Source organism: Phaseolus vulgaris, chromosome 4 (genome assembly GCF_000499845.2).
Source record: "Phaseolus vulgaris cultivar G19833 chromosome 4, P. vulgaris v2.0, whole genome shotgun sequence".
In the NCBI taxonomy this organism is placed as follows: Eukaryota; Viridiplantae; Streptophyta; class Magnoliopsida; order Fabales; family Fabaceae; genus Phaseolus; species Phaseolus vulgaris.
In genome coordinates, this window is record NC_023756.2 from 47,190,358 (window position 1) to 47,261,505 (window position 71,148).

The 71,148-nt window shown below is 31.1% G+C and overlaps 8 protein-coding genes across 13 annotated transcripts in view; 6 read left to right on the forward strand and 2 right to left on the reverse strand.

The window, feature by feature from the left end:
• The first annotated feature begins 10,461 nt into the window (after positions 1-10,461).
• On the forward strand, positions 10,462-19,413 carry LOC137838110 (protein SPEAR3-like). The gene is made up of 5 exons (XM_068647341.1): positions 10,462-10,888; positions 11,052-11,162; positions 18,609-18,676; positions 18,906-18,957; positions 19,078-19,413. Exons 1-5 carry the CDS (start codon positions 10,661-10,663, stop codon positions 19,183-19,185), a joined length of 567 nt encoding a protein of 188 aa, XP_068503442.1. The 5' UTR covers positions 10,462-10,660; the 3' UTR covers positions 19,186-19,413.
• A 12,639-nt stretch (positions 19,414-32,052) lies between these two features.
• Positions 32,053-34,822, forward strand: LOC137836547 (aldehyde oxidase GLOX1-like). Its single transcript, XM_068645215.1, has 3 exons — positions 32,053-32,669; positions 32,944-33,113; positions 33,321-34,822. The coding sequence occupies exons 1-3, from the start codon at positions 32,163-32,165 to the stop codon at positions 34,498-34,500; spliced, it is 1,857 nt and encodes a 618-aa protein (XP_068501316.1). The 5' UTR covers positions 32,053-32,162; the 3' UTR covers positions 34,501-34,822.
• A 1,453-nt stretch (positions 34,823-36,275) lies between these two features.
• Positions 36,276-38,135, forward strand: LOC137838111 (probable xyloglucan endotransglucosylase/hydrolase protein 26). Its single transcript, XM_068647342.1, has 4 exons — positions 36,276-36,504; positions 36,744-36,844; positions 36,976-37,169; positions 37,566-38,135. The coding sequence occupies exons 1-4, from the start codon at positions 36,327-36,329 to the stop codon at positions 37,972-37,974; spliced, it is 882 nt and encodes a 293-aa protein (XP_068503443.1). The 5' UTR covers positions 36,276-36,326; the 3' UTR covers positions 37,975-38,135.
• A 1,859-nt stretch (positions 38,136-39,994) lies between these two features.
• On the forward strand, positions 39,995-45,370 carry LOC137838112 (casein kinase 1-like protein 3). Of its 6 annotated transcripts, none has more exons than XR_011085549.1 (17): positions 39,995-40,503; positions 40,640-40,680; positions 40,817-40,886; positions 41,024-41,172; positions 41,421-41,516; positions 41,623-41,693; positions 41,941-42,002; positions 42,088-42,151; positions 42,257-42,341; positions 42,415-42,541; positions 42,877-42,959; positions 43,033-43,090; positions 43,168-43,301; positions 43,469-43,662; positions 43,753-43,948; positions 44,849-44,931; positions 45,023-45,370. XR_011085549.1 is itself a non-coding variant. In XM_068647343.1 (15 exons), the coding sequence occupies exons 1-14, from the start codon at positions 40,428-40,430 to the stop codon at positions 43,649-43,651; spliced, it is 1,299 nt and encodes a 432-aa protein (XP_068503444.1). In that variant the 5' UTR covers positions 39,995-40,427; the 3' UTR covers positions 43,652-43,662; positions 43,753-44,104. The 6 variants fall into 6 exon arrangements, 2 of the variants coding, with proteins under 2 accessions (XP_068503444.1, XP_068503445.1); XR_011085551.1 differs by having other exon boundaries at positions 43,186-43,301; XR_011085550.1 differs by lacking the exon at positions 44,849-44,931.
• A 5,254-nt stretch (positions 45,371-50,624) lies between these two features.
• On the reverse strand, positions 50,625-54,464 carry LOC137838113 (probable lactoylglutathione lyase, chloroplastic). The gene is made up of 9 exons (XM_068647345.1): positions 54,262-54,464; positions 53,783-53,978; positions 53,557-53,681; positions 53,373-53,437; positions 52,956-53,168; positions 52,826-52,873; positions 51,665-51,772; positions 51,354-51,494; positions 50,625-51,092 (listed from the first exon to the last, which is right to left on the reverse strand). The coding sequence occupies exons 1-9, from the start codon at positions 54,359-54,361 to the stop codon at positions 51,042-51,044; spliced, it is 1,047 nt and encodes a 348-aa protein (XP_068503446.1). The 5' UTR covers positions 54,362-54,464; the 3' UTR covers positions 50,625-51,041.
• Positions 54,465-56,836: 2,372 nt separating this feature from the next.
• Positions 56,837-60,217, forward strand: LOC137838114 (ninja-family protein mc410). Its single transcript, XM_068647346.1, has 4 exons — positions 56,837-57,032; positions 57,166-57,389; positions 58,018-59,126; positions 59,429-60,217. Exons 3-4 carry the CDS (start codon positions 58,136-58,138, stop codon positions 59,923-59,925), a joined length of 1,488 nt encoding a protein of 495 aa, XP_068503447.1. The 5' UTR covers positions 56,837-57,032; positions 57,166-57,389; positions 58,018-58,135; the 3' UTR covers positions 59,926-60,217.
• Positions 60,218-62,953: 2,736 nt separating this feature from the next.
• LOC137838115 (E3 ubiquitin-protein ligase ATL42) lies at positions 62,954-64,534 on the forward strand. The gene has a single exon (XM_068647347.1). It carries the CDS (start codon positions 63,137-63,139, stop codon positions 64,415-64,417), a length of 1,281 nt encoding a protein of 426 aa, XP_068503448.1. The 5' UTR covers positions 62,954-63,136; the 3' UTR covers positions 64,418-64,534.
• Positions 64,535-67,221: 2,687 nt separating this feature from the next.
• The window catches only part of LOC137838116 (protein phosphatase 2C and cyclic nucleotide-binding/kinase domain-containing protein), a 9,140-nt gene continuing 5,213 nt past the window's right edge, over positions 67,222-71,148 (reverse strand). Inside the window, exons 8-16 of the mRNA XM_068647348.1 lie at positions 71,115-71,148; positions 70,726-71,039; positions 70,532-70,610; positions 70,390-70,456; positions 69,659-69,936; positions 69,495-69,560; positions 68,354-68,475; positions 67,921-68,077; positions 67,222-67,782 (exon numbers count right to left, since the gene is read on the reverse strand). The exon at positions 71,115-71,148 is cut by the window's right edge and continues 198 nt beyond it. Coding sequence (XP_068503449.1) covers positions 67,534-67,782; positions 67,921-68,077; positions 68,354-68,475; positions 69,495-69,560; positions 69,659-69,936; positions 70,390-70,456; positions 70,532-70,610; positions 70,726-71,039; positions 71,115-71,148 — 1,366 coding nt within the window. The 3' untranslated portion in view covers positions 67,222-67,533. The remainder of the gene's footprint in view (positions 67,783-67,920; positions 68,078-68,353; positions 68,476-69,494; positions 69,561-69,658; positions 69,937-70,389; positions 70,457-70,531; positions 70,611-70,725; positions 71,040-71,114) is intronic.

Here is a 71,148-nt window from a genome sequence, read left to right on the forward strand (position 1 = left end):
TTGATATCTCCCTGAAATACCTCCATTTTATTAATTCGTTTTTTCTCGATAAAAAAAAATAAGAAAAATGAAGTGTATCAGGAAAATGATATCCAAGATAGATTATAAGAAGCCTAGGGGATGTTGGTTTTGTGAGACAAGAAGGACCTATGATATTAATAGTGCTTCATTTCCAAGTAATAAGTGGGACTTATGAACATTTTTATAATGAAGAATTTGTATCTAAAGGCAAAGGCAAGTGTTGAATTTTGCAGTTTTGTGTGCACATGTAGGTCAGGACCATTCCTTGAAGTTTCCCAGGTCCCAGTACAGTTGTGCTGAATATATTATTTTTATGGATGCTGTTCATACACACTTCTTCTACTTTTATTTTATTCTCACAAAATCTTCTGCCAAACCAAAATATGGATTACATTTCCACAAAATATTTTCTAAGCATCTTAACAAAAGATATCTACAAACTATAAGGTATCCACAAATTAATCAATTATGCATTTTAATTATGGGGCACACACACTCTTAGTTGTATTTTATCTTTCTCTATGCACTTATTTTAAAATTAAAAAGAGGAAAATACTCTATTGTCCTATAATTTATAACATTTTTCTTCTTATTATTATTAAATATTAAATATATTTTTCCTTTCTATATTTTCATTTTCATGTAAAATTGATTTTTAGACCGAATATTTATACTATTAAAATAAATACTTACTAATCTTTTTATAATTAAAAATTTATAATTTAAATTAGAAACAAAATTAATTTCACATTATAATAAAAAATATATATTTAATCTTATTATTAATTTCACATCCAAGTTTGTGACAGAAAATGTATGGTTAACAGCACCTTGTTGTGACAGAAATAAAAATGTGAGGTTTCTATTTTATAGAATCCACCAATTAAAAGCATACATTTTTTACTCATGCAAGATTTTGTGGATAATATATTCTTATTGAAAACAAAATGAGAAATCTTAAAAGTTGAGAGATTCCTAGTTTCTAGCTACTTTTATCGAGAAATCATTGGCTTCGTGATTAAACCATCCCCATCGAAACGAAGAATGATAGTGAAATCCATTAATCACATGATTAATATAATATTGTTAATTCGGATTTCCAACAAAAATGACTCATTTCCTCTTACTTATTATCAATATATCATTCTGTTTTCCCTCAAAAATAAATTAAATTTTTATCTATAGTTTCTAAATACTTATAATAAAGAAATTATTAAAATAAGTTTTTACTAAAAAAAATTATATAATAAATAAATTTTTAGCGTAAAATATATTATAATTATAATATTATAACATTCACATCCACGATGATTCAGTATGAAATATTTTAACATCTTAATCCATATTAGAATTTGACACGTAAAAAAAACTAATAATGATCCATTTTAATAGTTTTTACTACAAGTATTCAAGAGATTTAAAGTTAAACGAAAATCAATCTTGCATGAAAGTATATGAAAAAAATATATTTGACTTAAAAATGAATTTGAAAACCACAAGTATACTAAAAATAATTCCATACTATTTTTTTCAATAACAAAAAAAATTAATAAATTAGAAATATAGAGATATTCCAACTCCTTTAAAAAACATATAATGTTGAATAGACAAATTACCCTTATGTGTGCTAGTGTATAATAAAGGTTTATTTTGAAATATATAATATTTTTTTATTCCATGGCATTGTTTCTAAAAATATAGCATATACATAGGTAAGAATGAAAGGGGTGCAAAATTGAATCCTAAAGGGTAAGTGTTAAGTGAATAGTTAAAGTCATTGGCTTGAGCATGATGAGAGGTAGGCACAAGTCCCCGTGTGTGTAATCTGAAAAAAGAAATGAGAATCTGATATAATAAGAGATTGTGGATTTGAAACTTGTGGTGGTGGCACCTTTAGCTTGGGTTGTCATATTAATATAGAGCAATTTGGAAGGAATCCTATAGCTGTAAGGGTTTTGCATGTGCCCTCAAATCTACAGTAGATACCATATATTCCCTACATATCTCTTCCCACTTCCTTTTCTCCTTCTTTTCCTTTTTCTTATTTCTACAACAAACCCTATTCCTAACATAGAGAATCATAATCCTGTGTTTTCTTCTCAATTTTGTTCATATGATCATTATCTCAATGAGGTTCTTATCATCCAAAAATTTCTTTCCTTATTGTTTTCTTTTCCTTATTGTTTTCTTTTCTTTTGAATGATTCAAAATTAAGTAACACAATGAGTTAATTTAGTTTCAGTTTTATTATCAACAAAAAATAAATAAGTAAAATGGGACATTTAAGAAGTATATCAACCCTTATACAAAAGTTCAAAAACAACTAACATGCTTCTATAACACACCCACCTTAAATGAGTTAACTTAGTATGTTTGTCCAAGTTTATTCAAAGCAATTAGGATAAATTGATTGTTTGATAATGATTATGTTCTAGATAAGTAGAAATTACCAACAAATAGGTATTAGTATATATTAAAATAAATATTATTTTAATAATTTGATGTAATAATAATGAAGATAATAATAGTAATAATAAATATAAATATATATTAATATAAAATAAAATAAAAATATTAATTAAATAATCTAATTAATATTATTAATAGCATCTTTATGGTGTATTGGTGGGTTATAGTGCACTCATAAGACTTGGTTTTAATTCCATGATACACCAAAGATTAATAATAATAATAAAAAAATGTATTAATAAATAATAATAATAATGGTAAAACATTAATAAATAAATAATAAATAATAGTTATTTTAATGAAACTTGCCAATGGAATTTTGACCTTTTCTTTTTCATCAGAAATTACACTATCCACTATTTTATGTATAGGTAAAATCAATTTTTTTTATAATATACTAAATCCATGTATTATTGTATTAACACCAAAAAATTTAGTAACTTTTCTATCAGTATATTTCAGAGAATGGCATTTTTTTTCCATCTCTCGTGAAGTTTATTTTCACAACTTTCATACAAAAATTAGTACATTGTATATTGATGCCATTGCCAAAACTATTAGCCTGCAGCTTAAACAGTATAAAAAAAAGAAGTAAAACATGTTTTTAATTAATATAGAAAAATAAAATGTTATTAACTTTAAAGTTCCAATTTATAGAATAAAAAGTAAAAAATATGTTTAGGTATTTTTGTACTAATGGTAAAATAGGTCAATTTATCCATTTCATCGAATTTATTGGCAATTAGTAAGCTAAAAATCTTAGTCCTCTTATAAGAAAATGGTACTTTAAATTTACTTTTGCAAATAGGTATATATTAATTATATAAATATTTTTTTAAATTTTAAATAATTAATTAATTAGTGTTTGAATAAATTAAAATTATTATTATATTTACATATTTTAAGTTATTTTATTATAATGAATAATTGAAAATGAAAACCTAATTTGTAAATATTTAAAATAATTTAAGTTACAATACTATTATATTTATATCTTCAAATAGTATAATAAATAAATAAATATTATTTTTATTTAAAAAAGCGGAATGATGACGTTGTTTCACAGGGTAGATAGAGAGGGGGAATTTGTCATGTGTACTTTTCCATTTCTCTCCCCTCCCACGTTTTACACGTGTGGTTCCTCGTTAATTGTAATGGTGAAAGCATGTGTTTATTAACATGTGTAAAAGTGAAATGAAATCTTAGTAGGATACATTGGATTAGGGAGAAAATTTAGGAGAATTTAAGTGATGTAATAATTGTTAAATATTTTTTATTTTTTTAAAAATTTAAAATATAAGTTCACAAATTAATTATAATTTTTAAAAATATTTGAATAATAAAATATTTTTATATAGATTTTATTTAATTAAAGTTTTGAAAATTATTTTTGATTGAATAATTATTTAAAAAAGTACGAGTTACTTATGTAATCATGCATTATAATCTTTAATTATAAGTAAGTTCCAAAGGTAAACACGGTAGGTTTGTCAAATGTTTATTGATGGTAATTATTTCTGAATTATTTTATATGAGTTGGAAGTCTTTGAAATGTTTATTTATTTAATTCTTTTCAATAAAAAAATAAACTAATTTTATAGATAAGTCTACTGAGATGTTAAAGTTGCAGAATAATACTTAACATAGTTCCAAAGATAAACACGGTAGATTTGTCTAAATAGCAATTATCTATTGATGATAATTATTTCTGAATTATTATATATGGGTTGGAACCACTACAAGAAAATCATTAAATAGAAACCAATTTTTAGAGACCAAAATAATTAGTTGCAATAGTAACTAAATTAAAGATCATTTTAGAAACTAAAAATTAGTTTTTATTATTGTTAAATAGTTTCTAAATTGGTATCTAATTAGCTATCAGATTTTAACTACCAATTATTTAGATTCTAAATTTGGTAGCAAAAACTTTGGTTGCTAATTAGATACTAATTTAGAAACCATTTAACAATAATATAAACTAATTTAGAAACTTATTTTTTTAAGTTTCTAAAATGGTTTCTAATTTAGTCACTGTAACAACTAATTATTTTTTGTCTCTAAAATTAGTTTTTATTTCATGATTTTCTTGTAGTAAATGTGTGTTTTAAGTATTTTTTTTTCTTTTAAGTTTTTTGCTGGTAAAAAAAACAAATTCCATGAATGAGTCTCTTATTATGATTTGAAGAATAAATAAATGTGTATTAATTCTTTGTTATCCTTTTGGAGCTATAAATCAAAACCTTGAAATGTAAGCAATGAAAGGGACACAAGATTATGTGTTTACCCAACCAATTTATTAGTTGCTTATTAAATTAATTGGATCAGAAAAAAATATTATTTAATGACATCTGAAGATGATGAGAAACAATGTACGTGGCATGAATGTATTAGTAGTTTGACAAATGACATTATTATTTTCATATGCTAAAAGGCAAAGTGGGAACTTAGAGGGCACGAATTTGGTTTACGATAAATAATTATATAATTCATACCTCCATGTCTCATTATTTTATTGCTTAGTATACCTATCCATGTATCGACATCATAATTAAAATATTTTGTTTTTTTTTTATAGTTGTGATGTTGATATTTTCTTTAATTATTATTATGTCGATTTTGGTTGGAATTGATAGGTATACTAGTATCACAGCTAGTTAATTTAATTGTATTGATAATTTCTATTGGTTAATGAAGTATTTTTTAAATGGATTTTAATTAATCTAATAATTCTTTTAATACATTTATATTTATAAAAAGTTAATATTTTAATTTTAATTTTGTTGGAATAACATTGTCTATCATCATCATATTGAATTGAAAGTGTTGTTTGTTTTGAAATTTCATCATAATTTTGTTTTTGAAAATTGAGGAAGAAAAAAATTATTTTCAATTTTTAAAGTAATGTTAGACTATTAAATACATAGAATATTAATACACGAGGACCGAATAGTGGGACTCTTTTATAAAAATTAATTGAATTTTATAGTTTAATTCAATTTATTTGTATTCTCAAACATTTTGAGTCATTTAAAAAAATCAAATTGATTTTAAGTTGGAAATGTTTTTTTTTTTTTTGTCTTGATATGAATATTTTAAAAATCAATTTCAGGAATTTAACATTCCCAATAATAGATTTTTCACTAAAACTCCCCTAGAAAGAATGAGAATCCAAGATTCTCAAGAAGAGGAAAGTTTTTAATATAATAATGTTTTTCATTCTTGAAAATATCTTCGATGTACTTAACATATTTATGGCTTTTTCAAAAACATAATTTCCAGAAAATAATTTCGAAGAAACGTGATTTTCAAAGAAGAAAAAAATTAATAGTTTAATGATTTTAATTAAGACTTGAAAAATAATTTATTAAAAGAGAACTATTAAACTCGATTACTTTACAAAAATCTGGTAAAAAAAATTCAACCACAAATATAAGAACTAAATATTTATTATTATTATTATTAAATATTCAGGTTGTTTTAGTTTTTTTATCAATAAAGAACAAATTAATTAAAAATGTATATATATCGAGTGTCTGAACTCATATATATATATAATTGTAATTTCTTCATGTATCTATTTATCTATTATCCAAAACATAGATTATAATGATATTGTTTTCAAAACAACTTTATAGATTGTTTTCAAAACAACTTTATAGATTGTTGGCTTCTACAAAATGCATAGTTTAAACTAATTGGATCTATACATGTCATTTGGCCAACACCACTTCTCAAGCATAGGAACAAGAGGATTTTTAAAGGTGTGTGGATAGCACTTGTAGGAGAGTTGTGGTTTCATAGGAACAAGAGGATTTTCAAAGGTGGCAGGATAAATCACATTGAAATGTATACTTTAGCACAAATGAAGGCTTGGTCATGGGTACTGTAAAGTGTGTGGCGTGGCGTAAGTTTTTCGTATTCAGATTGGTGTCTTGAGTCTTTGATTTGTATGATGTGGTTCCATAAGAACAAGAGAATTTTCAGAGGTGGCAGGATAGATTTTATTTAAATCTTCACTCTGGCATGATGAAGGCATGATCATGGGTATTCTAAAGTGCGTGACGTAAGTTTTTCGTATTCAGATTGATGTCCTGAGTCTTTGATTTTGCATGATATCGGCCAATATTTCTAAGAGATAGTTAGCTCAAGGATAAGGTATCTGCATTTAGTTTTTTCAAAGCCTCATGCAGATCTTTTATAAGGATTGAAATATCTATAAAATACTTCTTATTTATTTATTTATTTTTTCTGATAAAAAAAAAACTCGAGCATAATCCAATTCCAACAACGTTAATAAACATTGTTTTTTTTATTAAAAAATACAAAACCAAGGTTGAGGTTAGACGCTTGGATCATGCTTGATATGTCCTTTGTTGTGAAACATTAGCATAGTTGAGTCATGCCAAAAGTGGTTTATGAATAGGTGATATTAACCCAGCATCTTCCATCTTCCACCTTGTTAAACTACTTTAAGTCTAAGAGTTAATTAGTGTTGCAATCTTGTTAGATGATTGATGTGATATTATGAACAAACACATATAAATTTTATGATATTACCTTCAACTCAAAATTTTCAACTTCCTTATCCTAACAAAAAAATTATATTAGTTTTTAACATATTAAAATTATCACTAAGAAAATTAACACACACATTTAAGTAATTGACTTTCAAGTAATGTTTAATTTTAAAAATTTCTAAGTAATTACGTGGTTAAGATGTAATCATCTCAAAATTAGACCTTTCTTTAATATTATATTTATTCAAACTTAACTAATGTCATTCTATAACGGAATCTATTTTTATTTTTAAAACGTGACAAAACATTTATATAACTGACGTAAATAAAGAAACCTAAACTGTAGCTGATAAACTTTGACTGAACAGCAAATAAAAACTTGCGTTTGTTGACTTTGGCTGGCTTTTAAATTTTGTATTGAATACCAAACATAGTTTTTCTTTCCTCATCAAATTGTTTACGCAATTCAATACACATGTCAATTAGTGAATTTTGTTTCATAAATTGATTTTTTAGCCATAAAATTATAAGGTGAAAGGATCTTTCACATTCCTCCTTTTAAATGCCATATTAAATAATCATCAAAAAAGCATTTAAAGTCAATAAAATTGGGTTAATAGAAATTAATTTGAGTAATTTTTTTACTACGGATGATAAGTTCTGATATGTGGTTTACCACTATTTAGTAAAACGAAAACTATGATATAAAAAATATTTTGAAAATATAAGATTGACTTCAAAAGAGCTACATATGTTTTCTCTATAGATGTGAATACGAAATTAATTTTTGTTCTTAATCCAAACTTTAACCTTGTTGAGTATTTATAATAAGAAAACTATTGGAATGAATTTTTTTATATGTAAAGAATAAATAAAATAAAATGAGACACTTCAGGGGTGTCTCAACCTTTATATAATCCTTGACAATTTTTCTACATGACAAACGAATTCCGTAATTATGAGATTAAAATATTTCATCTGGATTCATTCTGACTCATCGTTTTTTGACGTAAATATTATAATATTAGAATTTCATTGGTTACCTAAATAAAACTCGAATGTCTCCTTATTCCAATAATTTCCTTAATATAAGTATTCATGAGATCTAAAGTTTGGACGGAAGATAAAAATAAAATTCTTACTATTGGACGAAAAATATATTTAAACTAAAACTAAAAAAAAAATGTTCTGAGTATCACACTACAAGAAAATCATGAAATAGAAACCAATTTGTAGAAACCAAAATAATTAGTTGCAATAGTAACTAAATTAGAGACCATTTTAGAAACTAATTTAGAAACCAATTTTTCTTTTAGTTTCTAAAATGGTCTTTATTTTAGTTCCTATTGTAACTAATTATTTTGGTCTCTAAAAATTGGTTTCTATTTCATGATTTTCTTGTAGTGTCAATGCATTAACATTCGTTGATAAAATAAATAGTAAAATATCTTTGATCATAATTGTAAAGAGAAAACTCAAATTGACCATGAAATGAGTAGTGGTCCCCAGATAGGTATATAGTTCAATCCGATTGTGAAGAGTTTTTGAAGTTGCAACCAATTAGTTCTAAGTGGATGCAGCAAATGGAGGATAAAAATAATCAGTGTGGCTTTTTAGGTCAGCAATTCCATCAGCCCCAAGAAGATTAGAAGACCAGAAGAAGAAGATGAAGAACCAAAAGGTAAAGAAAGTAAAGAGAAAAAGAAAGGGAAGGAAGCAGATCCCCAAATAACGTAAAGCAACAAAATCCTATTTTCTCTTTAACCACAACACTTTGTAAAATGTTCATAAATCTGTCATCTGCTTAAGCAACAAATAACATACTTTTTGTGGGGTTTCTTGTAATTTGCAAGGGTTCACATGTCTGGCTAACAAATTGGAGGATATTCTAACTTTCCACCACACAAACAACTCATAAAATATGACCCACAAACCATGCGTGAAACAGTTCAGTTAGATCATTTCCTATCTCTAAACAATTCATTATATAATAACCCCATCATTATTATAATCATGTATTTGGTATCTGATGAACCTCTCTACATTGTTTCACCTATCTCTCAATCTTTATATCTCTCCCCTCATTAATTAACCAATACTTTTAGATTTAGATCAAGATAATATACCTTTCTGGATTCTGAGTATTAACTGCATCACAACTTCACTCTTTTAAAACTGCAAAAATGGAAAAATTCATACATATTTATGTCTCAGTTGATCTTATGTCAGATTGTATTAAAATTGCTGAATTTGATTTAATTACTTTCCCTTCTCAATCATTTTTTATCACCAAGAAAAGATATAATAAATGTGCCTACATTAAGAGTGGTCCAACCCTCCTATACAGCAAAAGAGATATACATCTTAAGAAAACTCTGACTATCTACCCTGTCACAAGTTAAAAAATAACTTAAAATTCAAAGACCAATTCTGTCATCCTATCAGCAACTATTAATTGAGTATATACATACACACATACCAGGAGTTCTAAACATCAATCAGAGAAGAAAAAACTCATTGAAGGTACTTTTGACGAAATCCAAGACCAACTTTTAACCTGTACCAAGAAGAAGACTTCAAAATAGTCTACAACTCCTCCGTTGAATAAACAATTATTCCTATACCTCCCAAATCTCACTTACTAACGCAATCCAAACAACTTTACTGTGTCAAAACTGAAAAATTACTAACGCAATCCAAACAACTTTACTGTGTCAAAACTGAAAAAAAAAAGGAAAAAATTCATACATCAGTTGATCTGATATCAGATTGTTTTAAAAGTGCTGAATTTGATTTTGTTACTTTCCCTTCTCCATAAGTTACTAATTATAAGGAATTTTACAGCTGGTGCTTTTCAGGTGAGGCCCTTTAGGGTACTATCAGCTGAGACAAATTGACCGAGAACTAGGAAACCACATGCAGAGTGGAACCTACTTAAGGCTTTGTTATCTTTTATATATTATTTTTCTTGGTGCACAAAGCTTTGTAATCTACTTTGATCAGTGTAATCAAAATAATCTTATATAAAAGGACCCTAAAAATACCCATCAAGTAGAGAAGAATCAAGACAATTAATTAATCACCTACATGCCACTTTAGAAGGAAGCTATATATGCTGATTTCTGAGAGAGACTCAGAAGTGCCAACCTCATCATCATCCTCGGCATATATAGCGTAGCACACACTAATCTCTTTTTTAATGGAAAGAAAGTTTCATCAAACATCTATAAAAAAATGTATATTTTATGCACCATAAACAGTAAAAAATCTGCATACATAAGTTGCAGCCAACCTTGTGGCGCGTGGCTACTGATTAGAGTCTTCCAATACAGCTTATTTGCATTTTAAATGAGAGACAATCGCTTTCAGAGATAGTCTCCAAAATTATTAAAAAATGTAATCATTATTGAGTTAGAAAAATGAAGTTGAAGGGTAGAGAAAGGAAGCATAGAATCTAGGCGTATATATATAACTTAACATTGAAATCTATACACAATCTGATCCAGCGATGCAATTATTCCTCAGTTCTGCTAGACGCTTAAAAGATAGCACACGAGATCTCTGATTTTCCAGCCACAAATTAAGTGGAAGCAGTTCTTCCGGGATTTGCCAAAAAGCCACAAAGCACAAGAAAAGAGAGGAGAAGAAGCATGGATGGCAGTTATTTTGGAGAGCCAAACATGGGAAATGAAAGAGTGAGTGGCTCTTCTTCTTCTTCTTCTTCAAGAAAAGGGAAGAAGAACAATCAAGAAAAGCCAAAGCAACCACAAAGAGGATTAGGAGTTGCTCAATTGGAGAAAATCAGATTACATGGTCAAATGGCCTGTGGTGCCTATCATCCTCCTCTGCAAGCTCCTTACCCTTCTAACTTTAACAATGTAAGACCCTTTTCTTCTTTCTCAAAAACTAGCAATTTTTACCCTTGTACAAAGTTCATCTTCAAAGATACCATCCAACTCAAAAACTATAGCAATATTTTTGGCTTGGATTCAGAATTCCAATATTGGGAGGTTTTGTTAATTCCTTGTCAACAACATGCAGGAAGATCCAAGGGTGCAAACACCCTATTCATCAGTACCATCATCATCTTTTTCTTACTCCTCCTCATCTACATCATACTCAGCTTCATATGGCTTCCAACCCAACATTGTGGTATGTGTAGTTTTGCCTTTTCTTTTTTTTTTTTTTTTTTTTATCAGCAAATAACAATGAAATTAAATAAGACCACTTCAGGGGTGGTCCAACCCTTATACAACAAAACAGATTTTCTCAAAGAGCCTTTCCATCTACATATCAACCAAAAGACCTCCTACTCTCTTTCCCATCTCAATCAATAATAAAAGAAACCCAAGAAACAACCTTTTACATAAAAACTAAACAGAATACATACATACCAAGGGTTCAAGACACCAATCAGAGAATGAGAAATTAGCTGACGGTATCTTTGATGAGATCCATGACCAAACCTTAATCTGTGTTAGAGAGAAAATTTCAGTGTGATCAACCACTCCACCTTTAAATAAACAATTATTCCTGTGCCTCCATATCTCACTAACCAACGCAATCCACAGGTTTCCCATAATAAGATTAACTGAAATAGGTGCATCCAGAATCTTAAAATGTTCAAAATGAGACCCAGGATCCATACAATCCACTGATCTTATTCCTAACCAGTTATAACAGAGATTCCAAATTAGCCAAGCAACTCTGCATTCGCAAAACAAATGATTTGTTGTCTCCTCTGACCTCCTACACAAGCAACACAAATTACTCTCGATCTCAATTCCTCTTCTCTCTATATTAACCCTACAAGCAACCTTGTTTTCAATCACTCTCCAAGCTGTGACTTGAGCTGAGGGAAGCGCCTTAATTTTCCAGAAAAATTTATACCTTCTTAAGTCTTCCTCACTACCTTCTCCCCTTAAAAACCCATAAGCGGACTTAACTGAAAACTCAGTTGAATCGCTATCCTTCCAAACCCAACTATCCACTGTTTCTGTCTCTAGTGTCTTATTAGAGATCAACTCTAAAAGTTGACTTTCTTGCTCCTCTTCCCAAGCGAACAGACCCCTTCTCCACCTTAAGTTCCACTTCCACGTCCCGTTTTCCCACAATACACAATCACATAAAACTGCCTCCTTATTAACAGATAAAGAATATAGCCTTGGAAAAGTGCTCTTCAATTCTTCTGAGACAATCCAATTGTCTGACCAAAACATAATCTCTCTCCCGTTTCCGACCTCCAAATTCAAACGATCTTCAAACTTCCCTCCCCAATCCTCAGACCTCCAGACCTTCCTTAAATCTCTCCACCACAAAGAGACCTTACTTTTATTATCTCGCTGCTCCTTCAAACCTCTCCATCCTCCATACTTAGATTCCAATACCTCCTTCCACAACCCTCCTGCTTCTGTTTTCAGGCGCCATATCCATTTTCCCATCAGAGCCAAATTAAACTGTCTGACATTTATAATACCAAGCCCTCCTGCTTCCTTAGGTTTACAAACCTTATCCCATGCCGCCCAGGCAATTTTCCTTCCATCTGACCCCCATCCCCACAAAAAATTCCTCTGCAGACTCACAATCTTCTTTAAAACAATAGACGGAATCTTAAAAAGAGAAAGATAAAACAGTGGTATTGACGACAAGACTGACTTAATTAAACAAATCCTCCCCGCCATCGAGATAAATCTTCCTTTCCACCTGCCTAACCTTTTCTTTACCCTGTTAACCACCTCATCCCAGAACTCACCCCTCTTATGACATCCCCCTACAGGCATCCCCAAATATTTAAAAGGAATGCTCATTACCTCACAATTTAGAATTTTCGCAAAGTGAAGAATCTCCGTCTGCTCCACCCCAATCCCACCAAGTCTACTCTTGGAAAAATTCACCTTAAGACCAGATGCCAATTCAAAACAGTTCAACATAACCTTTAAATTAAAAACACTTTTGCTCTTTGCCTTACAAAAGAACAAAGTGTCATCAGCATACTGAAGCATATTTACTTTTACCGACTTATTTCCAATCTCCAAGCTCTCAATCAAGTCCTTCTCTACTGCAGTTCTAGATACCCCAGCTAACCCTTCGGCCGCAATAAGAAACAAGAATGGAGCTAATGGATCACCTTGTCTCAGCCCTTTCTTCGGAATAAACTCCTTAGTAGGACTCCCGTTTACGAGAATTGACATCGACGCTGATTCCAAGCAAGCTTTAATCCAGGAAATCCACTTTTCACAAAAACCAAGCTTTCCTAGCATATAGTATATAAAATCCCACCTCACAGAGTCATATGCTTTCTCATAATCCACCTTGAAAAACACACAACTTTTCTTCTTCCTTTTCAACTCTTCTAAGGTTTCATTGGCTACCAGAATACTATCCAATAACCCCCTTCCTTGAAGAAAGGCAGATTGCCTAACATCGATAACTTTACTGATCACTTTTTTCAACCTGATAGCCAAAATCTTCGAAACTGTTTTATACACACACCCTACCAATGAAATCGGTCTATAATCATTAAGCTGTTGCGGATTATCATTCTTAGGAATCAAACAGATGAAAGAAGCATTTGAACCCCTAGGCCACTTACCATTGACCATAAAATCATTTACTGCTGAGATAAAATCTTCCTTAAGACAATCCCAACAAAACTTAATGAAACTGAAATTAAAACCGTCAGGACCAGGGCTCTTCGAACCATCACAACTCCAAACAGCATTTTTAACTTCTTCTTCAGAGACAACTCCGACTAGAGACTCATTATCTCCTTTTGATAACGAGGAGAACTGAACATTATCCAACCTAACCACTGGCTCGGGCTCCCCAACGAATCTAGCCTCGAAAAACTCCCTGACCTTATTCATTACCACCTCCTTCTCCTCACACCATTGACCGTTCATTTCTACCCCGTTAATCCCGTTTCTCATTCTCCTCCATTTCACCGATGAATGGAAAAACTTTGTATTTAAGTCACCTTGTTTCAACCAATTTTTCCTTGCTTTCTGTTGCACAATCGCTTCTTGTTTAAATAAGTTCTGACTTTGTTCAGCCAACAAAAGTCTCCTCTCCTCCCGCCCAAACTCATCTAAAAAACCTTCGTCATCTCTTGAGTCCAACTCTTGAATTTTCTTTTGTAATAAGATACCTTCTTGATTGACATTCCCAAAAACCTCTATATTCCACTTCTTCAAATCAAGCTTTAACTTCTTCAATTTCTCCTTTAGTACAAACATCCCTCCTCCCAACACTTCATAATTCTGCCATTTGCTCCGAACAAAATCTAAAAATCTTCCATCTCTTTGCCACACATCTAGACTTCTGAAAGGTTTCGGCCCCCAATCTACCGATGTTGTTTGGAGCACTATGGCACAATGATCAGAAACTGATCTACTGAGGACTAAATGTTTACTGTTCGGCCATACATCCAACCATTCCCTTGAAACAAGAATCCTGTCAATTCTGCTCTTAATCGTACCATTCGGCTTGTACCAAGTAAACTTTCTTCCAACCATCGGGATATCCAACAATTCTGTACTTTCAATAAAACCATTGAACCCCTTGATTTCTCTACTATAATCTGATACTGAAACTGTGCTTTTTCTCTCCTCCTTCCTTCTAATTGAATTGAAATCCCCAACAACACACCACACCCTGTTTTGTTGTCTCTTCCTGATCTCACTAATCTCCTCCCATACCTCATTCCGTGCTTTCAACGAACCGGAGCTATACACATTCACTATCGTAAGTTGTACCCCATCTCCTGCTTTCCAAACTCCTTCAATAACCGAATAAGCTTTTCCATTAAAAAATCCCGTCATATCAAAACTGCTTCTTCTCCACATAGTAATAATTCCTCCTGCATTATTAACTGCCCCATTCTCTAACCATTCAATTTCGTTTGAACCCCACAAATAATAACATAGCTCCTTGCTAATCTCTGAGCACTTTGTCTCCTGTAGGCATACCATTCCAACCTCCTCTTTTCTAATCAAGTCTCTTAAGTATGTTCTTTTCGTGCTTCCACCAATCCCCCTTATATTCATACTAATTAGACTCATCATCTAAAACATTATTCTCCATCTGACAACATCTGTAGTCCCGACTCTCCAAGGTACTCAGTCTATTTAAAACTACCTCTTCTTCTTTTAACAACGTGAAACCCATCTCCTTACCAGATTTCCACGCCCTCTTGATTTCACCCTGTTCATCTTTTAATCTCAACATTTTTCTATATTTTCTAACATCTCTAACTGAGATAGAAATTTCTGACCTTAAACCCTTTAACGAATTTGACTTAGATAATCTTTCAACCAACGGTGACTTTCCATCTCTTAGAATCGATATATCGCCTACCCCTCCTCCGATATTGTCCAACAACCTCCCTACCGGACAACTAGCAGAAATTAACTCCATCCCACACATCTTATTCTTTGGTGTAATTTCCACCACAGCTCTATCATCAACATCCGTGACCATTGCGCCCCGTACTAGCCCCATCGTACTCATCTTTTCCGTAACTTTTGTTGTCTCGTCGTCTACCTCGCACACAACGATCCCTTCAACGTCCGCAATCATTGCACCCTGTATTGACCCCTCCATGCTCAACTCTTTCGTAACTTTTGTTGTCTCGTCGTCGGTCTCGCACTCGACGGTCTCTTTGCTTCCTTGATCAAACCTTCTCAACTCACCTTCTTCCTCATCAAGCTGTCCAGCCTCTTCGAACTCGCGACCACCGTTCACCTCCACGTCGCTGATTCCATTCGTATCACCGCCCCGCTTTGAGCTCTCGCTGGCGCCACCCCCCGCGACGCACCATGGCGTTCCAGGCTCGCAAAAGCCAGTACCAGTGTACGCCGTCGCCTGCGTTTCTGGAGCGACCCGTGCTCCTTCACCACCGCCCATCACCGTTCCCACGTCGGTCGGCGCTCCAGACGCCGTGAATTTCTTCCCCGCGTCGCCCACCTTCGACTGTGATTGAGAAGGGATGCCGACGACTTTCTCCACTGCAGCTAGCTTCTCCGTCGACGTCTCCACCCTTTCTTCTCTCCCTACCTCTCCGTCGCACCCTCGAAAGTCATCGAGGATTCCGCCGCCGCCGCCTCCGCCTTCCACCATGTTCTCCACTCTTTCCATTCCAAACCCTAGTTGCATTGCCACGTCAGCAATTGGGTCTGAAATTGGGTCTGAAATTAGGGTTTCCCCTACCCAACTTTCTGCACTCAATTGGGCTTGAACCGGCCCACTGCAGATTAGGTCATCTGCCCATCCCCCAACAATATTCCCAACTGTAGCCGTTCCACTATTATTCTCTACTAATATATTATTTTGTGCCTCCCTTTTTTCCAAGTTGATAATCCCCTCTTTCCTTGGTTCCAACATACTATCATTGTGACTCTTTCCAACAGAAATAATTCCTCCATTAATGCATGTTCCGCCTTTTGAATTTTCTCCCTCTTCTGCCGGATACTGAACAGTCGTCTCCTCCCTTCTCCTCTCTCCTTGTCTACCATCATGATCTGAGTACTCAAACTCTGATAAAACTTCACCTATGCTGGAGTCGAATTGTGCTTCCGATTCATCCTCTGAAGCCACCCCCCACTTGTGAAATGGAAATCCAAGTGAAGAAACAGGGAAAATTTCTTCCTCGAAAAAAACCTGACATAACCTATCATTTATCTTCATTGATTTCGCCTGACTTACCTCCATGCCCAAAGGGATTCTAATACACAACCTTGCATATTCTAACACCTCCTTAGAAATTGTTCTTTCATCAACCTCTACGAGCTTGCCTAAAAGAGCCCCAATGCGTTCAAAACATTGGTTGCTCCAAAGAGCCAACGGTATACCCCTGCATCGGAACCAAACTATCTTCTCAGAGACCGCAAAAGAGTCATCCCATGGAACAATTGACTCAAAAAATCCTTCAAACCATTCTTTGTTGTCTGCAATCAACCTCTTAATTTGTCCCTCTTCTTCACTTGATAGTAACACAAACATTCCTCCTAAGATTCTCACCCTTACTGAATTAAAACCTCCCAAAATAAAATTCTCTTTGATTTTTTGCACATCCGCTGCCCTTAACATTTTCCCAATGAAGCATCTCTCCAACCAAAATGACGTCTCCGCATTAACTCTAACATGTGGCAAAACAACATCTTCTTCCTTCTGAACGCGACCTGCTTTTCCACCCATAACTACTTGTGCATAAGAGCACTGTTGATTCTTCTGTTTCCAGACTTTTCGATGTAAAGTCGGACTCCGCGGAATGTGCAATAACTTCTCTCGCCTTCTGTATTTCGGTTTGTTTGCCTGAAGCTTCCATGTACCAATCCAAATGGAATCAAGCTGTTTTTCCAAAGCATACTCATCCTTAACTTCATGAAATTTGACAAAACCGAAACGTTTTTTCCTGGCATTTAACTTTCTAGAAATGAAGACGTCTACAACCCTTCCCCAATGTTGAAAAACTCTCCATAAATCTTTTTCTTGAAAATCATTTGGAAAATTAGTGAAAAAGAAAGAAGCTTCTGCCATCACCCTCAAACTTCTCCCACTCTCTCTTCGCTCTCTCTCCTTAAGCCTCCAAGTTCTAATAAAAAATCGTTGAGTTTGTGGATGTTCATTGTGCTATGCTATCCAAAGAAGAGGTCATGTAATTTTGCTTTTGACCAAATTACCTGCGATAAGGATTGGAATTGATTGCTGGTGAATGACAATAAAACTGTAGCAGACTTTTGCCTTTTCTTCAACCGATCCCAATTCATTTTACACTTCTGCAGCCATAATTATAGCTTTATTTGTACATATATGTTTTACTTTTTTTTATCAGTAAAAAATAAATCAATTATATATCAGCAAGTTCACCAAAATCCAACCTAACATATATTCGTTTTCGTTTTTTCTTTATGAGTGAACATCTTCCACACATATTTTCATAATTGTCAGTGACTAGCTTCGACTGAAATTGTCCCCAAAGCAATTTGATCAAGGTGGTTTATTTGTCTAATCATTGTTTTATTTTCCGGGAAATGACTCATTATAAGAAATATTAATGTTAGCCTCCCAAAAAACTCATACAAAGATTAAAAGAGAGACACTAAAGGATAATTAGAGTGAGTTTAGTGTTTTTTTTTAGTTTTTATGTGAATTTTTTGGAGAGTCTAACATCAATATATCAATATTTCTTGTAGTGATTGACATGGTATATATATACGTATGTTCTTATTATTGAAAAGTATATGTATGTACAGCATAACCCTAGCAATCTTCTCTTTGAATCTGAATTAATTTTCTTCTGTATATATGTTAGGTTGGATTTGAAAGTGCTAATTAGGGTTGGAGGGGGGTGTTCTGCTAATTGAAAAGTATCTGGGTTATAAAAAGTTATCGAAAGAACCAAAAAAATGTCATTCAAATAATCTTTTTCGTTACAGTTTTGCTGATTACTTTGACATCTAATGTTGCAAAAACGTACAAGTAATAATTCTTCTGCTTCCAACATGTCCATGTGAGTGTAGTAACACACATACATATATATTGAAAGAGTGAGTTTGGATCGTGGATCTTGAAATTGGACAACACTGTTTGCCTGTGCAGATGTCCCTACCCGAATATGAAAGAACAAGCATTAGATATGGAGATTCTCAGCCAACTAATACTGCAAGGTACTTCAACCTTTCAGCCCTATTAGACCCTTTTCGTAGTAAAGAGCAAATGTGTTCATTATACTTGTTGTAAAGTCGTGTCAGTGGTTGAATCACTTCTGAAGTGGTTCTTATCCTGAAATGATTTTTGATAAAAATAAATTTGTTGGGTTTTTGTTCATCTTTTTTATTATTTATCATGAAGAATTTATAGGCTGATGTATATGTTAAATTCTTTGCTGCAAACCAGATGGGAACATGCCAATTCCACTGCTCAAACGAGACCTTTACTTAACCTATATGTAAGGAATCCTTTTCAAGTTTTCTATCTCATTTGATATACCAATTATGAAACATATATTTGGCTTAGCACCCAAAAACAATAGAATTCTGAATTGTGTTGGTTTGTGTTAATTATATAGGACTCACAACACATAGATACCAAGAAGCATAGAAGTGGCTCAAGCAGTCAGAACTCTGAATCAAGTGACACTCAAGAACCAGATTTGGAGCTAAGACTATCTCTTTGATCTGCCACTGGAACAGTGGCAATTCTAGTAATTGTAATGCTTTTATTTACAATTATGAATTGCAAAAGCACATGAACAAGCCAATGTGTTTGTTTTAAAGTTTCATTGGGGATCATACTCTTGTGTCATGGAAGATATAGATTCACTACTCTTTGCATAAAAGCAATGCAAACTTCTCTTTTAACGTAAATCATCAAAGAAACAAAAGAGAAGTTATTTTTTATGATAGCTATCTTATTTATTAGATTATTGCTATCAGCTAGTTATTATTAGTCTGCAGAATCTTTCATGAATTCCAAAATCTGTCTTCGTTAATAGCTAAAATGCAAGGTTGCATGTGACAATTGGTACTGAAATGAGAAGGGATTGATCATGAAGAGATCATACAGAACTGAGAAATATTTTCTGCATTTTCTTTTCTTCAACCAGTATTCACCAAAATTATTTTTGTTTCAATTTTATGTTTAAGAACATGATACTGTAGCATCAATCAAAACTAACTAGATGTTAAATTCTTTTACAAATATTTTGTCACACTAACATGCACACTTTTTCTATGGCTGTTGGATACTTTTTCCAAATATTTGTAAAAGAAAAAAAATAAGATAAAAGAAATGTCATATAATTTCTCTGTAAACTAATTTTGTCTATAAGTAAGTTGAAGTTAAACTTTTTGAAAAAGTTAATACGACTAAGTTTTTATAAATTAATTTATATAAAAAATTAATATCCCTAAAATGATCAAAATTTATTTATTCTTTCTTTGTTTGATAAAAAAATATAAAAAATATTTTTCTTTTAAAAAAAATTACTTTAATTTGTTTTCTTATTTCAATATTTTAAAGGTGTTTACAAGGAATTGTATCTAACCATATCCTCAAGTTAAATTTCACTTAGGTTGTATCTCCCACAAATTTAACTTTTATTTGAGAAGTCTTAGGAGTAAAGTGGATTTCATGGGAACTTTATTTAGGTACAATTGAGATATGCATTTTTAGTAGTCATGTTGATTAAGAAGCTTATGCAAGCACAACATAAAAATGGATAGAAATTTAATCCAATCAAAATATTTTCACTTAAACTTAAGTGACACAAAAGTTAAACTAAATATGCAAAAAATATTTTATCAACAAAAATAAATAAATAAATATAGTCTATTTTAGAGGTGATATAACCTTAATATAAGACCGACTGAACAACATCTCCATCCAAAACCGTCCAACAATCAATCAACAAGAACTAAACTATAAGCAACTTAAACTCCTACCACACAAATCACCACAAAAACAAACTCCTCTCAAAGACACAAAGAAACCATGTCAACCCACCTAAAACTGATAAAAATATTAAATCGAGTACATACAAACTAGAAACTAAAAATGAGGTACCAATCACAGAAGAAAAAACACACTGAAGGAACTTTATAAGAAACTGAATACTAAACCTTCCCTTGTGTCAAGGAAAAAAGTTACAAGCTAATCTAATCCTTCAGCAGCATGATTTTCTTGATTCATCTGCGGTTAGTTAGGTGCATATAATCTGGAGCTGTGTTGTATTGACTTAGAAATATTAATCACTGTTTAGAAAAGTATATGTGTCTATCTTCGGATTGGCAAATATGTGTATATAATAATTGAGTCTTGAAATTTTGTTCTCCAGAGGCACTTTCGTTGACAACAACAAGAAAATTGAAACACTGTTCATGAGATGGAGTTTCTGCTTCTAATCAATGCATGTCCCCACCCAACAGAAAATTGAAAAATGTAATGTGTAATCTACAAAACAGTATGGAAAAATGATGTGTTTGTGAAGGGAGGTTCAAAGTGTTCGTCAACTTGTTGAATAATGAACTTCTTCTTTCATGAACTGATGATGATGACTAATGATATAACCAAGTGCAGATAACAATAACTGTTTGCCATCAAATTTCTGCAGAGATTCACATCAAAAGTCTGATTCAGACAATTGTAGAGAAATCCGTTTCTCACGTGTGTGAAAATGGCAAAGATTAGGCCACGAACATAGAAAATATTATCTTCAAAAATTGCTGAGATTGTGTAGAAATGTTTGAACACTTGTGTATGTTGTTTATGGGTGTAGATAGATATGAAGATCTTAAAGTAGGGTGCTTTTAGAAGATTTTGGTAACAGGTAACATATGTCCAGAGTGTTAAAGGTATGAATGAATGAAATTGTAGAGGCAAATGATGGAAAAACAGCTGTATTAATGTCAATCAGTGAAAAGAATAATGCAGACAAAATAGTTAAAAGAGATCACTCCAAGTGGATCCTATTAGATCAAACATGAATCATCATAAAGCCTATATCTTCCAATTCATTATTAGTGCTAACTCCATTTTTATTCTATATATATATATATATATGCATATCTTATATATGCATATCTTCCACATTATTTTCAAACAATCTCAACTTCAAATTTTGCTTTCACATCAAATATATACTTTCCAAAAGATATATAAATAAAAAATTGTAGAATTCAGTTTCCATTACAAGAAAATCATGAAATAGAAAATAACTTTCAGAGATAAAAAATAATTAGTTGTTATGTTGGAGATCCCACATCGACTAGAGATTAGAGTCTTTCATTGTATATAAGTGGGTGCAAACATCAACCCTATGAGCTGGTTTTATGGGGTTGAGTTAAGCTTAAAGTCCACTCTTTCGTTTTGAATGTAAATTTTACTTTAAAACCTGGTTTAAAAATATTGAATTAGACTTAAAAAGATATTTTTTAATAAAATTTGATTTGTAATATAAAATTTTGAAGTCGGATTCCTAAAAGCTTACCAGGTAGAGTGTTAAAAGTGGAATGACAAATTTATTTTATTTTTTAAAAATTTAATACACTCCACAATTAAGCATTTAATGCATTGACACGTTTTTTTTTATTTAAATAAAAAGATAAATAGTTTAGATTAAAGAAAAAAGAGTATATATAATTTAAAAAATAATAATTTAGAGTATATATAGTAAATATTTGAAACAGGAAATAATATTAAAAAATCAAAATTAAATTACTTAATATTTAAGGATTTGAAATCATAAAATAAAAAAGGAAATATATAAATATGAATGAAAAAATTTAAAACAATTAACCATTTAAAGAAGTAGGAAAATAGGAAAGTATTAAATAATAATTAGGTCGTGCATCACAAGAAGGGAGAATTAATAAAAATATTTCATCATATTTTAAAATAAAAATGTGTATTTATAATATAAACGTTGCAAAGATTATATTTTTCATCTCTAATAAAAAAAAAACACCACTATATAAGATAAGGTGTCATTGGAATCTATAATAAGTTAATTCAGTTCATCATATATATTTAAGTCACGTGAAGTTAAAGAAATTGTATTTTTGTCGATTATGAATCAAATAAAGTTACTCACTATGAGTAAAATATTTTAAATATTCAATTTATTTTAAAAAATTTACTGACTGTGTATTTGATATTTGAATTGGGCTGATATTAGTTACAAAAGTATGAAAATTATCATTTTCAATTTAAAATTATTTAGAAATGTATATTAAAATTAATAAGTAAATCTACCTAACTCACATTAATTTATTCTAAGTCATGTCGGATTATAAAAATTTAAATTCATCTCCACTCTTAATTAAATTATTGGTGAGTCAATTTTTCCGAGTTAGGTACACCCCAAATTTTAAAAAAACGTGAATTTTAAAGCTAGTCACAATATTAATTATATAAGTATTGACTAAGTTAATATGTAAATATAATTAAATCATATTACTTTATTATAAAAAAAAATTGATCAAATACACTAAATTTTGAATTTATAATATCCATCTTAACATTAACCTTAATGACATCACAAACATAAAAGGTAGTGTCAATTTTAGCATCAACGCGATTAATGCCACATTTGAATCAAATACAATAAAAAAAAATTTAATTACCTTTTTTGTCCTTATATTTATAGTCAATTTGGTACGGTGGTTTTTAAAAAATTCAATTTGGTCCCTAAGTTTTTTAAAATGTATTCAAAATGGTCATTTCTGTTAAATATCACCGGCGTTAAATGGTGCTTATGTGGCAGACACGTGTAAGTTACGTGGATTGTGCTTACATTACTTTGGTGAATACTGAATTAGGGTTTAGGTTATTCAAATTGGGGATTTTGAATTTCTGATTTAGGGTTTCTGATACGAGGATTGCTCCCCGGGTTGGATTCTATGGCTATGGTGCGCTTCCCTGCTTCGATTCCATTCGGAGGTGTGCTCTCCTCATTCGATTCTGTGATCCCTACATCATAAACAACTCTGTATATGTTCTCTAAAAGTAATAAAAAACAGAACCACTCTGAAACTAAGTCAAAAATTACTAACCTTATAAAGGAGCAACCACAAAATGACACCACGGTCTGGATCGCAATCGCTGCCCCTTCACCACCTTTGGACCGCACCACATAATCGCTCCTCCAAATCGACCATGGGAACCCAACTCACCATCGTAACTCACAATCACACCATAGAATCGAATGACGGGAGCACACCTCCGAATGGAATCGAAGCAGGGAAGCGCACCACAAAATCCAACCAGGGGAGCAATCCTCGTATTAGAAATCCTAAATCAGAAATTCAAAATCCCCAATTTGAATAACTCAAACCCTAATTCAGTATTCACTAAAGTAATGTAAGCACCATTTACGTAACTTACACGTGTCTGCCACATAAGCACCACTTAACGCCGTTTGGTGATATTTAACAGAAATGACCATTTTGAATACAATTTAAAAAACTTAGAGACCAAATTGAATTTTTTAAAAACCACGGTACCAAATTGACTATTGACTATAAATATAAGGACGAAAAAGATAATTAAACCTAAAAAAAATTTCACAAAAGTGAGACTTTTAAAATGAGAAGCATCAAGCATTAGATAGAGTATTTAATATTATGTTAAAAATTGTACAATTAGTAAATAATTTTTTTTACTTAACAACCCAATAACTCAATAGATATTATGTAATATGATAATCTTGTAACAATAAATTCTTTCTTTCTTAAGTAGGAGATAACAAAAATTAGTGCTCATATATCTATTTGGGTTTACCTACAATTTATAAAAAGTAAAATTTTGTTAATAAATTTATTTATTAAATTATAATAACAATTGAGTATTTTTTAAAGGATAATATATATATATATATATATATTAAAGGTGAAAAAATATTACATATATATAATCGTTATTTTTAAAAAGAGAAGTTATTTTATTATTTTAAAATAAAAATGATTATTTCATTATTTATTTTATTAAAATAAATTTTGATTTTTTAAAGATGAACAATGACATTCTTTTCTTTTGAAAAACAATTACTAGTATTATAATAACTATTGAAACAAAAATACATTATTAAATTATAAAAGGATTTTTCTTAAAAATTATTTAATAATTTTTGTATTGTGTAGGTGAATTTTGATTGGGAAGAATATTTGCATTTAAAAAAATATTAATTTAAAGAATAAAATTGTAAGAAATTGGATTTTTTTGTTTTTATTCAAATTTATTTAAATTTTTTAAAATTCAAATTGTCAATTTTAAATAAATAATTGTTATATTTGTTATATTTTAATATTATAAAGGATAAAATTAGAAAATGAGATGTGTACACCAAAGGAATCTCCTTTCTATATTGTTATATAAATAAATATTAATATATTATTAAATTATAAAAATATTTCTATTAAAAAATATTATAAAAATAAATATTTTTTTTAATTTTGTTGTATGTAATTGTTTTTATTATGTAGGTGGTTTTATTTGAAGAATTATTTGTATTTTAAAAAAGTAGTTATTCAAAGGATAAAATATTAAAAAATAAATTTTTTTTTTTTTTCAAATTCAAAATTTTCTAAATTTTTAAAAATTGAATTTTTATTTTAAAATTAATAAAATTTAAATTTATTATATTTTAATACTATAAAGTATAAAATTAGAAAATAAAGTGTAAAAAAAAGGAAATCCCTTTCTGTATTGTTATATATCATTATTAATATTATTAAAAATGTTATTAATATTATTAATAATTTTATTAATATTACTATTAAAAATATTAATATTAATAATATTATTAGCATTATTAATATTACTATTAAAAATATTAATATTAATAATATTATTAACATTATTAATATTATTAATATTCTTATCATATTAATATTATTAATATTACTATTAAAAATATTAATAATAATAATAATAATATTCATTCACTAATCATAATATGATTAAGAAAAAAATTTAGTGTAGTAGTCAAATGTTTTATATGTATTTTGAGACCTATATGTATTTTGAGAACTATGTTCTAGTAACGATGTACTAATTAGCTATCAAGATTTTAGCTTTAAAACATAGATAGTTAATTAGATACCAATTTAGAAACTAGTTTATAAATTTTATTAATAATATAAGTTGCTTTAGACATCAATAATTTATTTAATCTCTAAAATAATATCAATATAGTGACTAATTATTTTTTGTCTCTAAAATTGATTTTTATTTAATGATTTTTCTTGTAGTATATGTAAAAAATTGATCAGCAACAAAAAAGATATTGAATAAATGGATCATTTGGGGTGTTCCAACGTTTTACATACGTAGCAACTATCTAGATAGTTCAAACTATAGTCACCCTCATACATCTCCAAGTGTTTTTTTGCTGAATTATGATGTACTGAGTCGATGCCAACCCCTTTATCACATAGTTTCCATATGTTAGAGGTTGTTGGCATTCAAAGACTAAAGGGCATAGATTTAATGTTCCAAAGTTAACTAAATGTGTCATCTTCTTCCCCTACAATCATATTCCTAATTTTATGAAATATTGACTTCATTATGTATGTGTTATTGTCGTTATCTTTCTAGATTTATGTATCGTCTTTACTTATATCTAGTGTGCACTCTCCCAACTCATTAATAAATTTTTTACCTGAAGTTTTTTCCATTCAAACTACTCTCTACGCCATTTAACTTCCACACTCAAATTCCATCACAATAATAGGCCATATCCCCTAATTTAGTTTCCTTGGCACATGAATTAGCAAACACCCTAGGAGTTTTCGATGAGGGGAGTCTTACTAAGTCAATTGTCTTCCCATAAAAGAATCTTATTTCCTTTTCCTCTACACCAATATATGTTATTTTCAAACGAGTTTTGTTTTTGCCTCTTCTGACATACCTTTCTTAGATCTCTCCACCACCAAGATTCAAGATTTTTTTTTATTATCATCTAAACTTCCTTTGAAGCCATATTTTGAATCTAGTACTTTTTTCCATAAACCATTTGTTTTAGTTCCTAATTTGTGTATCCATTTTCCTAATAAGACTAAGTTCAACATTTCTAAACCTCTAACACCCCTCCTTTTTTAGGTTTGTATATATCACTCTAATTCACTTGTGCAATTTTCCTTGTGCTATGTGCTTATCCCCAAATAAAGTATTTCTGAATTCTTTTGATTTCATTCCTCACTTTTGATGATACCTTAAAAATTGATAAATAAAGAAGGGTAATGGTTGTGATGACAAACTTTATCAGTGTAACTTTACTGACAAAAGATAAATACTTTTCTTTCCATTTTGCTAGCTTCTTTTTTAACTTTTGTATCGTATCATTCTTGAACTGACTTTTCCAGTGGTTTCCCCCTACTAGTACTCTTAGATATGTAAAAGGGATGTACATCTTGCTACAGTTCAACAAGACCAAAAATTTCTCTATAGTTTTTTTTATCTATTCCAACCCCTCCCAACTTAGTTTTATAGAACTTGACATTCAATCCAAATGCTAATTCAAAGACACGATGTATACTCTTTATGATCAATATATTTTAAGTTTTTACCTTACACAAAAATAGTGTATCATCTGCAAAATGTAACATATTAACATCAACCCCTATTTTTCATATATTTACTCCATTTAGTTTACTATTGGCTAATGTCTTACTATATCTACTAGTCTCTCTCATTCACTATCAGAAATAAGAAGAGAGTTAAAAGATTTTCTTGTCTAAACCCATTGGTTGGTATAAATCTCATTACCTATGTGTAATTAAAACTTTGATTTTTATTAATAATTATATTTTTATAAATAAATAATTAAAAATACTAAAATAATAAATAAAATTAATTTAAATTTTAATATCAAATAAAATAATTTATTTTATATATTATTATTATTTTAATATCTTAAAAATTTATAATAATTTGTATTTAATTTTAATATATATTTTAAAAAATTATTGTTTTACATTAAATTATTTTTAAAATTTTATTTTCTAAATATATTAATATAAATCAATTTTTCAGTTACATCAATCATATCTACCACAAAATTTTCATTAAAATTCACTTACTTTTTCTAGATCCCAACAAATTCTTTTTTTTTTTTACTTTCTTTCTCCTTTTTTCCCCTTTTTATCCTCATCTCAATTGAAAAGAAAACCTAAAAGTTTATACAATTAACATTAATCAGGCCCATACAATTCCCTACCACCAAATTATAGCATCAACTTGTTTTTTAAACAGTGTTAGCTAGTCATGTCACACTAAAATATTGTGATTCTTCTATTACTAGTCATGGATTACATGTTAATGTAGTTATCACAAAATTAATTTGACTAACATTAAAGTTATACTTTTTTTTGTTAGACTTTTTTTTTTCAGCAAAGAATAAAGTTAGACGTAATGTTTTTTTTATAATGATGTTCATAGTTTATATAAGTAATATATATATATATATATATATATATATATAAAGGGAAATCAAATTAATGTTGTTAAGAAATTAAAAAGGAGATTTTTCATTCAAACACGTAAAAGTGTATTCTTATATAATTCTTTAATATATTTTCATGTGATGTTCAATAAAAAAATTAATAATTGTCTAAAAATCCATATATAAAAAAGGAAAAATAATAATAATATTTTAGTAAGCTTTAAATTGGTCATTATTTATTTTAAAAGATGTTTTAAAACTAAAAGATAAAATGTTTGTTAGAGATCCCACATCGACTAGAGATTAGAGTCTTTCATTGTATATAAGTGGGTGCAAACCTAAATCCTATGAGCCGGTTTTATGAAGTTCAATGAATTTTAGATTGATTTGATATTTTTTTAGTGCTTTTCCCTTCTGTCCATTTTCTATAAACTAAATCTCCCATTTGATTTGACCTTCCCATTTCAACCTTTTCACTTTCCCTTTAGACTTTAAAGCACAATGGAGTCAACCAAAAATAAACTGTATACTTTTTCTTTTATAAATCTCATGTACTTTTACTTCAAAAAATATATTTAAATCAAATAAAAATCTTCTTTTTATTAGGATTATTAAATACAATTCAAACAACTAAAACATTTTGGTGTCTAAAAAAAGTATTAAAAAAATTAAACAAGATGAAATGATTATTCAAACTTTGTTATTAATCTCAATTTCTTTTAGGATTTTTTTAAAAATAATTTTTTACTTCATTTTTCAAGTTTATTTATTTTTTTATATAAGTTTTGATCTAGTTCTTTATACTTATTTTTTATTTATTTTAATATTATTTTGTATATAATAACAAATAATTGTTGAATTTTGGAGTATAAGTTGAGATGTGAGCTATGTAGCATAGATACTGACACGAACACGGATATGGAGGTACGTAAAATCTCTAAAATGTAGGACACGAGGACACGAATCTATATATTCACTACAAGAAAATCATGAAATAGAAACCAATATTTAGAGACCAAAATAATTAGTTACAATAGGAACTAAAATAGAGACTATTTTAGAAACTAAAAAAAAAATTGGTTTCTAAATTAGTTTCTATTATTGTTAAATAGTTTCTAAATTGGTATCTAATTAGCAACTAAGGTTTTAACTACCAATTATTTAGTTTCTAAATTTAGTAGCAAAAACCTTGGTTGCTAATTAGATACCAATTTAGAAACTATTTAACAATAATAGAAAATAATAGAAACTAATTTAGAAACAAATTTTTTTTTTGGTTTCTAAAATGGTCTCTAATTTAGTTACTATTGCAACTAATTATTTTGGTTTCTACAAATTGGTTTCTATTTCATGATTTTCTTGTAGTGATTATATAATTATGAATTATATAAATTGACATTAAAGATTTTTGTGTACAAGTATGTTCCAGATTTGTTTTTTAGCGGAAAGATGTTTTTCACGACTGGTTCACAATGATTTTTTTCTTAGTTTTATAATTATAATAAAAATTTATACAATAAAGTTTGAATTTTGAGAAAATTAATGTATTTTTCTTTTTTAAAATTGTGTTAGAACCATACTAGAATTGTCAGAAATCTAACAAATACTTTTTAAATTAGACACTTCACGGATACGTGTCATACTAGTGTCGGTGTCCGACACGAGTATCGGACACCGACACGTCATTTAAGAGGAGTCTCCATTATTATGTCTAACCTCAAATATTATAGAAAAATTCACCTTAAACTCAAAACTATTTAATCATATATTTTGTGATAAAATAAACAATTGAATATTCATTAAAAAAATTCAAATTTCACACAAATATCGATAGAAATAATAAGTAATCAATGCTCAGTGAAATTATGAATTGAACACTGTTTTTAAAGATAAGAAAGGGATTCTGCATGATGCTCTTGTTTCTTCTTTTAGCCTTTTACCTGCTAAAAAAGGATGGGAACAATATTAATTAAAGCTACACTTTCACACTCTATCTTCATCTTTTTCCCTTTTATTTACATTTTTTTATTTATTTCCTGTCTCCATCTTGTCATATATTGCATGTCAACCACTGTCACATTCATTGAAAAGAAGAGAATCCATTTTTTCTGTCTATAACATTAGGAGCTAAAATATTATTTTTATTTCTCACTTTATTGTATACTTTATCTTTAAATTATTATACTCTATGAATTTATTATTTAGATTGATTTTATATTTTATTATATCGTATTGATCTAATAAGTGTATAAGATTACAGACTGATTTGTCAACTACCCTGTTTTGCCTAATTTGTGAGTGAAGTGTTTCATTTCTTCATCATTTACAATGGAAAACAAGGTTGCTTTAGACTATAGAGTCTAAGAATGGTTACATGTAAGGCACCACTCTTTAATATAATTTTATGATGTTTTGGAAGTTTTTATTAACCTAAGTTTTCTAATTTAAATCTGGCCATAAAATTGTTACCTATAGTTTTGGTCCTTCTCATCCTAAGTAGCTAAGCACACATTTGAAACATTTCTAGTCATCCATCACTATTACAATCATTTGTCTTTATATATATTTTGTATTATTTTCTTATTAAATTATTGAAATATCACTCCAAACTCCAAATATGAGAAGTTCATTTTTTAAATTTTGCATTTCATTTGTATCCACACTTTCATCTAAGTCATACAAAAGACTCTTCAACATTAACCTTAGAACATAATGTTATTTTTTTGGTTCCATAGACTAAAAATTATTCACACTCACTCGAACCATAATTCAGGGTATGATTACTTAAGTGACATATATTTAGTTCATCTATCCTCCCAAAACTTTATACTAATTTCTAATCCTACTTTCCAAGTCAATTCAAAGATACCATCAGTGAGTTTCTCGTTTTCTGAATGGTATCTAGAACTCCTGATATGTATGTACTCGATTTAATAATGATGTAGTATTTTGTCTTTTGTTCAGTTTTAGTGTTGGAAAAGGAAGTAATTAATCTATGAATTTTAGATAAGAAGGGAGAAATGATTTTTTATCTTTTACTCTCTATATGAAGTTGAACCACCCCTTAAGTGAACTAAATTATCTTAATTATTTATTGCTGATAAAAAAAATACTATCCTCAAACTAATTTCTCCCTTCTTCAGATCCACATACCTCTTGTAGGTTTTTTCACCACTAAGACTTTCCCTTACTACTTTTTATGTTATTCAGGCTTCTCCATGAGCCATATCTTTTCACTCTAGAATGTCCTTCCATAATGTTAGTCCTTCAATACCTAGAATAAAAATCTACCTTAAAAGTTTATGATATATGATTTTTTTAAGGTCGTGCATTGAATGATAAAAGTTATATTTATATTTATAATGTGCAACAAATTCTTAATAAGTATTTCAAGGACATTAGTTAAAATAATAATAAATGATTTATTAAAATTACAATGAAATTATTTATTATAATAATATTTTGATAAAAAAAAATATCTTTTAATTTTATAATCAGTGTCTTGCAAACACTTATTACATTATAATATTTTATTTTTTAATTATATTATTGTTGTTATATATAAGTAGCTATTTATCATCTGAAATTAAAAATAGTGGCAGAAATTTATTTCACAGCAATCTGTATTTTGAAAGTTAGATATATTTAAATAACTTTAAAGAAAGAAGAATAGTTGGTCTTCTCTTAGGTAGATTTCTGAATCTGTTCCTACTTGGTAAGTAGTATTTTTTTCCTAAATGATTTTATATTTTTTTTATCAGTAAATATTAAATAAATTAAAGGGTTATACAGATAAAAAATCATTCATCAGGTTCTCTAAATGATTTTATATGAGTCTTCAAGTTTGAATGATTGGAATGTTAATAGTTCATGAGATATTCACCACAAATATCTAAAAGTGGATATGTTTTGATAGAAAGAAACTAGTGTTCTTCCTTGTGTGCCTGAAGAGAAAAGTGCTAATTACCATATATTATAAAGCTATCTCCAATGGCTAAAATTGATTTGCTATTTTTTGCTAATGCTTGAACAACCAGTGATGATTGGAAAGCCCACATGCATGAAGGTTTATTAGATACAAACCTAAATCATAGAACAGAAATTAGACACACTCAAGATCTCTCAAAATACATGTCGGGTCTGGTTCATCAGCCCTAGCTAGCTCTTTGAGGTTTCTCATAAAACCAAACAAACAAACACCTTAACCAACAACAATGAAACGTTTTTGCAAAGTCCTTTTGTTTCTCACTGTCTTGTTCCTTGTGGTGGATGCCAAGGTAGAAAAGGAACAAAAGAAAAAAAGCAAAGACAAAGAAAAACACAAACACAAAGACAAAGACAAAGACAAATCCAACAACAATGATATCAATAAGCTTCCTGGAGTTCCAAAGTTTGTGCAGCCTTTCCCTGAACAAGCCCTTCAACAGGGTAATGTTGTTGCAGATGGTGGTGGTGACGTGACTGATTTTAAAACAAATTCTATAGGGAGCTGGGAAGTGCTTAATAATGAATCGGGAGTTTCTGCCATGCAGATTCAGTTGATGCCTGATAACACCATGAATGTTTATGATGCCACTGTTTATCGTGTCTCTAGACTCAAATATCCAGAAGGAATGAAATGTGTTCAATACTATGATGAAAACCTTAAACAAAACAAAGATGATTGTTTTGCTCATGCAATGACATACGATATTAAGACAAACAAAGTTAGAGCACTCACGGTTCGTACCATTCATATATTTCTTCTTTCCTCACATTACATAAAAATATAATGCATCATACTAGAAGTAAAATGCAATGATAAATTTTCATTTAATATACCATGTTTGTGGAACTACTATTATTATGAAGTGCTGAGACTTTCAATTGATGACATAAAATTTATAGGAGTGAAAGGAAACATATATAATGTTTACCATGATGAATCCTTTTTCTTTTTTTATGACACTTTCAATTGAAAGGGTGCAAAAATGTGAAGAGTTGGTGATGGTGCAGGTGATCACAGATCCATGGTGTTCATGTGGTGGGCTTATGGCTGATGGTACCTTAGTGGTTGCTGGTGGTTGGTCAGAGGGAGCAAAAACTACCAGATACTATGGTGGTCAGGTCAACTGTGAAACTTGTGACTGGAGGGAATACCCCAAAAAATTGAAAGAGGACAGATGGTATATGCTTATATAAATATGTAATAATGCTTAATTATCAAATTCAGATGATTTTTTATCTAAATATGTAGCCTTTCACCATGTTACAAAGCTATTACAACTTATATAGCAGAACATTAAAACTAACCTGTTATACAATCCATAACTATGAAGCATTATAAAAGAAACCATGTATTATTGACATGTTTTTGCACTGTTGTATGTTAGGTACGCAACTCAGACTCTTCTTCCCGATGGAAACTACATAGTTATAGGAGGTCGAAGATCTTTCAGCTATGAGTTCTTTCCAAGGGAGGGCCAACCAAGTTCCAAAACCTACTTTTTCCCATTCCTCTATGAAACCTCAGACATTGACGAGAACAACCTTTACCCTTTTGTCCACCTCTCCACTGATGGCAATCTCTTTGTCTTCGCCAACAACCGTTCCATCCTCATCAACCCTAACAGCAACAAAGTGGTTCGACTATTTCCAGTCCTCCCCGGAGGTTCCCGGAACTACCCGGCTTCCGGCATGTCTGTCATTCTCCCCTTGAAACTTGATGCTTCTCAGAAAGAAAGTGCCAACATCAAGGTTGAGGTCATGGTGTGTGGTGGCAACAGTTATGACAGTTTCAACTTGGCTGAGACTCTGAAACAGTTCGTTCCAGCTCTCAAAGACTGTGGCAGAATGGTCATCACAGACCCTAGCCCTAAATGGGACATTGAACAGATGCCTTCTGCAAGAACCATGGGAGATCTTCTTATTCTCCCAAATGGACAATTCTTATTCATCAATGGTGCACAGAAAGGAACAGCTGCATGGTGGGATGCCGATGATCCTAACCTAACACCAGTTTTGTACATGCCAGAGAAGCCTAAGGGTGGAAGGTTCAAGGAGATGACCCCTACCACAATATCTAGAATGTACCACTCAACCTCTGCAGTGCTTCCAAATACCAAAATCTGGGTTGGAGGAAGCAACACTCACAACACTTACAAGGATGTTGACAAGTTCCCAACTGAGACTAGGATTGAGGCATTTTCTCCTCCTTATTTGGACCCTAAGCTGGACCCATATCGACCAGAAATTGTTCAGGTTCCTTCTGAGAAAATGTTGACGTACGGAAACAACTTTCAGATGCAGTTCAAGATGCAAGACATGAATCAGGCGTTGAACAATCGAAACATTAAGGTCACCATGTACTTTCCACCTTTCACCACTCATGGCTTCTCCATGAATCAGAGGCTGCTGCTTCTTCAAATCATCAATATTCAAAACGCTGACGGGGTTTACAAGGTTATGTCGAAGGCGCCACCGTTCCGTGAGGTGGCTCCTCCGGGATATTACATCATCTTCGTTGTCTACCGTGGGGTGCCTAGCCAGGGAATGTGGGTGCATCTTCAGTAAGGTTATCACTGGCTCTGTTTCAGGGCCCACATCGAGTGGTTTTTCATTGTAGTTTTTATTGTCTAGGGTTTTTTTAACTACAAAAAGTGAAGGAGAAGAAGAAAGTGGTGCTACTATCTCACCCTTCATTAGTTTTGTAAAAGAGTTAAAGTATTTTAGTTCAAGCACAATTTATAATTAGTTTTTCAACTTCTTCACCACAGCTATCACATGTAAGCAGGTCTTATTGAAGTAAAGTAAGAATTTAAGATTCTTATCATGCTCTAGGTAAATTTTGTTCTACTAAGTATATTTGTGATATCAAATTGAAAGTTTAGAATTAGTTTTGTTTTTATTTTCTTTTGAACTATAATTAACAAAAAAATAATTTAAATAAGATTTTTTTTTTCAAATTCCTACTTATTTATTTCAAGCATTTTTTTAACTTACCTCGCTTAGGATGTGTTTGAATTGGAAAGTGGACGTGAGAGTGAGAGGGAATTTGAGGGAGTGAATTTCGAGTGATTTGAAAGAATAATTTGAAGAATATGATGTTGTTTGAATTAGAGATGCGTGGATTTTGACAAAAATTTATTGAAGTATGTGATGTGATGATTATGAAATAATTTAATTTTTTTTAAAAGATATAAAATATAAGTTTACAAATTTATCTTTATAAATATTTGAATAATGAAATATGAGGTATTATTATGGAGAATAACTTAAATTATCTAAAATTTCCAACTATCATAAAATAAACATAAAGTATTTAAAAAAAAATTAGACCTAACTACTAAATATGGTAAAGAATATAAGTCGTTCTGTTGTTATGTGCAATATATCATGAATAGAAAATAGAGTCAAACCCTAAAATAATTGAAACATATTAAGTGAATGCTCGGTTATTATAAAAATAAATCTAAAGTTTATTTTAATGTGTACTCATTTTAATGATAATCCTCATTCAAAGGAAGCTTTCTTACTTTTATTACACTATAATCATAAGCAAATCACAAAATTATTCAAAGTTTATAAATAAAGTATTTATTGTATGCATGGAAAAGATTATTAAGATTAAGAAAAAAAAATGTATGTAGATACCAATTTAATAATTATTTTATAAATTTTAATTAATAATAAAAATTACTTTAAATATTAATAAATTTTTAGTTTAAAAAATAGTATTAATTTAACTAATATAATAACTAATTAAACTAGTTGATATTTAATTATTTTCTTTTAATGTAAACCAAAATGAAAAATCCTGTTAAATAAAAAAAAAATTAACCTTATTAAAGAAAGAACAAGCTAGCTTTTCCAATAACATCCACCTAACTATTGTATTATGAATAGCAACTTCACCAGATACTACAGAAAGGAAAAAAAAATGTTCTTAATCTTTAAAAAATAGTTAAAAAAAGGAATATTTTGTTGGATCAGGTGTGCACGACCTTGGTGGTCACTGATCATCAATGGTAGCTGGATATAACCTGCTCTCACATTACACTGCACTACTCTTTGGCACGACATTCCACTCTTTCTCCGCGTTCCAGCTAAGTCTGCTTTTCTTTCTTTTGGTTTCAAAGTTCTGAATTCATCAAAAAACACAATTTCAACTTCTCATTATCAAAATCAATGCAGTGTTTGCTTTAGTGATTAAACTCTTTTTGAGTTTTGACTCTTAAAAAAAATAATTTCAAAAGCAAAATCCTAAGGAAAGGTCAACCAACTTAATAATAATTTCAAATATTTCACAGAGAATGTCACATTGATATTGATATATAAAGACATCAAGAACCAGGAGACAATGCATTCGACATTTCACTTTCAAAACATCAAACTTGTTCATGTGTGTTAACATGGCACAATTTGAAAATCTGTTGGTAGTTCTGTTCCTCTCTGCAGTGGCATCTAGCATAGTTCTCGTAGATGCCAACTTTTCCAAAAGCATGTACATCACTTGGGGTTACCAACATGCATCATTGCAGGGTGAAGATCTCCAACTTGTGTTGGATCAAACCTCAGGTCAAAACTTCATGCTCTTAGGCAAATACAAAACATTTGTATTCATGATTTATGAAAATAGTATAAAATTGCAATTGAATATTCTTAGCAATGGAAGGTATTTGATCTAGAGTAGTTCAATTGCACAAGATTAGTAACCAGTACAAAAACAATGTGTTTTTTCACTAGAGTTAAAAGAAGTTAATTACTCTATATTATCATCTTAATCTGATATATTTGGTGTTGCATTTGAGTTTCAGGATCTGCAGCTCAAACAAAGAAAGCATTCTTATTTGGAAGTATTGAATCACAAATCAAGTTGGTTCCTGGTAATTCTGCAGGAACAGTTACTGCCTACTATGTAAGTTCAATGGTGCAAATAATCAAACACCTGATTTTTCTCCTATTGAAAAGAACATGTTGCTGAATTTCATTAACTTCATCAAATTGCAGTGTTAAGCTAATACTTCTTCATACATAAAATTTGTGCAGCTATCTTCTACAGGAAGCCAACATAATGAGATAGATTTTGAGTTCTTAGGCAACATTTCAGGACAACCTTACATTGTCCATACAAACATATACACACAAGGAAATGGAAGCAGAGAGCAACAATTCTACCTCTGGTTTGACCCAACTGCTGATTTTCACAATTACACCATTCACTGGAACCCAATTGAAATTGTGTAAGTTAAAAAACTATTAGAACTCTCCTACACTGAGTTGTTACATCATTCACTTCTTTTTTTTGTTAAAGACTTGTGTAGGAAACACAGGGAAAAAAAGGTTGTTTTCACTGTTTTATACACAGATTTTTGAAATTAAAAGTGAAAACAGAGATAAACAAATCCATTGCTATTTACTTTTATCAGTTCCACAAGAAAGAATTGGTTAACCCTCTTTCAAGGAAAATGTTACTTTGAAAAATGCAAATTGAAAGGTACTAGTTCTGATTTGGTCAATACAATTTCAAAACTGTTTCATTTCAACAAAAAGTTATTTCTTTTTTCAGTTGTTGTCAATATATCAGCACTCTTCTTTTTTTCTGTGTGATGATTTATGTCATGTATTTGCTACTTCAGGTGGTACATTGATAGTATACCAATTAGGGTGTACCGAAATTATGAAAATGAGGGCATTGGTTTCCCAAACAAGCAAGGAATGAAGGTTTATACCAGTCTATGGAATGCAGATGATTGGGCCACAAGAGGTGGAGTTATTAAGACCAATTGGAGTGGTGCACCATTCATAGCTAGATTAAACCATTTTAGAGCAAGGGCTTGCAAGTGGAATGGAGCAATCAGCATCAACCAATGCTCCTTAAACATCCCTGCAAATTGGTGGACTTCTCCCACATACAAGCAACTGAGTTATGCTCAATTGGGTCAGCTGAATTGGGTCAGAAACAATTACATGATCTATGACTATTGCAGAGATACCAAAAGATTCAATGCACAGATGCCTCCTGAATGCTTCAAGTCACAATTCTAAACACCAGAAATACATGCAAGATGAAAAATGCTTCTTCTTTTTCATTCCATTTTTGCTTTTGTTTTGTTCCATTTGTATGTTTTCAATCTCTGTGATTCCATTCTTGTAAGCCAAATTCCATTCTGGATTTTGTTCTGCAAATCAGCATCATATTCATTCCATGACATTGGTACTCAGTCACACACCAATATTATCTCTAATAAAGAGTAAATTAAGAATTGACCATGGTCTAGATCAAACTTCTAATGATTTTACTGATACATTTGTCTAAAAGCTTGTCAGATTAATTTTTCTCTCTTTGAGTTTCCTTTTTAGTTTTCATAATTTATGAAAATTAAAGATTAAAATTTTTTTAATATATAAATTGGTTCAAATATCACATCATAAATTAATTTTATAAAATTTAATTAGATTTAAAATTCATTTCTTAATATATATAACTTTCAATCTCATGGCCCTAAAGAACAACTTAATTTTTACCATTAATTGCCAATAGAATCTCCAAGGGATTGATGCCCTTCTTAGGTCAACATCTATGATTATCAAAATAAAATACTCATTTCATTATTTTCTCACTATAGTTAATCACATTTTAAAAATATGTTAACCCATTTTTTTCCAATTAAGTACAATGTTGTAATCAATAGAATTTTCATTGTCATTCTTAGTTTACTCACCATGATTTTCAAATTAAATACTCATTTAACTAAATTAGCCAATAAAGTTAACCATATTTCATTATTATGTTAACCAAAATAATGTAAAGTCAAGTGTAATGTTCAAGTGTAATGTTGTAATCAATAAAATTCCTCCACGCAATGCCAATGACTAAAATTGCACTATTAACTACAAAGGGCATCTTCAAAGGATTAACATCTATGATTTTCAAAGTAAATACTCATTTAACTAATTCTCCAACAAAATTAACCACATTTCATAATTATGTTAATCCAATTTTTTTTCTAGTCAAGTGCAATGATGTAAGCAATAAAATTCTCTCATCCAAATTCCTAAGCAACAATATCAATTGAACCAAAATGAGTTCACAACACATTCACCCAATTATTATTGTCATTTTTATATCACTCAACATAATTTTTAAATTAAAATACTCATTTAATGAAATTCTCAACACAATTAACTATATTTCAAACTAAACTATGTTAACTCGAGTTTTTTTTTTCAACTAAGTGTAATGCAATATTTAATAAAGTTTTATCATCGAAATTTATAAGGATCATTCGTTTTTGTTTCAAGTTATCTTTCTATAATTTGTTCTATGTTCACAACTAAAATTAATAAGAATTTATGTATTTTTATGTATCTTTCTTGGTTGTAGAAAAAAAAATGTAACAAAATTCAAAATGCTACATCTCTTAATAAAATTGTTAGACTACATTTAGTCATGTACCTAAATAACATATCAAACTTAATATGTACATGTAACGTATTTTTAGAAATATTTTTGTTGGAGATCCCACATCGACTAGAAATTATGATATTTCATTGTATATAAGTGGGTGCAAACCTCAATCCTATGAATTAGTTTTATGGGGTTGAGTTAAGCTTAAAGTTCACTTTCTTAATATGTTATCGGACCACCCGCCACCCATAATATGTTGTGTTACAAAACTTTTCTACTTTAAAATAATATAAAAAGGAATGTTACAACAATTACTCTTCTCACAAACTACAAAATTCATTATAAAATGATCTTCAACACTAAAAAATTCAATCAAAGACAAAACAAAAAACACATAAACGTAAATCAAATACAAATAGTAAAATACTGAATAAGGCAAAAACTCAAGGATTGTTATTATTACTTTTTTTTTCTTCGACGAAAACAATGATGATGATCAAACTATCATTCGTTTGATCATCTTATAACACCTCTACTTGTTGATGCTCATACCATATATCATTGACACTTCTTTCTACAATATTGGTATTGTCAGTTTCTCTTTCCATCTAGACAACAACAACAACTTTAACAAAATTTGTGACTTCTCCCACACTCAGAATTTCACCCTTTCATTGTTTTCCCTTTATATTTTCTCTTAAACCCTTCCAAACCTTTAAATCTCAATCCTATTACTTTTTACTTTTTTTACCTTTTACTAGATATCAAGATTAATTGTGAAGATAATTTTTTTTTTTTGTCAAAGCAACAATGTGAGCTCATATAATAATGCCACCTAATGGAGGTGTTGGGTTGATGCCAAACTTTTCTCTAAATTTTAATTAAGTGTCTTGGATTTAACAAGATGGATAGGAGGAAGCAAGAAGGAAATAGGATAAAAAGGTGAAAAGACAAAAATACCCTGCAGTGCGTATTTGTTTGTTCTGTTCTCCACCAGTGGTTTCGTTTGGTTTTGGGTGTTGTTGCTTTGAGACCGAAGCGTGCGTTTGTTCGTATTGTTGTAGAAGCAGCGGTTGATAGGGTTAGGGCCATGGAGCGCATCATCGGCGCCAAGTTCAAGCTAGGTCGCAAGATCGGAAGCGGATCCTTCGGCGAAATCTACCTCGGTTTCTCTCTTTCTCTCTCTCTCTCTTTCACTCAATTTTTCACCACGAATCTTGTTTCCTAATTACTGTTGTTACAATTGTTGTTGTTGATGTTAATGTTATTGCGTTCTGATTGCGATTCAATTCAATTACGCAGCGACGCATATTGATACCTTCGAAATCGTCGCGGTCAAGATCGTACGCTGCTTTCTACTGCTGCTCTTTCTTTAATTTAATTCCTGCAGTTTCAGTTCAGTTCGCTTGTTATTGGATGCGTTATTTCGTGCTTTAGGTTTACCTTCGATTTTAAAAAAGAATTGGTTTGGTGTTGCAGGAGAACAGTAAAGCGAAGCATCCGCAATTGCTTTACGAGGCCAAGCTCTACAATATTCTTCAAGGAGGAAGTATGTTTTTTCTTAATTGCTTTAAGCAATTTGACTTAATTTTTATTGTTAGTCTTGTGCATGTGTGTGGTGCGGTGGAGGGTTTTACTGTGAGGAAGATGCTGAGGTTTGGAGGTTTTGAATTTTTTCTCATCCAGGTGGCATCCCGAGCATAAAATGGTGTGGTGTAGACGGAGAGGATAATGTGCTTGTTATGGATTTGCTGGGACCTAGTCTTGAGGATCTTTTTGTTTACTGTGGAAGAAAGTTCTCCCTCAAAACCGTGTTGATGTTAGCTGATCAAATGGTAACCGGCCATCTCTTTTAAATTATTATTGTTGGACATATGGGTTACCATGTTGTTTGCAAATTGTCCATGGGTTCAGTTCAGAGGACAGCAAAACCTGCTTTAACAGCCTTGTTCTGTTATTTAGTCTCTTAGAAAAAAATTTGCCGTCGGTGGCACTGTGTTGTAAATTTTTGTATGTCATGATACTAGGTCAGTGTAGTGTGCATTTGATGTTGAATTTGCTTTTCTTTTTTAATTTCGTGCAGTTGACTAGAATTGAATATGTGCATTCTAAAGGATACCTACACAGGGATATAAAACCTGACAACTTTCTCATGGGACTTGGTCGGAAGGCGAACCAGGTGACTATTATGTTGTGGTTTTCCTTCATTTGCGGTTGACTTGCACTGTTATTGCTTCGGTTATCTGTTGGCATCAGCTTAAGAGTACTCACGTTGTTCTTGTCAGGTTTACATAATTGATTTTGGGCTTGCAAAACGATATAGGGACCCCGCAACTAATCGCCATATTCCTTACAGGTTGCTAACTTTATATTACAGTATTCTCTTGAATTAGTTTCCTCTCATTTTTCTTTAAGTTATGATGTTTGCATCATGTAATTTTGAATTTTTCGTCTTGTCATCTAGTTGCATATCCATCCAACTGATTTCTTAATCATCTTTCATGAATAAACTTAATATTTTAAGAGCATTTCTTTCTTTGTTTATTCTCTTCTCATCCCTGATAAATATGCCAGAATTAACACTAACAAATTGTACTGAACAGGGAAAACAAAAACTTAACAGGGACTGCACGCTATGCAAGTTGCAATACTCATCTTGGGGTTGGTAAGTCGGAAAAAAGTTATTTAAGCCCTTCACTGCAACTAAAATGCATGTTTTCTTTATGTTCAATTTGTACTTCATTTTGTAGAGCAAAGTCGACGGGATGATTTGGAATCACTTGGATATGTGCTTCTGTATTTTCTCAGAGGAAGGTATGACGTTCTTCTCTAGATGCTTTTCTTCCACAAACATTTATCATCTATTGAGAACAATACAATGAAATTTGTTAACTTTAAATAACTGACTTTTGTGTCTAGCCTTCCTTGGCAAAACCTAAAGGCTGCAACAAAGAAGCAAAAGTATGATAAGATATGTGAGAAGAAACTAGGAACTCCTATTGAGGTTAGTGTTTGGACATTTATTTGATGTGAAGTGTTTGATAACGATTATCTAATTTGTCTGTTAATGCCCACAGGTTTTATGCAAAACTCATCCTGTTGAGTTTGCTTCATACTTTCATTATATTCACTCTCTGACATTTGATCAGCGACCTGATTATGGATTCTTGAAGCGTCTAATTCGGGATCGATTTGCTCGAGAAGGTGATTGTTTTGATGATTTCTTGAATAATATTGAATCAATGAACTTGCAGGATTGTGTTTATATTCCTTTGGAATAGCATCTCTAGGTATGGAAGTTATTGATACTAGGACTAATAATTGAGATTCAACATGTTTTTTTAAATATATCAAAAGAAAGGAAATGAGTTTTTTAAAAAGGAAAAAAAGGCAATATAGATGCCGTCTATAACTCTGCAATATTTATGTTCTACATACTCACTTAGTGTGATGCACTAAGCAACACCATCCGTGTCCAAATAATTTGTCTTTGTTTTCCTATCTACATTTATGTAATTTAGCGTTATTGGTATGTGCAGGTTATGAATTTGATTATGTATTTGATTGGACTATTTTAAAGTACCAGCAGGCACAAAAGAATAGAGTCCAGCCTCGCATGTCTGTAAGTATATTTGCTTTACGTGTATAGATGTTAGTGTTCCCATTCTTATAATACTATTTTTGTCATATTACAGACGGTCCCTGGAGCAAGCATCAGTCCTGCAATGCCAATGGATGTGGACAACAATCGAGGTTGGTGCATCTGAAATTAGTTGCATAACTTTGTGATTCTGCATAAACATGTCTTGTTCATTATTACTTATTGACAGGTATTAATGCTTATTCAGGGGATGTCTCAGCTGAACGCATTAAATCAGGCAATGTAACTGGTTCCGGTGTTAAAATTCAATTTAAATCATCTGGGATAAAAAATTTGGGTTCTGAAAAGCCTCTTGACAAGAATGTAAGTCATCTTTGAGTAAATATTTATGAATATTGCTATGATTGTCTTAGAACACTTAAGAGACAATCAATTAGTTGCAGTTGCAGGCTTTTATGTTTCAATAAGAAATAGATCAGTGTTTAACATTTAACAGGCATGATTTAATTAATTTATTCGTTTACTTGTAGATTTTTGGTGAAGCACATATACCCTCTACCTCATACTCTCTTGCTGGCACCTCAAAAAGGAACTCTTTGAAGCCTGCCTTGTCCACTGAAGCTGCCAACCCGGTAAATGGGCAAGGAAGTAATAAAATCGGCCCTTCAAGTAGCTGGATTTCATCTGTGCAACGCATATCTTCTGCCAAATGAATACCAATATGGTAATTTTATGGTTCATAATAAATGTGCTGCAGCGAGGTTATTGTCTCTGTGCCCCACTCTATTGACTTCCTATTATGCTGTTTTTCCAGGTCTGGGTCCGATCTAGAAGATTCCTGTATACATTTATGAAGCTGCAAATTAATGATATTTGCTTGCTTCAACCTTACATTTTTGGTCAAGAATTTTCAAGTGATCTATCTCTGGAGACTGCAAATGTGCTGCAAGGATGATAAATTTCAAAGCTCGTCATCTTCTGAGACCATCTGTGTTGCTTTATTTTCTAAGGTGACTGCAAACGATTGTTTAGTATAAATTACAGACTACCCAGGCTTGGCTGCTTTGCTGTAGATAGAATTCAAATGTGACACGCAGCAATCTTGTGTATCCATGTTTTTATGTAAAATTAATGCGTGAATGTAGCCCTGTTTCCCCTTTTTGTTACTTGATGGTAATTATTATTTGGCCATATGATATATAAATATATACATACATATATATATATGGTGACACACTTTCGTTTAAATTGATTGATGATATTATGAATTGTAGTGTATTTTCTTTCAGGTGGTTCTGATAAGATATATTTGATTTTAGTTTTTGGCTTTTGTTGGCCATTGATTTTTAGCTGATTATGTTATTCTTACATGCCTATATAATCTGTATATCATGTTTTGAAGCTTCCATTCATAAAATTTCTTCTAATGTCGGAAAACAAACTGTAAAAGTTTTTCTCATAAATATTTATCAACTATTTTGGTGTTCTGACTTCTTTCATCACTCACATCATTTGCCTCTGATGATGGTAAGTTGCTCTTCCTGTCAATGTGATAATGTTTTAAGAGAATCTAACTATCAAATCAGAGGCATAATTATTGCAGAATGATTCCTGAAATAATGATTTCTTAACAGACATCGAAGGTAGTTTTTGGTAGCAGTTATTTAATACTTTCAACTTGTAGTTTCATGATAGTCTATGAGATTACTAGTTTCTGAGATCTGTATTTCATCATTGGTTTTTTCCATTTTAGTCTAAATCTAGATGTTATTCGAGAAAAATCTTGAATTTTATTCAATTAATCCATGGTTGATAAACAAAGATTTGCTATTTTAGATTACACCTTTTCATATTTCATATTTTTCAAAATTTTATTTATGTTGCTCAAAAAGCACTTTTTTACTTTGTAGGTAGCTTGAATTTGACGGTCAGGCAGATTAACTAGTCATTCTTGGGATGAATGAAATCTGGTTTTGTGTCAATGTAGTTCAAGGTTGGGATTGCTGTATTTTTTTTAAGTTCATGATAGAACTAATTGCATGAGCAGCTTAATTATCAATCAGTTCACACTTTCTCTTTTGCAGGATTTCTTTTTTCAACCTATATTGTCTGAAGGGTGAAATGAGTGACAATTGGTGTTATATGGATGTCATTAGCAACGGGAACATTGCACTTTGGGGGAGTACCTTTGACAAACTTGAGAATTGTTTTTGATATTGCTTATGATATGGATGTTGGTTAAGATTTTCCAAGGTGTTGATGGATGGACAAATAATTGATTCTTGCTGGTTATAAGTCAGCCTCGTAAATCGAAATATATGCATAGAAAGGAAGTTCATTTTCATAGACTGAGAAAGATATTTCAGTTTTAGAGATTCTTTAACGTTTGTAGATATTCCCTTATTAGAAGCAAAGCTTGAAGTAATTGAGTATTGATTGGTCTCTTCCTTTAATAATTCTTTTTGTAAAATGAAACTTGCATTTTTATATTTAGATTATATTATATTGATTGTTTATAATACAATTATCTCCATTTGGACTTCTTCACCAAGCATCATCTTTACATAATTTTTCAAGGTAGGTTTCTTAACGTTATCTTCCACTATGGATAGAGAAAATTTTAATATTTTAATTAAATAAATAGTTGAAAAAAATTAAAATTTTTACTAATAACTTTTCCTCACCTTTTATCTCATTGTTAACACAAATTGTAGTGTTTATGTTTGTTTCAACTTTAAAAAATTAAGTTATTTTTAAAGGAAAAAACAAAGTGCAGTTATGCAATTTCCATATTTTACAATTTCTATTGAATATAATTTCCAAAAATAAAAATAAAGTATTTTCTCTTGTTTTAAAATAATAATTTGGTATATGCTCTAATTAGTTAAGTATAGAAGTATAAGTAATAGAATGCAAACAGAAAAGCTTTTTAGTGTCTCAACTTTATTTAGTGCAGAATACTAAGGGATGTATTTTTTAAAGCGTACAACACTCATATTCACCACGTCATTATATTATAAAAATAGGTATAGAAATGGTAAATACTAAATTGTATATGCATGTCATTATTTTAGACACTCTTAAAATAGGTATAAAAATAAATGTTATATATTTCTTGTTTTTATTAGATATCTATTTTTTTTTAATTTAATACTATTTCAGTATGTTCAATAATTTCTCATTATTTAAGAGTCCAAATCAATAATCGTTTAAATATATTTAATCTATCCAAATACTTTTTAAAAGATAAAACTGTGGGAAAACTTTGAATTCTAAACCATACAATATCTCAGATAACTTGAAATCGAAATAAATAATATCAAATAAAATCATATAGATATGATTATCACCTCAAGATTTCTCCTTCTATCATTTGCACAACTATATATGGAAAAAAAATGTAAGGAATCGTTTTGCTTTTAAATTATTGAAGTCCACCATGATGAAATTTTTGTGTTAATTTTCTGAGAAAAGGAGAAACAAAGCTGAAGTAACCAACTGAAAATTATGAAGCTCAATATTTTAAAGGTGTTAGATTGAAAGACATGAGAAAAAGTACATTTCAACAAGTAAAAAAATGGTTGCTGCCATGATATGAGAAGAACTAAAATTCTTAGCTTCCTTTAAGCACTTAACTGATACTGATTTATCCTCTTCAAAACCTTGAGAACTCTCACTACTTCATTCAGCACAGTTGCTGGATCAGCAGTGTCAACTCCCACCATTGCAGCCAATACTTCAACTTTCTCCTTTGTTTTTCCATGGAGCAGTAACTCCTCCAAACTCACTTCTTCATCTGATTCATCACCACATGCCTCATTGGATGAATCTGTGTCTGACTTGGCACAGAAAAGGTCCTCAAGAACATCACAATAGCCAGATAAGTCTTCACTTGGTGTGAAGGAATTGAAATTGCCAGAGTCAGCCTCATCAGCTCTTGCACTATTTAACTTGTTGAATTCCAAGGTAGAAAACATGGGGCAGAAACTGAAGAGGGTGTGATTATTGGGAGTGAAGAGGGTGAAGGAAGGGAAGGAAAACAATGATGAAGTGTAGAGTTCTTTCTCTCCAAAGGGTACCTTTGAGCTTTCTCTGCCATGATTCATTGTTGGTGATGCTGAGGAGTAACACTTGAAAGAACAAAGGGAGTTGATATATAGGTACATCAGTTCATGCCTCTTGGCCCAATGAAGAAAACCAACACAGTAAAAGTAAGAAAAGTGTTAGTATAACAACTGCACAATAAAAACACACCAAGAAAAATGTTATTTTGCCTAGAAAAATAATACATTGATAATCTTGTTCCAATATACATCCTGTTTCTTAGTTTAAAATTTCAATTTTTATATGAAATGAAAAAAAACATATTATGCAAGGAGACATTGCTTTTGCTGATTCAAAATGAAAGGCGATATAAAATTGGTCTATTTCTGACATTATATCCATAGTTAGCGTATTCGTCGAATGCTTACCGACTTCGATTCGGTCTATTCTAAGTGATCCATTGAGTAAGTAGCGGAAGTAAGAGAAATATTTTTTTTTATATCATGAATTAGAAGTTGTATAGTGGAACAAGTTGTTAATGTATCATTCCTCTTTTAACAAATGCAAATTGAAAATACATGAGTTTACAATTATGATGTGAGTTTACAACTATGGAGTGATATTGTGTAATTCTAAAAGTAATCCATGTAACACTCTAAAAGTAGTAAGGTGATTATGAACCAAAGAAAAAAAAACAAGGTAATTATGGCCATAATTCAATAGGACCCTGATTTAGAAATTTGGGTATGTCCTAATACTTTTAATATTTTTGGTTAACTATGTAGGGTCCCATTTTCTGCACACTGCTGTTTTACTATATAGTATATTTGACTTCTGTAGTTTTGCAAAAACATACTATATTCCCTTTTGGTACTTCATATCTGATTAACATCTATGATCTGAAGTACCACTTAACCACTAATCTCTCTCTTTAACACACATGCTTTTGCAGGCAAGAATGAAAATGCACTCACCCACACACTTAGAAACAGACACAACACAATTGAGTACACACATTCATGATTGATGATTGTGGGTGTGTTATGATTGATTAAGTGTGTTCATAAACATGTTCAAATGGCATTGAACAGTAATCTTACAAATTTGTTCAATCATGTAAAGTTTGTTAGAATGTGAGGAATAGAGATTGAAATGGTTGAATTAAAAAGAGGGTAAAGCAGAGGCATGAGTGGGAATCAAAGAGGTCATTTTCTGTGTAGCCCTTAAAGAATGATGTATCTACTAACTAGGAAGGTAAAACTTAACTTCACACTGATTCATTATCATTGCTTCCTCTCATTCACTTCAACCACTAAATTCAACTCCACTCTCACTCTGCATTTCAACTTTTCTTATCTTTCATATCCAAACTTATTATTCAATCAACTTCATTCCCCATTTTATCATTTTTAATAAATTTTAACCCATACTAAATAGAGTATAATGTTTGTGCAAAATAGTTTCACCTACCATTTAGTTACAACTCATCATTGATATGACTTTAATATTATTCACATAAAAGTCAACAAAATAGGTTGTGATTAACTGGTAACTTTTCTTTCTTTAATAAATAATATTGTAAATAATGTTGATAAAACATATTACAGAGTATAAAGCACCGTACTTTAAATTTAACTCAATCTATAAAACATGACTTATTTTTAATTATATCATTTTTAATAAATTTTAACCAATAATAAATACAGTATAATGTTTGTGCAAAATAATTTTTTACTTTATGACACTAATATTATTCACATAAAAGTCAATTTTAGCTATGTAATTTTTTGTCTGGTAAATAATACTAAAATAGAGTGTATTAAGCTATGAAACTTAGATATGTCTATTAAATGGTGCATCCATGTTGGACACACGTATTAGACTCCAACACTTGTACACGTATTGGTAAAGTATTTAATTCAAAAAATATTTGTTAGATTTCTCACAATTTTAGCAAAGTTCTAACATAATTTTAAACCGGAAAAATACATTAATTTTCTAAAAACTCAAATTTATTGTATAAATTTTTATTATAATTGTAAAAATAAGGAATAAATCATTTTGAACCAGCCATGAGAAACATTTTTTGTTACAACAAAAATTGAAATATACTTGTGCACATAAATATTTATTGTCAATCTATATAATTCATAATTATATAATATATAGATTTGTGTTTCCGTATCCTACATTTTAGATATTATACGTATCTTCGTGTTTGTGTTTATGTCATATTAGTATTCGTGACCGTGTCTATGTTACATAGGTATTAAGAAGTGAACTTTAAATCTAATCCAACCTTACAAAATCATCTCATAAGGTGAAGAAGTTTGCACCTTACTTATATACTATGAAATGTTTTTATCTCTGATAATGCCTTCACATAATATTGCATATAAAAGTTTAAAGTTAAAGCAAATTATAACACTTAAAATATTTTTAAGTTTATTACATCAGAAATTGATATCTTGATATCTCGTTTATAATATTGTAATTAATAATTATATATTCTGATGAGTTTTGGTATAGTAACAATCAAACATGGATGTTATCCATAAGTTTCATTTATGATTTTAATTTCTAACATGGAACTATAGATTTTTGTTCATATATGTTTTAATTACCCAATTTTTAATTACTATAATAATAATTATTCCAAAAATTGAATCAAAGATGGCCCATTTTTTCAGGGACCATAAATATCATCAACCCAAGATTTTATTATCAGTTTTAATACCTTCCACTCAAATTGCTTATTGCGATATCACTAAGATGTACAATGCTATTCAACTTATTATTTATTATATTTACAAAACTGAGATATAAAATTAAAATATGTTAATAAACAAAATTTTAAATTGAGTAAATATTATTCAAGCACTTTACATTAAAACATATAAATACATTATTTTGATGAAAAAATAGTTTTAATATTAAAGGAGTGTTATAATATATTCACAAATAAATTTAAATCACAGTGCTAATTAAAATATTAAAAATTAATTTCTTATTATTCAAAATATTTTTTTAAATATTTGAATCATAATGCTAATTTTAAAAAACTTGTGTAATTTATTTATACGTTTTAACAAAGTAACTATATAAATAAAGAAAATAGTTAACTTTGTTTTAATATTAATCTATATTATTATACCATAATTTTTTATTTGATATACTATCGTATATGTATTTATAATTATAACTACTATGACACATAAATTTAAATTGTAGTATAGAAATTAATTATAATTTAAAAACTTTTATAATCTTTTTGTAATATAAAAATTAGATGTAAACAATATATTTGTTTATAATTTTCATAATTTGTAAGAAAATATAAACCAAAAGTCAATTTTTACAGAAGTATATGTAATTTTAATAAAAAAAGTATCATTTAAACACAATTTAAATTATATCCTATAATTATTTAATTTGTTATTTTGTATGCATCATCACTAAGACTTACTATGTTCTTCTTGTATTATATTTATTTATACTCTATTGTATCATATTGACCTAATGAACCTTTAAGATGATTATTATAATAATCAACAAGTTTATCCTTTATAATAGTTTAGTTTTTACTTATAATAATATATTTAGGCGAGATTTTAATAATCACTAATTTTTAACACACTTATATAATTTTTAAGATCATTATTATTAAAATCAACACTTGTTATCTATAATAGTTTCTTACATGTAAAGTAGTTTTATGCTTTGAATGCATCTTTCACTGCATTCATCAATATACAATATTGTGGGAAAAAGGCACTTTTTCATGTGGCAAGGTCAAAGTAAATATGATATTTGACATGATACAATTCTGAAACATGCAATGTGGACATTGGAGGAGGAGAAACTGCTGTTATTGCCAAAATCATTGAAACTATGTGTGCTGTTATTGCCAAAATCATTGAAACTCTATGTGCTGTTATTGCCAAAATCATTGAAACTGCTGTTATTGCCAAAGTCTTATTCTATCATCTACAACAAATGGACTTGCATGATACATTCTCTAACTGTGGCAACTTCAACAAAGAATATCACTTCCTCCCCTCAAATTTTGATCTCCAACTCCTTCTTAAAGTCAATATTATCTACAAAAACCTGTACATTAGAGGGGATAAAAATTAGTCACAAATGTTTCATTATAAGAAATAATGGACTAATATACTTTTGTTAGTTCATTATCTATCTCATATTAATGGTATTAGTTAGGATGAGCGACTAAAAGACTGTTTTGGTCACTTCAAAGATTCAATTCAATGTTAAAACTTTTTAAACTTGAGACTAAACTAAAACCAACATATAACTAGCAATCAAAGGTGAAATAAATAGAGAAGAAAAAAAATGTGCACAGAACCATACAGTTTTCCAACCATCAGGATCCACACATGCTGTGATCTTTATCTTTGTGTCAAGTATTGGTCCTGGTTCCCGAATAATCTTCCCACCAGCAAGTTTAATTGCTTCTGCAGTTTTGTACACATCATCTGTAACAATTGCAATCTGTGAACATAAAGAAACTGTTAACAAAGGTAGTAATAATTTCAATGTCATATGAAAACTCAGTCATTTCTTTACATTAGAAAACAAAAGGCAAAATTGGAATGATGAATAATACTTAACAGATTCAAATGATATTATAAAAAATGAAAATACGAGCAACTTTGGCTTACCTGAGCATAAGCATCTCCTTTATCATATTCTGTGATTCCATAGTTGTAAGTCAACTCCAGTACAGCACTTTTTTCCTCTGGACCATATCCCACTATTGCTGTTGTGTTCTACTACCGAAAACAAAAACAGAAAAAGAAAAACCATAAACTATCATGGATGAAGCAAAAGCAAATCACATGCCCATGTATCAAAAGTCATGGAAACATTTTTTAGGCCAACAAATCAAACAAGATTGAACCAAATGGATGATGCATGTATTTCAAAAGAAACATAAATCCGAGCACTTAGTTAAAAGATGTAGAATCTTTCCCAAAAAATGACCATATGGCTGCATGTCCATGGATGATGGTTCTTAATGCTGGTGTGTGTCTTCTAGACAGTTGTAAGACGGTTTGCTAACCTAGTTAATTTTAAGGACGTTTCAGTGACATCTCAAACCCAGTAAACACAAATGAATTGTACGGGAGACAGAAATAATAAAAAGAATGATCATGGTATTCTTGTTTTTTCTTTAAAACATTGATGGAAACCTATGGAATCATAAAGAAAAAAGATGTTATATACAACTTCTATGCTCTGGCACAAGCTCTTCAACAACCCTCTGATAGCCCTAGGAGAAAAGGGGAAAAGATAACCTAACAATCTTATTTATATCAAGTTGATAGCTGCACACTCAGATAAATGATTTCACATGATAAAATATAAAAACAGTCATTTGGTAGGGCACACACTTCCATTCTAAACAAGTTGATTGAGCATAGTGCTGAACTGAACATAATTTTACACACCATCAAACAATAGGCAACAAGTACAGCATACTTTATTAGAATTAGGTTTGAAAAAAACACATCAAAATGTGATAGTTCATACAGTTATATCACAGTGTTACTTTTAACTTTTCGTGGTACAACCCCAGAAAGAGATCATTGCACCTTACAGAATAGACCAGAAAGGGATCCTGTCCCTCTTGCCCTCAAGCTTAAGGTTTCCAGTCAGATAAAATGGTATCAGAAACAAAGGCAGCAGAGTCCCCACAATCGGATATAAACAGTGAATTCTTGTTTATCTTTTAAAGTTTTAGTTTAAAGTGATGAGCATATACTAGATTCATTAAAATTCTCAATTCCAAATATCTGTAACAGAATGAATATGAAGGGCACCTGGGATTCTGGATCATCTTGTGTTCGAAGTAGCTCCATGCCAAAAGCCTAAGCAGGAAGTAATCACAAACGAATAAATGTTTTGTATAGAAAATAATAACATCCAACATAAAATTGCATTGACCTTTACCTTCTGATAAAATTTGATGGAACGGTCAAGATCACCAACTCGAAGCATTACTTTGTACAAAGGCTCCGGAGAGGGAGCCCTTTCCAAAAGTTCAAATTGATAACCATCAGGATCTTCAATATATGCAATTACTGAGTTGCTTCCCTTGACAAGCATAGGCTCTCTGGTAATTTTGCCACCCTTAGCTCTGACAAGTTCCACTATTCTTGAAATCTAATAAATAAATTATAAAGACAAGAAAATTTCATATCATACATTAGACAGAAAGAACATGGAAATCCCAAGTAATAACCACAACTGCATCTCCATTCCCACAATAATAACAATAAAATGATTCATTTGGAATAGTTCACAAAATATTGTTTTGTATTAGTGAAGAATGTTTACAAATCATAGCATCAAGTTTGGCAAACTCACATCATCAAAAGCAAGACCAAAATGACCAAATCCATCTCCAATGTCATACTTGTCAATCCCATAATCTGGAACATTGTTAAAGGAAAACCAACATTAACAGAAGGGTTTCCACTTCTGAAGAATGTAAAACAAATTTCAGAAAATACATAGTTCTGCAATTATCAGGAATGTCAACAGTTCTTACTGTATGTCAGTTCAACAGCAAAGTGAGCATCCTCAGGCCCATATCCAAGAAAGGCATTAGTATGTCTCTGCTCTGGCATGTCACGCTTTCTGAGCAACTTCATTCCGAGACACTCTTTATAAAATCTGAAATCACAACAAGAAGTTTATTTCTCCAATAAGAATGATTAATGTAGTATATAGAATCTATAGATTGTTAGTTTCTAACTATTTAATCTTGAACATACTTTATGGTCTTGTCTAAGTCCCCAACACGATACACAGCATGAAGCATTCTTCTCTTGTCATGTTTGACCCAATCCAGTGCATTTTCCTGTGCAGCAGCTGAGGACGTGTTCATAGATGCCTTCGTTGTCATGCAGTCATCATCATGTCTCAAAAACTTAGAGGCTTTCAAGCCAAAATTATGTAACCGTCTAATACCTGCATAAAACAACACAACAACAATCTCAGTTGATAAAAATCACAGACACACACCCTCAACATGCAAGAGTGTCAATCCTGGTTAAAAACATGTGTCAAGAACATGCAAATGCAGCATTAATACAAACAAGCATGATTTAATAATAAAAATGGGGAAAAAATAAATCCCTTTTAAATTGGGTATCAAATCTAGGATTGATCAAATGGGGGATGAAAAAGATGGCATCTTTGGGGACTATTTGCAAAAGGGTGAAAGACACAAAGAGATATGATTCTAGCTTACCGCTACCAAGATGAAAAAGAGAGAGTTTTTGAGAAGGGTTGCAAGAAGAGAGGGAGGGTAACATGAAGGAAGAAAGAGAGGGACGAATTGTAGAAGCCATGGCAAAGGAACAGAGTGAAGTTGTGAATGTTGGAAAAAAATAATATTAGGCCAATGAAAAAGGCTTTATTGTTTATAATAAGGAAAATGTTTCATCACACCTCAAATTCTAGAGAGAAATAAAAGTTGTATTAAAGGCATAAATTCATACTCGTGGTATATTATATGTAACACAGAAACATATAAAACATAAAATACGGATATTTATATATATATATATATATTAATATTATATAAGTATGAAGATAAATTTATGTGTATAAATATGTTTTAGATTTTTTTTTAGAAGGAAAATATTTTTTATGATTGGTTTGAATTATAATAAAAAATTATATAATAAGTTTGAGTTTTTAGAGAATTAATGTATTTATTTTAAATTATATTAAAATTGTGTTAAAATTGTCAGAAATTTAATAAATATTTTTTTGAATTAAACATTTTACCTACGTGTTCTACAAGTATCCGTGTCCGATAATGTGTTTAACACGGATACACTATTTAAGAAGTGTGTCCGAGCTTCATAGATATATCATAACTTTATTAATAATTCAAATTATATAAATCAATATATAATGTGGTGGAAAATTGAAAAAATGTTCTTGTTCAAATTTTGTAAAATGAGAGCATGAAACTATCTTAATATATATGAAATTCAGGCAGGGCTATCAATATTGTTTATGAAGGATTATATGTTAATTTTTATTAAAATATACTTGATGCAAGTCTTTTAAATTTGTTGAATTCTAACAAGTTAACTTAATGTCATTGAAAATATAATTAAAAAAAATTTAGTCGTGAATTATAAATGTATTGTAGATTCCGACAACAATTCCAAATAAGATTATTGATGTTTCTTTATTTAACTTTTATGTTTTAAAACACTCTATATTTATTTGGAAGATTTTAGAATGATTTTTAGATAATTATATGTATACTTATATACACAAATACGTAGGTATTTATATAAATTCATATTTTTATAATTCAGACAAAGATTTTTTATGATTTTAAATGAAATTAATCTGATTTTCAATTAAAATTAAAATGACAAAATTGTTTGAAGAGATTAACTTTGGCTTTTCACTAGAGAAATTCATGTAAAAGTAATAGTTTTAAAGTAAAAGAGAAAATGTTTGTATCCTTCAAGAGATGGTGATCAAGAGGACCAATGTTAGCATGCAAGATTTTAAAAAAATATATAATATTTTGTATTGGTAACGTGAGGATATGAAAGGTATTATATTATTATTATTATTATTGAAAAATATATACACTTTTAAAAAAGGTAAAAACAACAAACACAATACAAGAAAAAACTCTCACTACTAAAAAACAATAACAACATAAAAGTGAACAAATTAACTTTTTTTATCACCTAATGTTTAGCACAATGACATAAAACACCATTTCCATCGGTTGTTTATTTGAGTTTAATGAAAAAAAAAATCGTGTTTGAGAAAGAGTTTGAATATTTGGAGCATTTGAAAAAAAAAATGAGGTGATTTTTAAAGATGGGAAGGTGGATGTAATTTTTTTTTTTTTAATTTAGCACAATACAAAACTTGATCTTGGATGAGATACTTTTGAAATGTTTATTTTAATTTATTTATTCTTTTACTGATAAATTTAATTTTAGCAATTGACTCTATTTTCTAACTTTTACTATAATTTAGGTCTATCAATAATGAAAACAACAAAACACAAAAATAAATAAATAAAGTGGTAGGTGACTTCTCCTCTCTATACCATACTATTAGTCATAATTAATTATAAGATCTATCTACTACATTTTTTTTGTTTTCTTCTAAATCAATATACCTTATCACTTGAAAAGAAAAAATAATTTAATTATCCATTCCTTTTACTTATTTTATATATATATATATATATATGATGATGATTATGATTATTTTTTTTATGAACAAAATTAAATTCAGTATAGACCTTCTCAATAAATGATCAAAATAATTCCCATGAAGATATTTATCACTTTCTCACTCCATATTATTATTTCTCATGAAAAAAATTCTAATCGAATTTATTAATATTCTCGCTCAAATCATGAGTTAATGAACTCAACTTGCAAAATCTCAATCTCCATAATGAGTGAACAGAATTTTCTGTTTTCTTAAAACGTCAATATTAATTAAAAATCAATAGTTAATAATTATTATTTATAATTTAAGATTTATAATTCCATATTTCTCCTAAATCTTAAGCCTTATCCTAAATACATCTCTATAGCCAATAAATAATAAGCATACATGTTTCACGTGGTTTTTACTTTTCTAAATGTTATTTTAATTTTTCTTATTAAAACGTCATTACAAAAATATAACATTATCAATATATATCAACATCTAATTTAATAATTTTTTTTTGTTGAATTGATTAAAAAATGACGTATCTGATTGACCCACCTACTAAACAGTGCGTATATATTTATTATAAAAAATGAAAAATAAATAAAAACAATATGAATATAACAAATGGGATCCAACGTAAGAATCACATTTGCAATTCCAACGTTAAGAAATTGCTGTTTTTTTTTTCTTAAAAAAAAAATATTATCCTTTAAAGCATTTTCTCTGTTACAGTCTCAATCTTCCACTGATACACACACAGATGCAGACTTGACCTAGGGTTTTGATCATTCCTCTTCATGATTTCAGGTATATATACCTCTTCTTCTACTTATGCTATTTCTCTTCTTCATTTTTTCAATCATTGGCATGTGAACCCTAATTTCCTTGATTCTAATATGCTTTTATGGTTCTGTTTCTTCTCCCATCGTGCATCTCACAGAGTAAGCTTTGGATCTCCGATTGGAGCCTTACCCATTTTTTCTTATCCTTCAAGCAACGCTTTGGGACACCAAAGTTTCCAAATTGAGGGGAAAAAAGGCATGCTCTTGTAGCTGCTGATTTGGCCTATGGCTCTTGGCTTCTCCAGATTGGGGGATCAGAAGCAAGAATTCCATACCTCTTTGGAGAGTATGAGAGAGGGGGAAGAGTTGGATCACGAGTAAGGTGAGGTCTTTCACTTGATTCACATCATTGCTTGTAGTGAATTTGACTGAATGTTTTTTTATTCTAATTTGAAAAATTGTTATTGTTCTAATCTGATGTAGATTTTGAAGTTCTATTTGGAAGTGTTTGGTTGTGTTGTGGTGGATTTTTTTTAATTATTTGTTTATTGGACTGTAAATGGTGTTTTGATGCTTCAAGTGAGTCTTCAGCTTCCCCATGGATTTTTATATTAATGAAATCTATCCCATCCTTGATAATATAGAGGAATGAGTTTTTGTTTTTATGTTTGTTTCCTAAAGTGAAAGGAGAAAACTTAGAAATAATTATTTGTTCTCCAATCAGAATTGGATTTTCATCTCGTTTCATATAAACTATTATAATGTGGATTATTGAGGTGAAATTTCAATTTTGATCAGAGAACAATAAAAACAGTGCTTAAGAAATAGTATCTAAGTTTCGTCCTAAGTGAAAACCGTGGTTATGTTAATATTTTTCTCTACATCAACCTGTGATATGCCACTGATAATTTTGTTGTGTTTGATTGCAAACTAAAAATGCAGATATTCATTAAACCTGTGTTGTGCCACTGATAATTGCTTGTCATGTCTGACATCAAACTTAAATGCAGATATTTGAGGAAGGTTGCTTAGGGTGTGCGCGGGCTGATGAGTAACAAGTATTATGGAAGGTACACCAATAAAGCTGTTTGATCTGTTTTGAATTTTGATAGGTTTGGATATTACAATATGGAGGATGAGAGTGGGCTTGAGCTCAGCTTGGGTTTGTCTTGTGGGGGCTCGTCTGCCAAACCCAAGGGTAAGAATGGTAGCTCCTCAGATACTAGGGCTGAAGAAGTTGGTAGAGGTGGCAAAATGGTGGATGACTTTAAGAGCATGTTTGACAATGCTCCTCAGAAGCCAGAATCTATTAGTGGGACGCGAAAAACTGATTCCACAAAGCCTGAGGAGAACTTCTTTAATGACCTTTCTAAGGCCAAAGAAGAGAATGCTTCTTTGAATTTAAATGGTAGAGGATTTCTGGTAGCAAAGAATAGTAAACCTCTTGAGATTGAAGATGAAAAACGGTCAGAGGCAGCAAATAAGCGGAAAATGTCTTTTGATGAGATACGTATTCAGAAGAAGCATGACAGTGATGTCCACCACGCTGATTTGCATGAGAGGGCTAGAACATCTCATATTTCTATAACAGAGGAAGGTTCAACTGCAGAAAATGAAGATGTGGCTGACTCTGAAACTGAGAACTCCACCTCCAGGCCCATCTCACACCACAGTGATGGTTCCAAAGGATTCATCAGAGTTGGTTCTTCTTCTGATGCTGCAAAAGAGGTTCGTGGAAGTGCTGACTCAAATGCTACTGACTTTAATGGGCAGAAGAGGTTTAATGGGTCATCAGAAAAAGACTTTAAGCACACAAACATGAACTACAGTGCTTCCTTTTCTGTTCAACCTGTAAATATGATGAATGTATCTTACCCTTCTTCAGTACAAGACTCTAGCCCTGTTGGGGCACCAGGCCCTCAGATACATGGAGTGATGCATGTAATGCCTGCTGCAACAGGTGATCGCGCAGGAGCCCAATCAGTGAATAATGGGAGCCTGCCGGTGATGTTTGGATATCCGCCTGTTCAGCTTCCCATGTTGGAGGACCAACCATGGGGTTTGGTTTCTCGTCCTCAGCAATTACACTCTTATGTTGGCAGGGCTCCAACTAACCCAGGTACTTTTTATATGAATGGAACATATTGGTAAAATCTTTCTAACTCAAACCCCCTCCGTAGAAGTGTTTGATAAATTGTTAAAATTCTTTGGACTGTGCATATAATCTATAATGCATTATGGTGCAAGATTGATAAATTAAACCAAATACGTTAAATCTCACAAGATTGAAATATTAACTTATAACCCGTTTATGTCAAAGAAGTTATCACTGATAAATGTTTGTATATCTGTTAAGACTGCAGTTTAATATGTTTCTGTATTAATTTCAAGCTCAATTATAATATTATTGTATGGATATAGCTGCACTCCAAGTAATCTCTAACAACATATCCGAGGCCATACCATACGAAGGAAGGCCATTAGATCGTTCCAAAGGAGATGGTAAACAGCGTGTCACTGAAGAAGGCCCCTCTTCACAACCTGAAGATGTGAAAGGAAGAAACACAAGCCTTAGGGCCAAAGATATATCAGACGTATCAGCAGGAGAAGGTTCTATCATTGATTTTTCAAATATTAAGCCCGGTCTTGCTGCAGATGTTAAATTTGGTGGATGTGGTTCCTATCCAAATCTTCCTTGGGTATCCACCTCAGGTTCAGGTCCAAATGGCAGGACAATATCTGGTGTTACTTACCGATATAGCACTAACCAAGTTAGAATTGTGTGTGCTTGCCATGGTTCTCACATGACCCCTGAGGAGTTTGTTCGCCATGCAAACGAAGACCAAGCAGCTGCAGAGGGCAGTGGAGTTTTGGGAACAGTAGCAAACGGCAATCCTGCTGCCTCTTCCCATGGATAGTCTTGTACCGTCTAAGTTGTACCTTAGTATTGAAGTTCCCAACAGGAGAATCAGGGAAATGGGGCTGTTAATTTTTGTAAAGATGAATGAGATTCCTACCATTTTTCTGTACACACTTTGATAACTTGTTTGGCTTTTCAACTTCATTTACTTGTAGCCAATGCAATCAAGTTTGCAGTTGTATGTAATAATGGCCCCTGCTAGCATCATCTGTCCAAGGATCAATACAGTATTGTTGTTTCCAGATTGCTAAGGGCATGTTGGGCACTAAATGGACTTCAAAAATTGAGGATGACCAATCCCTTTAATTATTTTCAAGCTTTTATTAAAACATATGCAAGGATGTGCTTATGGAGTTCTTAAAACATAGGAACTAGTTATCCGGTTTCACCATTTGAGCAATGGATGTAGCAGTTCAGTTGTTAGACGAGTAATGATTCCATATCTGAACGACAATTCTTATTGAATTCTTTATTTTATACCAATATAATTTGTTTTTGTTTTGAAGTTTTTAAATTTCACAACATTCTAGGAACTTAAAATGAGTTGAACAACCCAAACACGTGTGGTTAAGATTAAGAGTTGCTTTGAATTGTGTATATTATTATTGTCATTTCTGATAAAAGTAATACTTTCTTTTCAATTATCAAACGTCAAGCTTCCAGAAAACCTGCACCCACTTTCCACTTCCACCGATGCTTTTGTCTTCCAAACTCTCCATTCTAGAAACGTGGCAAGCCCATTGAAAAGGGGGCATGGGCAAAAATCACTCCATTTCTCAAGGGAATTAATGACCCTCCTGAACTGCCATTTCCTTCTGTTTTCCTCCATGCTCAAACGGAGGCTCTTTTTAATGTAAAAATGGATTTTAAGTCTAATTCAATCTCATAAAACTGGTTTAAAAGGTAAAGTTTGTATCAACACATTTTCTTTATGTCGAGGCTACCAACTAATGCGTGAGATTATATATTATAAATGGTATGATAAGTCCAACAAATAATTGTTAGGATAAACTCAAATGATTTTGCATATTAAGAAGTGAACTTTTAAGTCTAACTCAACTTCATAAAATCAGCTTATAAAGTGAGGTTTGCACCCACTTATATTATTTATATACTATGAAATGTCTTAATCTCTAGTCGACATGTGATCTTCCACCTATAATAAGAGATGAAGAGTTTTTGTACCAAATTCCACAAATCTTACATATTTACCACATTTTCTTCTATTGTTAATATCGTTTTGTTTTGTTGTCTTGGCAAACTTACAGCATTAGTTTGCTATCTAGTCATGTAGTTTAAAAGTGTGATAACACGTGATTCAACATGGATAATACTATATCAAAACTAAACACTCACTTTAACTCTTTCTTCCTTATCTTGCAACATGTAATGAATAATAATCATCCAAATCTAGCAGTTCCATTTTAATTTTAGAGCTTAAATATGGCATCATGCTACCAAAGGGCAATAATTTCACCCATAACTTTCGTGTTTATCACGTATCATTAGCGTTATCTTTTCCACTGCTGCTGTCACCACACAAGCATGGAAAAAAATAAAGCATTGCTTTGACCAAATGTGTTACATAACCTTCTACCTCTTTGCTACGAAGTCTTGCAACATCACAGCTTTTATTAGGAAGCAGCAAGACAAGCATGTCCTTTTTTGATTGCTTTAATTGACTAAATCAAAGTTGAAATTTGTATATTAACATCGTTTTTTCAACACTTTCTTTTTTAAGTTTCTTTTGATGGGTCAGCCAAACTGATGCAGTTAACTTGGCCGCTATTAGTAAAATATAAGCACTGAGAGGAATATAACAGGTTGTTAGAATGGTTAGTGAAAGATTCATGATCATCATTGAGCATTGAGAAAATATTAAATTCCTCATAAACCTATATCAGTAGATGCAGCCAGATCAGATAATCTTTTTCTTCTCAATCTAATTTTTCATGTACTTTTATGTTGATAAATGAGATCACAATAACCCTTTTTAAAAACGTGTGGCATTTCTGGTGAGTTAAGATCCATGTCTTGAAGGTTTGGCTATGCTGCAAGAGCAGCTGCAAAGGTAGACTGATGGATTGTGATGTGATAACTAACTACCTTTGACATTTTCTTTTTGATTTTCCAAGGCCATTTCCACACCATTTGGTGATGAAGGCATGGCCTGAAAACCCTCCTCACAAATGACTTTTTTCTTCCCCTGAAGCACAGTTTCACCTACCACTGTTCCCAATCCTTTGTGGGGTTTACTACCTTTGACATTGTCATCTTTATATCCCATATGTAACTTTTGAAAAATATATAATAAATAACACATGCATCCAAAGTTTAAAAGTCATATCAAAGAATCAGATTAAGTAGTACTCTTAAATAGCGTGTACGTGTCGGACATACGTATCGGATACCGACACTCATACTACACGTATCGGTGAAATGTCCAATTAAAAAAAATATTTGTTAGATTTTTTATAATTGTACATAATTTTAAAAATGAGAAATATATTAATTTTCTAAAAACTCAAATTTATTGTATAAATTTTTAGTATGATTATAAAAATAAAGAACAAATCATTTTGAATCCGTCATAAAAAAACATTCTGCTAAAAAACTTATAATACTTATTAATTAAGATTACTCTTTATTGTTAATTTATATAATTCATAATTATATAATATATAAATTCGTATCTTCGTATTCTACATTGAATACATTTTAAAGAGTATGAATATCTTTGTGTCCGTCTCAGTGTTGTATCTGTGTCTTTGATACATATGAACCAAAACGAGGTTAAAGTTCAAAATTCAATTTCATATGAAAGGTGAGATTAAGGAGTAATCTTCCATGTATTACCAGCAAGGTGGCCTAAGGATTAAACTGGAAAACTTTGCTTTGTCATACCATATGTCATTGAGACACTCAAACCAAGTCAGAAACCCGAGTTAAATACAATTGTGGGCTAGCCCCACCACCTTGTGGTCACTACTGAGTCCTGAATATTTTAATGATATTTTAAATGAAGAATCAAGTTAGACGCAAAACGTAACCTGAGAAGAAACCAAGAAAACTGACATAAGGAAAGGTTGCCATTTGGGGAAGAATCATTGAATAATGTCCATGCACAACAACCCCATTATAAATCCATAAGTCTTCAACTCATCAATTGTGAAACTTCTGCTGCAGAATGCAAGAGGAGAACAAGAACTATGAATCAGCTTGGTGTTATCCTTTTTGTTCTTTCAATCTTGTTCCTACAAGTTAGAGCACAGAGTACTGCACCTTCAGGAGATGCTGTGTCCAATTTCCAGCCAAGCCTTGCTGTTGTCATAGGAATCCTTGGTGTCATGTTTCTACTGACATTCTTTCTTCTCATGTATGCAAAATTCTGTCAACACCGCGGCTCTTCAGCTTCTCTTGGGAACCAAGAAAATCTACCAACTTTTGTGAGATCAAGGTCTAGATTTTCAGGAATTGACAAGACTGTCATAGAATCACTCCCCTTCTTTAGATTCTCTTCACTCAAAGGGTCAAAGGAAGGGCTGGAGTGTGCAGTGTGCTTATCAAAGTTTGAAGATGTTGAAGTTCTCAGACTTCTACCAAAGTGCAAGCATGCTTTTCATATTGATTGCATAGACCACTGGCTTGAAAGGCACTCTAGCTGTCCTATTTGCAGGCACAAGGTCAACCCTGAGGACCACACTACCTTCACATATTCAAACAGTTTAAGGAGGCTAGCAAACCAATCAGGTCTAGGTGAAGAATCTAACTTAGACATCTTTGTCCAGAGAGAAGAAGAGCATCATGGTTCATCAAGATTCAGTGTTGGAAGCAGCTTTCGGAAAATGGGAAAGGGTGTCAAGGAAGAAGAATTGCTCATCCAAAAAGGGGCAGAAGATAGTGATGGTAACCAGAAGGGGTATCATAAACACAACCACATGATTACTATATCTGATGTTGTGTTCAAGCACAGGTGGAGCAACGTGAGTTCTTCAGACCTTATGTTTTTGAATTCAGAGATGCTGAATGCTACATCAAGCAACAGATTCAGCAACTTCGAATCAAATGCAGACTTGATGTCAACCCCCAGAGAGGTGGTAGAAAATGAGCAAATTAAGAACATCAAGGAGGAGATGGAGAGGAAAATTTCCTTCGAGAGCAAAGTTAGTGCACTAAACAACATCAAATCAGTTTCAGAAAAGGATCCTCCTTTTACATCAGATTCTGCAGGAAACTCAAGTCATGCACCAAAGTATGTGAACCCTGGTGAGAAAAGGTCAATATCAGAAATCACTGGTGTCTCTAGATTTGGAGACTTAGGCATGAAAATGAGGGTCTTCAAGGACTCTTCTTCTGTTCAAAACAACCTTAAAGAGGAAAGAATGAGGCAGATTTGGTTTCCAATAGCTAAAAGAACAGCTCAATGGTTTGTGAATAGAGAAACAAGGTCTCAGCAATCTCTGGATAAACAACTACCATTAGATCTATAACTCAATACAAATGTTTGGTTTCGGTCCTTGTTCAACAACTTCGTATAGATTTTAGATTTTTTTGTTGAATAGTACACAGTTAAGCAAAGCAAGTACAGGTTCCTTGTTTCCTTTCAATCAATCTCTCTATTTCTTTGATTCTTATGATCTGCATAAAATCTTTGTTAATCTTTCCATGACAGAATATTTAAGGAGACCCTTGTGACCAGAGTAATAGAAATCCTTGTAAACGTAAACTTGTATCTTCTTTTTGAACTCATAATCAATTTTCTATTGATTTTCAGAAAGAATAATAGAAGACAGCTTCATGCCGTTGTGCTAAATAATGTTCGTCTTGGTCATATTTTATATCCCTTCCATTCTCTTTTGCGTAACATATAAACATTGCACATTATTAACAACTGAACTTAGGCAACAAGTAGCCGAATAACGCCATGGTTTCATTAATCAAACAAGTTCTTTTATTCCATCCTTTTTCTTTAACTACTTTTACTAAGCAAGAGGAAAAAATGGATCAGCCCCAGAAGTTCAAAGATCTGAAGTACTGATATTTGATTAAGCAAATCAATGAGTTTTTATATGCTTAACCAATCCTAAAATTTCTGACCCCTCCAAAGTTTTACACTTCAATTTTTAACTTCTATGGATCAAATCTAATGGGTAATCAATAACCAATTTGCGTCAAGCCAATCAATACAAAAATGAAACCAAGTCTGTAATTTATGTCAGTAGGTTGAATAATTGCCTATAATATGCATAACCTGAAGAAGCTTCTTAAAATAAGAGGTAGTTTTTGTCAGTTTCTTCTGTGTGAAGTGTGCATGATAAGTTATGGCAAAAGAGAGGCAATGCAACACGCAAAAAATAAGCACTATTCCACTGTTTTGAAGGCCAAATGAAGGATGCAATTGCGAAATGTGAGCTCAGCAATTATATCAGACATTTTTTACACAAACTCTGTCTGCTATGTAAAATAGTTTTGTATTAATCAGATCTAAAGACGGCTAGGTGCTACATAGACAAGGTGCTTACATGCTCCATGAAAACTTGTTTTAAGAGTATTTTATGTGGCATGTTAACATTAACTATTATTACATTTGTCAGTGTACTTTTACATGGTCACATTTTTTTAAGGGGTAGGTCTCCTTGTCATTATCAGAAGAAAATATTTTGGCTTAAACTATGGGAGAAAGAGATTGAATAAAAAACAAAGTTGAAAAAAGGCAATGAATATATTATGATGACATTGGTAATCTCCTCCTGATTGATAGGTCCCCTTAACTGGCTAAGCTAAATTTGAATGCTAAGTACTTTTCCCCTACTTTTTCTCTTAGTAATAAGGTTTATTTTTAAGAAAAGGTATGTTGTTGAATCTTGATGTGAAAGATCACTCACTTTGAATTGCCTCCATCACATATTATATTAGAAGAAAGGGGATAAGAAGCACTAAAATGAAGATGCATTTGCATGAAAGAAAAGCAGTAACACAGCTAGAACTATAGTATGTTACTGAAAATTGGAAGGACAACTTTTGTTTCTTTTAATTCATGGGACAACTTTGGATTAGTCTACTGCACAACCAAACGTGATAATATGTGATTAACACTCACTACACAGAAATAACATATTACTACGACTTTCTAAACTAGTCTAACAAAAACTGATATAAACAAAAATACGATAATATTTTTTAAATATTTAGTATATATTATACCGATTAAATCATTTAACTGGTGTAATATAACATTTTGAAAAAAATTAAAAAAAAATTAAATGAGAGCGTGATATATTGCATCGCATCTAAACTAAATTAAAAAAAAAAGTGTTCACTGACTGAAGTAATATTTGTTGCTGTGTCGCTTTTCTAATCATACACTGAGAATTAAATTTAAAATTATGTTTTTGTTACACTTTTCAACAATATTTTTTTGTAATATTTCTTTATATCCTTCTTCATGGCAGTACTTATCTTATTTCAAATTTCTCTCTATTTTTCATGTATCTTTTTGTATGAAAAATATAAGAAACAGTTACACGAATAACTTTGTTAACTTTATCAAGAAACACGATACTCTGTTTTTTTTTTTTCTTGTTGCTTCGATTAGAGATTAGGTCATTTTATATATAATATATAAGTGGGTGTAAAACTTTTCTTATAAGCCGGGTTATATAAGGTTGAGTTAAACTTACTTTTTAATATGACATCAGAGTCATTTCGAGCATAGTATATAAGTAGATGCAAATCTTATCTTATAAATTAATTTTATAATATTGAGTTAGACTTAAAGTCTCATTCTTAATAATAACAATAAAACTATATATCATGAATTTTTCTTCTCTTAACTCTTAATACTTAAACTAAAAATGTTAAAAGTTCGATATTCAGTGATAAGTTTAGTCATGGGTCTTGGATTTCCAAATTCTGATTATGAGTTTTGATGTAGACTTCTCATTATCTAATCTCTTTCCTTTTTTTTATATATATTTCTTTGATATGTTGCATAGAGTATAAATTATGTGTAGTGTAATTTTTACTGTTTGTGGTATATGACTACTCAAAAAAAATACCATCCAGTCACTGTAAATACTAAAAACAAGTGTTATGTAATCCGTGATCCACGATGAAAAGGGAAGAAATAAAGATTTCACTAAACGATTAAAACATGTTTATCAAAATGATAAATCAAATAAGAAAATGTTGTGTTAGACTGAGAGATTGTCCCCAAATTTGATGTGAACACAACAAACGTTGCTTAAGAACAAAAATAAGTTTCATTTTATGTGTTCATATGAATATTGGTCAATGACAAAACTAACTTGCTTGAATTGCAATTGACTGAACAAATTCAATCATTTACACTTATATAATATTTACAGAGGAGGGGAATTACCCCAAAAAAAATTAAGAAAAGGGAAGAGATGTAGAAGATAATAAACCTACCCTACCCAGTCTGCAACTAAAAGATTCAAACTATAGGGAATATTTTGCATCTGTTCCTCTGTTTGCATTTTCTGGTTAACTGCATTCTTGGATTGCAATTTGTCCAGATAAGCAATGGTAAATATTGGCAGAGTGCCAAACTTCAAAAAGAAAACAAAAGGAAATGGTGATTGTTCTACCAGTCCTCAAGCCATTCAGGCACATTAAGTTCTTCTACCTCCTGTAATGGCGAGCCCGGATAGCCAGCACCACAGTCCTCAGAATGAACTTCCAAGTACTGTGTTATACGAGAAATAATTTCCTGAGGAACAGGAAAAGTGTGGTTTCTAATCCCTTCCCATTCAATCCCATTAAACCATGGGTGACTCTTGACAGAATCAGGACCTTGGCTTCCAAGTCTATTGTTTTCTTCCACTTCAAGTAGCTGAACCAATCAGTCAAACAAAATCCAATTAGAGAAAGTACGCATGGATGTTCTCAAGCATCCATTGTGTATATTTTAAGCAATGCAAACTACATAGACTATATCTTCAGAGAAAGAGTGTCTTAGTTCTTGCAATACCTTGGAGATGAGATCAACTGTTTCAGAGCTGAAACTCTCGGGAAGATGTAGCTTCCTTTTTGCAATTTTGGCCACTGTATCAAGTTCATTTTCTCTCCATGATCCAAATGGCATCTCACCACGTAACATAAAATATATTAAAACTCCCAATGCCCACCTGCATAATCATAAGTGACCTTGACATCCATAAAATGCTATAAAGAACCATGTGTTGAGAACTTTTCAATCCAATTTTATATAATGCAAGTCAGTTGGAACTACAGTCCTACTGATTACAATTCAAAGGAAGCTTTAGTTATACATTCAGTAAATGCTATTCTAATTTAGGTTATCTTTATATTGAGGAAATAGAGACAGAAGTTTGCTATTGACAGGAGGAATTGTGTGCTTTTTAAGGAGAATTAATGTTTTTGGACAAGGTTTTATTTTATACCAGTCGGCAGGGAAACCATGCCCTTTTCCCAAAACAATCTCTGGAGCCAGAGAATCTGCCATCCCACAAATTGTGAATGTTCTCTCACCAGAAAGCTGTTTTCCAAATCTGAAGTCCACCAGCTGCAATCAGTACATACAAAAAATAATTGATCAGATGCCATAATATGAATAACTGTTTATAGATATCCCTTTATCAGGTAAATTTTAGGGCAAAAAGTATTAATGGCAACATGAGTCACATAAATATCAGCGTTATCAAATAGCTTCCATTGTGGAAATGACATTAAGTAAATTACTCAGAATGTCATAATATGTAGATGGCATTGCAGCAGGCGATGGTGATATGGCAGTGTGGCAGTACGGTGGGGTTATGATTTACACAGGATTAATACCCTTCTAAAGGATACTTTGGAGTTTTTATATTGTAAATTACCCACTTGATCATTAAAAATGAAAATGTTGATAACACCAGGAAGGAGCAGCCAAGTGAGAATATATTTACAATTTATGTCTCTACTTCATTTGTACTTGTAGTTTCTAGTGGCCTTCTGAAAAATATTTTGTTTGGTTTTTATTGCATTCAGATGCAGATTGCAGAGACAGGGGGAGTTGTATGATCTTCCCTTGGACGTTTACCTAAAAATATGTTACTACACATGATTGATTACTTTTTTCCATGAAACAGCATCAATCGCATCACAGGTTAAGAACTGAAGGTATGTATTTATGGTTTCTTATATTCAACTGTATTTCAGTATGAATGGTTTTACATGATAATTAAGAAGTGGATTTATTTCATTTTATGCTTATACTGTATGATAACTAAGTTTTCTTCAACTTAAATGTTTGAAGACATTTAACTAGATTTTATTCTGGGACACACTTACATTTATATTACAGTCAGGGAATTGTGATAATTTTAGTTTGCATGTTAAAGAACATTTGAATTATCTTCATAATTATTGATGAGGTGTTAGATTTGTTGTATCTGTATTATGCATATTTTTAGTCTTTAACATGGCTGCCATGCATCCATCATTTACCGCAATGTCATCTGCCATAATTATGGAAGATTCACCATCAATACACCACTGTAAACATGGATGTGTTGAAAAGCAATCAAACAAAAATTCCCGAACCTGTATCTGTCCTGTTTGCTCCAACATCAAAACATCAGGTGACACACCTCTGTAGAGAACACCATTCTGAAATTCAAGTATGAAATGAATAAAGGAAAGGGCAACCTTAGCGACTAGCCAAAGAAGGCATAAAAGTGAAGACAATAATAATTTAGATACAAGACCTTGTGCAAGTCTTCTAAGGCAGTAACAACAGATGCAGCACAAAACTGTGCAGCTGATTCACTAAAAGGACTTGAAAGTATGGAAGACAAAGGGCAAGCAAGGCGAGTATTTAGCAGTATTCCAGCATACATGCGATCAGCACAAGTGCATAAAACCTGTGGTATACTAGTTGAAGAGCCCAAACCCTTAATCAAATCTTTCTCTTTCAAGACTTGTGATTCCTTTCCAAGCCTTTTCACCTTTGGCTTAGAAAATCTCTTCAAAGTAAGCAAATTCTCTGTACCAAAATGTATTCATGCAGCAAATTTCATTAGCAAAAACAAAATCCAACATACACTTTTTTTTATCACTATGGAATATACATTAAAGGCTATTAATTGATGTAGGAAAAGGAAACCAAGATACCTATGAAGAAAAAAGTCACAATTTTAAGAAAATATTGACATTTTGGCGACTAAAACATTAGGCTTACATCCATTTAGTCCTTTTTCAAATATTTTTCGCATCCACTAACTACATCAATCAACAAATCCTCCAAAGATTTGGTAGGTTTATATCAATTTCATCTACAAAAGAACTTGATTGAGACACATTCGGAAATTGAATTGTTGATCACTTGATGTAAAAAGTAAAAAATTGAAAAATTAAATTTATGGAAGTCCATTATTTCCAGGATTAAATAATTCGTTACTTATGTTTTATGCAAGAAATAGGAAAAATATTTATGTACCTGATTCTTTTAAATTTGCAACCCCTATTTCGGAACAGTCAGTGGAATATAGCGTCTTTCTCCACTCCTACCAAAAAATGGCCCATAAGCTAATTTGAGGATCTCATTACCAAAAAATTGGAATGCAACAGAAAACTCTTACCAAATCTGAGAGCTGGACTTTATCAAGGGATGAAAAATCATAATTTCTTCTAGTCAACTCCTTGGAATTATCCCTTGACCTATGATTAAATTAATGGTGTCAATGATATGAAACTTTGTTTTCAAGTGTAGTATATAAGCATACAAGCAGAACTGCATAGCTGTCGTCTAACGCATGCACATACTAAAACGTACTTGTGATCTTCCTGAGAAATCTTTTGTAAGGAGCCAATAACAGATTCAAATTTGTCCTTTGTTAGTAAAGCACATACAACATCACCCACAGCAACAGCACTTATGGAACCAATACGTTCACCATAAAGGACCCATTCACCAAAATAGCTTCCCTCAGGCTTCTCTACTGATAGTTCTGTTATGCTCTGAACATCATCCTCCTCGTTTTGGATGTCAGGCTTGAGGCTGTAGGCATTTGGACTCGTCAATAAATCAGAATCAAAAGTGATTTTTACGCATCCCTTCTGTATAATGTACAATGCAAGGATTTCATTCTGCAAAGACATACCGAAGGTCATTATGATAAAGATACGAGAACAAAGGATTAAAGCAACCAAGCAAAAACTTACATTGTCAATTATTGTCTGCCCATTTGAGAAGGAA

Excerpts from the sequence above, each read along its gene's own strand:
- LOC137838115 (XM_068647347.1), top strand. The coding sequence starts at position 63,137 with ATGAATCAGCTTGGTGTTATCCTTTTTGTTCTTTCAATCTTGTTCCTA.
- LOC137838111 (XM_068647342.1), top strand. The coding sequence starts at position 36,327 with ATGTGTGTTAACATGGCACAATTTGAAAATCTGTTGGTAGTTCTGTTC. Across the intron at positions 36,845-36,975 it reads GAACAGTTACTGCCTACTAT|CTATCTTCTACAGGAAGCCA; the intron begins GTAAGTTCAATG and ends AAATTTGTGCAG. Across the intron at positions 37,170-37,565 it reads TGGAACCCAATTGAAATTGT|GTGGTACATTGATAGTATAC; the intron begins GTAAGTTAAAAA and ends TTGCTACTTCAG.
- LOC137836547 (XM_068645215.1), top strand. The coding sequence starts at position 32,163 with ATGAAACGTTTTTGCAAAGTCCTTTTGTTTCTCACTGTCTTGTTCCTT. Across the intron at positions 32,670-32,943 it reads ACAAAGTTAGAGCACTCACG|GTGATCACAGATCCATGGTG; the intron begins GTTCGTACCATT and ends GTGATGGTGCAG. Across the intron at positions 33,114-33,320 it reads AAATTGAAAGAGGACAGATG|GTACGCAACTCAGACTCTTC; the intron begins GTATATGCTTAT and ends GTTGTATGTTAG.
- LOC137838114 (XM_068647346.1), top strand. The coding sequence starts at position 58,136 with ATGGAGGATGAGAGTGGGCTTGAGCTCAGCTTGGGTTTGTCTTGTGGG. Across the intron at positions 59,127-59,428 it reads CAGGGCTCCAACTAACCCAG|CTGCACTCCAAGTAATCTCT; the intron begins GTACTTTTTATA and ends GTATGGATATAG.
- LOC137838110 (XM_068647341.1), top strand. The coding sequence starts at position 10,661 with ATGGATGGCAGTTATTTTGGAGAGCCAAACATGGGAAATGAAAGAGTG. Across the intron at positions 11,163-18,608 it reads GCTTCCAACCCAACATTGTG|ATGTCCCTACCCGAATATGA; the intron begins GTATGTGTAGTT and ends TTGCCTGTGCAG. Across the intron at positions 18,677-18,905 it reads CAGCCAACTAATACTGCAAG|ATGGGAACATGCCAATTCCA; the intron begins GTACTTCAACCT and ends GCTGCAAACCAG.
- LOC137838113 (XM_068647345.1), bottom strand. The coding sequence starts at position 54,361 with ATGGCTTCTACAATTCGTCCCTCTCTTTCTTCCTTCATGTTACCCTCC. Across the intron at positions 53,979-54,261 it reads TCTTTTTCATCTTGGTAGCG|GTATTAGACGGTTACATAAT; the intron begins GTAAGCTAGAAT and ends TGTTTTATGCAG. Across the intron at positions 51,773-52,825 it reads AAGATGATCCAGAATCCCAG|AACACAACAGCAATAGTGGG; the intron begins GTGCCCTTCATA and ends TTTCGGTAGTAG.
- LOC137838112 (XM_068647343.1), top strand. The coding sequence starts at position 40,428 with ATGGAGCGCATCATCGGCGCCAAGTTCAAGCTAGGTCGCAAGATCGGA. Across the intron at positions 41,517-41,622 it reads TTGGTCGGAAGGCGAACCAG|GTTTACATAATTGATTTTGG; the intron begins GTGACTATTATG and ends TGTTCTTGTCAG. Across the intron at positions 43,302-43,468 it reads AAAAGCCTCTTGACAAGAAT|ATTTTTGGTGAAGCACATAT; the intron begins GTAAGTCATCTT and ends GTTTACTTGTAG.